This window comes from Apteryx mantelli, chromosome 5, assembly GCF_036417845.1.
Source record: "Apteryx mantelli isolate bAptMan1 chromosome 5, bAptMan1.hap1, whole genome shotgun sequence".
NCBI classification, from domain to species: Eukaryota; Metazoa; Chordata; class Aves; order Apterygiformes; family Apterygidae; genus Apteryx; species Apteryx mantelli.
In genome coordinates this window covers 39,082,708-39,154,796 of record NC_089982.1, presented here as the reverse complement: position 1 = coordinate 39,154,796, position 72,089 = coordinate 39,082,708, and the positions used below count along the sequence as shown (strand labels likewise).

The 72,089-nt window shown below is 39.8% G+C and overlaps 1 protein-coding gene across 1 annotated transcript; it reads right to left on the bottom strand.

Annotated features, from left to right (window-relative positions):
• Positions 1–38,273: 38,273 nt before the first annotated feature.
• On the bottom strand, positions 38,274–40,833 carry NPY2R (neuropeptide Y receptor Y2). Its single transcript, XM_013951610.2, has one exon. It carries the CDS (start codon positions 40,831–40,833, stop codon positions 39,676–39,678), a length of 1,158 nt encoding a protein of 385 aa, XP_013807064.1. The 3' UTR covers positions 38,274–39,675.
• Positions 40,834–72,089: the final 31,256 nt, after the last annotated feature.

Genomic DNA, 72,089 nt, shown 5'->3' with positions numbered 1-72,089 from the left:
AAGGCAGAGTTCAAGCTATGCATTTCACTTAGTGGTTGGAGTACCACTAATTTAGGATAAGGCTTAATAGTATATGTATATTGCAAAGCAGGTATCGTGTACCATCATATTCATTAATTTTCAAGCAGTGCAAGTGAAATAGTTTAACTGGTTGGAGGCAACCTATATAAGGACAAATCTGCAGTCTGCCTTGATGAGTAACTGACTGACTCTGATCAACACTGATCCTAACAGTCATGAACATAAAAATCCTTGCCAGCTATTCATAGATTGCTCTCCTGAACTTATGTTGTTGAATGAAGCAAACAGAAAAAGAAAAGAAACAGTATTTTCCCCTCATCTTTCAGCTGCAGTCATCTAAATGGTGACATTTACAGACACATTCTGATGATGTCCCTATATACTGTTGCAAAGGGGAGCTCGTGGGCAGTACACTTACACTTTGCTTCCCTGTGTTGGCTTTATTGCCTTCTGTTCTAAATCTGAGAGAAAGGAACACAGGTAATAATATACATACTACCTAACTGATTCCATCTTGTTCAGATCATCACTGGCAGAGTGATCAAAGACATCTGTTCATATGCTGTTTGCTGCAAATAAAGCTAACTGAACAGTACTATCACTTGTGCAGTCAAGGGTGCCAACTTGTTCTAATAGCTGACCAGTAGTTACCAGTAGAAAAACTTATGCCCTAGTGAAAAGCTGGGGAGGAAGCTTTTATGGCCAAAGAGAAGAAATTTGTATTTATTGCTGCAGCTGCTGTAATTTCAGATACTGTTCCTTTATGTAAAGGGACACTAATCCAAGTGTTCATTTTTCTAGTTGCTGTGGCATTAAGTAAGAACCTGGATGGCTTGGATGTCGTTTCGTGCCTTGTCCTACCCATCCCAAGGGCCCATTTTGTTCTGCAGCCAGTCCTGTTCTGCTGTCCTTGGCCAGTGACAACTGATACAGAGCCATTGCTGCTGACAGACCCACTGAAGTTACTGTCACAAGGCAGTGTTCTGGGATGAAAGATGTCCTCTCCATCTGCAGCCTGTACACCTGATGAGCATACTGATGATGCTTGTTATTGTTTATCACTATCCTAACATTTCAAGAAGGATTCCCTTCTCTTTCAGTGACATTTGTGCTCCTTAAAATGTCCTTGTAGTTAGAAGTACCCAGGTGGATTGCATTGATGCCTCAACTAACCTCTGCCAAAATAAGAAAAATGCATGAGGAATCTAGTTGACCTCATGCCTAACAAAGGAACTCCCAAGACCAAAATTTCCTCCACAGTCCTGTGATGAAGGGCTGCCTCTCCAAACATGTAGACTGTTCATCCTGCTTCTTCACACACGCATTTTCTGCCTTGCTTTGCTCACACCCTTCCCTTACTCTGTTCTTTCTCAGCTCTTTCCTGTTTTTGCTATTTGTCATTAAAGTTGTCATCATTCACTCTTCACTTCATTTAGTCACTTTTCGTGGACTAAAGGCTTTTCCTTCTGGTGCTCTCCAGTCTCCTCTAATGCACAGCACTGTGTAGCTCCAGGGATCTCTCTCATGACCAGTTGATGTCACGAGAATACTGAACAGCAGTCTCTTCTAGTAGTAGAATTAGGCGTTGATAGAGGAAATTTGTCAGGCTTATCCTTCCATAACGGGCAGGGTGCTATTCTTACCTGTCACTCCCAAAATTGCTTACCTTACTGTACTGTGAAATTTTCCAAAGCTAATTAGGTCTTGAAGTGGAAAGTCCTTCATAACTATGCTGAAGAAATGATTTAATAACTCATGCATGTTCCTAGCCAATAAGACACTAAAGGAAGTTTTGCAAAGATAAGATGCAATAGACTTATTGTATCATCAGAGCATCTTCTATTGCAAGAGATAGGATTTAAGATATGTTAGATACATCTCAGTTGCGGTTAGACTAATCTGTGTTTCTCTGAGGAAAACATTGTAGAAACAATGAGGAAAACAGAGCCTAAATCCATCCAGATGGGATTTCCAAAGCTGTGCGGAAGTTCTGAGTGTTCTGAGTTCCCATTTCCATTAGACATTGAGTTCCTGCCAAAGCTGCTTTGAAAATACTGTTCTGTTTAGTCTGCTTGCAGTGATGAAATTAGTCAAAAGGACTTCCCTTTTTTCTACAGGCTAGAACAATTCATAGAGAGTTTCTAAAAGATATGTTGATCAAGTTTCATTAATTGCTATAATGTTATTAGGGAAAAGATGATAAAAGCTAATTCTGAGAGAGATGTTTATCCTGTAAGATGGCTGAGGCAGTCAAATGTATCCCAAATAGTGAGTGCTTTATGATATGTTTGACTTTAGATACAAGACTTATTTCCAGTAAGCACTGAAATATGTTACTGACCCATGGTATCCAAACAAATGCATTTTCTGACAACCAATTTTTTCATAATTTGTTATGTATGAAAATTAAATCTCCCTTCCACTGGTCATTGGATTTTTCAGTGAGGAAACTGGAAGTGACTGTAGTTCATCTGAAGTGGCTTTGTGAGAAATACTAAAAACAATGGGGAATAAAAATCTTGTGAAAGAGTCTTCGCTAATGGTTTTGTAGATGTGCTTAAATGAACCCTTGTTTCTGTACCTGCTGGCATAGACTTCCTACTCTCAAATGTGAGAAGCAACTATTCTGTATTACCCTCACTTAGTGGCTATTACTGGGTAAGTGTTCGTTTTGCAGTCTTTGACTTGTAACTCTGTTATTGAAATAGACTTTGAGAAAGGGAGGAACTTGCATAAATAAGTAAACAGCCTGAGAGACTAAGGCTTTGTGCACATTCACTAAGTGTAAATGTATCTGGGACCACCACAACTGTTCTGTACGTACATTATTTATTTGGATTTAAATGTGCACTTGTTTGGTTTTCTTGCCTCCAAGAATCTTCAGGTTGATTTGACAAGTGTACAGAGCTGTGAACACAGCTGGTTGAAATCCCATCTGACTTGCATTTCTCATTTAAATAGGGAAATTATGTGATATTTTGTTTCACCCAGCAGTGGAAGGATTTCCTGGCCTTGAAGGAGATTTGCTAGAGTAAGTGTTACTTGAATGTGGAGATGAGATAAACTGCATCTGCCTGCTTTCTGCTATCATACTTGATCATTGCCAGGATAAAACATTTCTCTCTTTGTTTGGGTAGAATGTACTGGTGGACTTGTGCTTATGTACCGAGTCACATTTTTTTTCTTAATTGAAGTGTATGGTTGTACCCAAGCATATCAGAGCATGTGCTCAGATTCTGTAGTGATAGAATTCAGGGAACAAACATTGCATTTTGGTTGGAATATGCACTTTCTGCAGGAGTGAGCAATATGACAGGCAAGAAAAATTATTTAAGTTGTTGAAGCATGCCCTTTGCAAGTAACAGGAATATTCTCTGATACATCCTGTACATGTGAAATTGATTCTGCAGAGCTTTTGAGAAATAGTATGAAACAAAGCTAATTTAAAAGATAGCCTGGTCTGATCGCAGACTGGAAGCAGAACACTGCCTGGACTTCCAGCACAGTATTTAAGTACCTGAAAAAATCTAAACATATGCACCAATGCAAGATTTTGTTAAGATTCTGAGGTAACTGCCACTGAAGAAAATACAGGCCTTTGCTGAATCAAGGCTGAACTCCATATTGATCTTGCCTCACACTGTGAAGGCAAATCTACAGGATTTTTAAAATCAATTTGCTCAACAGATTGGGGGTATTTAGGATGCTCCTATGCTATTCGCATCAATACCAACATCTGAACAGTATCTGGTGTGGAAAATCACAGTCTTCTTGCTGTTACTGATACATCTGTTCATTCTTCTCTGAGACCACTTTTGGGTTCTTTCTGTTCAGAAAACCAGTCGTATCTAAACACAATTTCCTTGCCATCTGCCTCCAAACCCTGCTGTACTAAAAACAAACTGTAGCAGGAAGACTAATGGCAAATGATATTAAGGACTAAAATGGTTTGATTAAATTATTTGACTACTTTAACCATGGAGTACATGGGTATTTCAAAGTGATTTGCATTTTTGTTGAAGAAACTTTTTTCATTTGCAACTTTTTCTTCAAATATAAAGAGAATGGACTATAGGAACTGTTAATTTGATCTTCTCAGTTATAGTGCTTGAAAAGCTCCAGGGGCCATTTCTTTTTTTCTTCCGCTGTGTGCTTAAAGACCACAAAATAAATTGACCTCATTTTCTTTCCTTTACTGAATATTCTTTTGAGAGAGTATTAGCAACTGAATATTATACTTTCATTTTTAGTACCATTATAAATGTTTTGAAGCACTGGTAAGGTCCTGTAACACTTCAAACCTTTCTTTTCTCCCATTCTCCCCCAGTACCTTAACATGCGTGTATGCAAATAGTGTTCTAAATTCTGTGAGACTTCAAACTGAATTGTGACTTCAGATTCATCTAATAAAGCAAACATTGGCATAAGATAATTTTGACATTGACATGGCTTGAATCCAGATATTTTGATTTTTTTCACGATCAGGATGAAGTTGAGACTTCATTGTGTTCTTAAAGCCTTGCATTCTAGGATTTAGGTTTAAAAATAATTAATCTCAGCAATTCACAATAACCATTTGGGATCTTAGAATTATCCTCTGTACTGTTTTTCTCTTGTTCTAAGAATAGCATCTGTTCAGTAGCTGTTGAGAGAACTTAAGGAGTGAATGGAGCATAGTCATTTCTTTTAACATATCACACAATTTGTGATGAGTGCTGTTTATTCTTCAATTTTGCGTTAAACTAGTGAGTAATGTTCTTAACACAATGTATAGTAAAGCAGAGTACACATTAAAAATATGTTTATTTCTCCCTTCAGTGGGTGGCCTGCACAGGAAAAGTCTACCTCTGTTACTGAATATTTGATTTACTGTGTCAGTTTAATGATTCTATGGTGATAGTCCCTCTGCTGGTAGCATCTGGCTCCCAGATGCTCTAGTTGTCCAGTTCCATGGGGTATCAGAGTTGGGAGCTTCAGGAACAGGCAGACAGCCTCCCTTTCAGCTATAGCAGGGCTTGGTTTTTGTTTGACTCTGGGCTCATGTGTCTTTTTCAACACATTTAGAGTTCACAGTTTTGCCTTATAAAATATAGCCATCAAAACCAGTATTTCTCAGTCTTTTACAATGCAAAGGATGCCTTAGCCTTCCTGAAGCAATCCACAGACCATCTGGGCAGCACTGCTGTAGCAGCTTCCTTTTGTGAACTTCTGCAATGTTTGGCTAACTTTGAGTTTTCATATTTTGTTTCTCTTGTTTTTCTCTTGCATGCTTGAATACATATATGTGTATGGTGCTGGGGTTTTGGGCTTTCACTTACAATTCTTTTTTGAACAACTTTCAGATGTCTTCTTGACCACAGAATGTGAAAAACAGCTCTAAAACACATATTTGGGAGGCATCAGGAACACTAAAAAGCCTTGATTTTGCTAATTCTTCCATGCAATACCCTATTAATATTTTTGAAAAATTGCATTGTGACTGCACTTGAGGATCATCCCTTCCTGGACTCTTTATTACTGGAAAGATCACTAAATATAAAGCTGTTACTTAGTACTGCTATGAAGAGATCTGTTTTGCTCTTTCAGCACCACTATGCTCCATAGCAACTTTTAATGTGAGTTAATCTATTTATCTGGACCTCATTCCCTACTATAAGGGAACTTAATGGTGAGGTTTTAATTTGACTGCGTTTGCATGTTAGGAAGTTGAAGTGGGAGTTAAAAGATATTACAGGAGACTGCAGAAGGCAGATATGCTGGCATCAATTAGTGCACACCATAAGCAGACCAAAGTCTGCATGATTCTGAACCCTTACTTAAAGCTTTCCTAACTGAGGGCGTTCATCCCCTCATTGAGTTGCATCCCTTTCGAAGAACAGGAAGAGAAGGTATAAAGCCCCTATTTCAGGCACACAACTAAAAAATTACTCCTTGGCTTTAGATGCAAATGTTCAGAGTGTACAGTAACTCCACATGTCCCTGAAATCCATTAAAAATATCTCCTCAGTAAGCTTTGCAGACCTTTCAGCTGCTTCTTATGTGAAGTGTGCTGGGAGAGCACCTAGAGTTTTCATGGAATTTTGGCCTTTGTGTATATGTGATTTAATAAGACATTTATAGTAAGCACAGAGCTAGTTACTTTATCTTTTGCATCAGAAATAATTCAAAATGAATGGGTCAAGGAAGGATCCTATATTATTTCTAATTTCATGAATCAGCTTCTGGCAAGATTCACAAAGAATCACTTCAGATGAGCATGTTTTTCATGAAGAAAGCAAGACAGTAAAGTGACTGGGCTAAATACATGATTGCCACTTGTCAAAAAGTGAAATGAAAAGAGATGGAACATCTGTGACCACAGAAGAACTGAAGATAATAGAATATTGAACACATTTTACTTTGGAAGGCTTGTACTGAGTCTAAAGAGATGGGTCTTGCTCTGCCACAGTTGTCCTTTCTATAATGAAAAGTATATTGGATATTACTTTTCTGTAGAAAAAATATATTTTTTTCAACTGACTGTTAGAATAATTTATCCTGAAAACAGCCAGAATTTGAATCTTGTCACAAAGGAAGACTTCATTTTCAAAAGTGGCTGAAGAAAAGTACTTCAATTACAAGGTGTTCCACAACTGCTTGAGTTGCAGTTGAACTTTTGATCCAGAAAAGTCTGGTTAGCAAAACAAAACATAACTAAAGACTGCTATTAAGGAGTATTTTAGCATAGCTTTTTAAACTCAGATTTGAAAAGGATGCTTGCATGGTTACATAATCACTGGGAAGAAAAGATGATGGCATGTATTTAAATATGTTCTGTACATCATAAATCTCATCAGGGGATTTTGAAAGCCTGCCTCTAATTTGAGGGGGCAATGTTGTGCTTATCAAATAATGTCACTTTTATTATGAATACTCATTGATACCAGTTGTTGGTATTTTGTGTCATAGTGTTAGTAGCAGATTGCAAGCCATCAGGTGCAAACATGAAGTGGAAGATCAGATTTTAAAGCCTGTATGTGTTCCTACATATTGCATGTTCCTTTATTCTTAGAATAATGCTATGATCATTCAACTGGGAATCTCTGCTTCAGTGGAGATTTCAGTGGCCCTCTCCTCTATGATGTCTTCAGCCTCTAATTCTTCAATTTTGATGGTAGAAATCACTGGCAGATTAAATGCCCGTTTCCGTTTGCATTCCCTATGTATGCTTCCATGCAGCTTTTCCCACCAGCTTGCCCTGTGCCTTTGGGGTTTTAGGGAGACTAGCACCATGCATTCCAAAGTCATAGAAAATTATGAACCTTATTCAAAGTTCAAGAAATTTTTAATAACTGTAGAATATTGTTCATTTGCCTTTTGCTATTAGGGCCATGTTTTTAAGCTCTACAGAAAAAAAACCTGTAAATGCCCTTCTATTTTTAAAGGAAAGCTGAGTTTCTGACGTGCTGTATAATACCCAGATCTGGAGTTATTAGAAAAAAAAAAAATCACTTAACACTTGTGATAAAATTCTAGGAGGAGTAACCCTGATACTGAGCTTCAGTGACCTCTGTGGTAACTGAACAGGCTATTCCTGAATAGCCTGTGTTGGAAATGTGCTTTCAGGTTCTAAGTCTTCGGTCTTATTCTGATTCTAGATATACAAGCCCAGTTCCCATCAGTTTCTCTTGCACGGTGGTCTCTGATGGCAAAACTTTACTCTTTCTAATTTAGGTCAATACTATTTAATGTCAGTCTCAAACCCTAGAAATGACTTATATTAAAAGAAAATTATTCACGTCCTTCAGTAGCATCACAATACCATCCCTATCAGCTATATGCTTTTTTAAAGGGCAGGTGAGGGAGAATGTTTCTAGCTAGATGTTTTTCATTAGTACAACAGAATATGATTGCCATGAATCTCAAAAGGGCCATGGAACTGAAATGCCCATTTTGTCAAAACATGAAATGTTCCTAAGTTGGTTGTGCACTACTGGAAATAATGATAAATCATTTAGTATCTTTATAGAGCTTCATGTTACTTTTCTAGCCCATGCACTAACAGTCTGCAGTAACAGTCAGGAGACTAAGCCTTGATCTACCAAAGCACTTAATCACATGAGTAACTGAAAATGTTCACTTGCTTGAAGTAATCATGTTAGTGTCTTACTGTATTGGCACTTAGAGCAATTCCACTGAAACCAAGATTATACATTAAAGGAAGGGTTTCAGCAGGCAAAACTTCTCTTTTTGTGACAGGCCATGGTGAATCTCTGAGTAGTGATGGTATTGCTCTGCAGTCTTATTGTACCTTATCTTCTGCTTGTTGGGCTTCTATTAGACTACCCTTCACAAATGCAGTGGGCTTCCTTGCACTAGCTGGGTTTTGCTGTAGTGCTTGATTGGAAGTGATATACTTAGAAATTAATGGAATACTTCAATTTTTGAGTGTTTCATTTTAAAAAAAAAAACAACCCCCCCCCCTTATTTCAGGGCTTTTGGCAAATATCAAAATACCAGAACTGTGTATGGGATGAAGAATCCCATACTTCCATAACCTCTAATCCAAATAATTCCTGTCTTAGTATTGGTTTCTACCTGCTTCAGCCTTGTGTTGCATTAAATAATGAATAGGAATTTGTCCATTGACTTGCCTAGGAATGAGTTTGAGGCCTCATTTTGCCACAGTAAGAACCCAATTTTATAAAATGCTCAATCTCATCAACTTCTTTTGACCTCAGTTGGATTTAACTCTGTGCAGAATAGGATGTGGTTTGACTACAAATTAGAAATGTGATATTTTTTTCCTTTTTGGGACTTGCAGACTAACTAATAAAAAATTCTCAGTAGACAGGAGAACCTGCAATAGTATTTCAGTTTTCACTTAGTGGTATGTCATAATGTTTTTTAACATGAAGATTTTTTCATTGCTGAGAAGCATTTCAAATTTGATCTCTGTAATTAACTTCAATAAATCCTAAATGAGTACACTAACCATTTCCTATCCTGGCAAATACCACATTTTTGTCAGGAATGCAGAGAAATCTTCCATTCAACTAATTGCTTTTTTTGCAGCAAAATGTTGTAGAAAATTCCATTGTTACTTTTAGAGGGTATTTTACAAAGGCTCCGTTTTTAGAGTTAGAATCATCTTAACTGTAAATATCCTCAGTGTGTTACACGAGGTGCATTGTCCAGTTTTCACACACACACTCTAATTCTGACCAAAATGCACATAAGACAAGTACCACCAACCTGTTCTTGCAGCATCCACACAATTACATAAGTGGTCATTGGTTCATCTTTTAGATACATTTCAGAGACAAGCAGATTGTAATCTCCTCCCATAAGAGGTATCAGCTAACTGGTAATAGGAGATGGGCAAGAACTGACAACTTTCTTGTCCAGTAGCAGACTAAGATTAAATGAATGTCTAATTTTGAGAACTCTAGATCTTTTGCTTTCATTTCCTTTATGAGGTAGAAGAAGGATGGTGTTTGGGAGAAAAAAACAGGGATCCTTGGGGGCAGGTTAACTCTTCTCCCTTCTCAGTTTATTCTGGTGCTCAAAAAATGAAAAATCTTCGGTCGTGGACAACCCCCCCCCCCAGACTGAGTATCAGTAGTGGTACAAACACCTTCTGTTCAGCTTTACTGGAAGGGAAGGAAGAGGGGGTGTGCAATTTCCCATGGGGCCTGTGTTCCATAATTCAGGGCCAGGCTTCAAATCCTCAGGCCAAAAATGTCAGCAGTTTTCAAATCCAGAGTTCTGATTTGGAATCAGCTCTTACCATAAACTGAAATTCTTTTCACTACCTCTTTTCAGTTAAAGCCAGATTTGATTAATTCTTGTTCACTTCAGTGAGTGTCTTGGCACCTGAAAGTATATATGAGGAATGATTTATCTAGCAAACAGCTGACCTGTTGTGTGAAAGTATGCTAATTAAAACAGAGGTTGATACATAATTGCAAGGTAAGAGTTGCTTTTAAAGTTTAATAGGAATTCACCTTTTCACCTTTTTCACCTTTTATACATACGTTTGAATTATCCATTACAGATAACCTGGCTGTTGCAGTTTTCACCAGGACAGAAATAATAATGATTGAGTAGTGAACTCCTGTAAGACAAACACCAAGTATGTGCTGAGGAGCAAATGTTTGTTTTCTTTATTGTCCCTGTGTTGAGTTTCCCAGAAGGGCTCACTCCCATCCTGGAGCCTGCCAGGAGTGGTTGATAGGGTCACTCGCTTGCAGCAGGGGATGTAGCAGGCACAACCCTCCTAGATGAAGTGAAATACTGGAGCCACTGATGTTGGGTCGTGGGGTGCCTGAAGGATAATGCTCCAGTGCTATGGAGATGGATACATCTTCCACCTCAGCCATGTGTCCATTCGGGCTTCTAATCTGAATCATGCCAAACAAACTTTATTTTAACTGCCTAACTGCTTATTTAGACAATCAGTATTCTTACAGAAGAGAGAAAAATTGTTAATGGTTGCTCCCTAACCACTTACACTGTAGCAACTCTGGAGAATTTTTGCTTCATTTTAACGTAAGGATAGTTTCACTCTTCTTTCTCTTTCTTCCTTCCCCATCACTGATGAACAAAGACAAGCTGAACTTAAAAAATACCGTAGAGTTGATAACTTAAAAACTAGTTCAGGCTATCCAAACTCCATCAATTGAAGTAAATTGATTAAAGTGATGAAGAGCTTGTAGAGAACATGATAAATTATTTTAGATGAAGTTAATATAATATCCTATTGAAACTAAACTGTTTTCTCTTGCACTCATATTTCAATGGTAGCATAAAATAATTATGGACTAAATCTGGAAGAAAATTGCTATTCGCTTAATGATATTAAAATAAAATTTACCTTAAAAAAAAAAAGGTCTGTTTCTCACAGATGCACACGTGTGCATGCACACAAAAAACCTCCCGATTTTACCTACTGCTGCTTGTACTGGATCAGAGAATGAGATTCCTTAGAAGAGAGGATGTCTGAATTAGGCATGGCAGTTTTTGTTATGTAGAGAGAGCGATTTTTTTATATGTGTATGTTCTGGAAGAATGATGGTCCACGGTGTACCATCTGCTCATTTCTACTCTTTCCATTCTTATCACCAGTAGAGACTGAAGTTTTAAAGTTTCCTCAGTGCTTTTTCCTGAGTTTTAGGAGCAGAGCCTGCAGACAGAACTGAATGGTCAGTGAACCCATATACTCAAGGGAACTAAAAAAGAACCCAAGTGTAACATTGATGACTGATTTAATACCTGACAAATCTATCTAGGGACTATGGCTGAGAAGCAATATACACTCATATACATAAAAGAGCTTCTTTGAATTGAAATGAGTCTTGAAAACATGGTTGCATCCTTAACTTCGATGACTCTAAACCTTTTTAGATTCATTATTTATTCAACTGAGGAGCCTTCTTATGAACAGTTTGGGGTGTACCCACAAAATATTATCAGTAAATGCAAAGATACTGTTCTTCTGTTGTTCTGTTCATATATTCACTGAATGTCCTACAGATCCTACAGATCTATGGTATAATTTCTGTTCTGTAACTCCTCTGTGTGGTACTGCACAAGAAGCATAATGCATTTGTCATCAACAGTTAGTTTTTTGGAATAATTTCCTCACTTCACTGTGCTAAAGTGTCAATACCCAAAGCAGTCACTTAAGTATATTTAGTCATGGGCTCCTCTTGCTGGATTTTTGGTGTTTTCTGGTCAAACTCTACATTTGTCTTACTCCTGAGATGGGTTGCTGGGCAAACACAGTCCAGAAAATAAAATAGGTAGAAATTTTCTGTGTCTGAACTGATTCATGTTCTCAGGCGCAGCTGTTCTTGCAATATGGTTAACTCCTGCCTTTTTACTGGATTGACCGTGCTGCTAGTAGGGCTCTTCCTGAGGTGCTACACCACAGCTGTAACTGCTTCTCAGGACTTCAGTATTTAAGGACTGACCCATTTCTTCTGTTTTCCTTAATCTTGATAAAGCCTATTCTTAGGTCTGTGGCCATTACCAAGCTGCATCAATATGTTAACTTTCCAAACACTCCCTGTTCAACTTACAGTAGATCATCTCTGGGGATGAGCTGTTGCCAGTATTTCTAGTTTGTTGTTTTCAAAGCGTTCATCTTGAAATATGAGTTTGTGAAAAGAAGTAACACACAGAATCACAGAGAATCACAGAATCACAGAATCACTGAGGTTGGAAGGGACCTCTGGAGATCATCTAGTCCAACCCCCCTGCTCAAGCAGGGTCACCTAGAGCATATTGCACAGGATTGCATCCAGGCGCATTTTGAATATCTCCAGAGAAGGAGACTCCACCACCTCTCGGGGCAACCTGTTCCAGTGCTCTGTCACCCTCACAGTGAAAAAGTTTTTCCTCATGTTAAGATGGAAGTGTCTGTGTTTCAGTTTGTGCCCATTGCCTCGCGTCCTGTCGCTCGGCACCACTGAAAAGAGTCTGGCCCCATCCTCTCGACACCCTCCCTTCAGATACTTGTACACATTGATAAGATCTCCTCTCAGCCTTCTCTTCTCCAAGCTAAACAGGCCAAGCTCTCTCAGCCTTTCCTCATAAGAGAGATGCTCCAGTCCCCTAATCATCTTTGTGGCCCTTCGCTGGACTTGCTCCAGTAGTGCCACATCCCTCTTGTACTGGGGAGCCCAGAACTGGACGCAGTACTCCAGATGGGGCCTCACCAGGGCTGAGTAGAGGGGGAGAATCACCTCCCTCGACCTGCTGGCAACACTCTTCCTGATGCACCCCAGGATACCATTGGCCTTCTTGGCCACAAGGGCACATTGCTGCCTCATACTTAACTTGGTGTCCACCAGCACTCCCAGGTCCTTCTCAGCAGAGCTGCTTTCCAGCAGGTCAACCCCCAACCTGTACTGCTGCATGGGGTTATTCCTCCCCAGGTGCAGGACCCTGCACTTCCCTTTGTTGAATTTCATGAGGTTCCTCTCTGCCCACCTCTCCAGCCTGTCCAAGTCTCTTTGAATGGCAGCACAGCCCTCTGGCGTATCAGCCACTCCTCCCAGTTTTGTATCGTCAGCAAACTTGCTGAGGGTGCACTCTGTGCCTTCATCCAGGTCATTGATGAAGAAGTTGAACAAGACTGGACCCAGGACTGACCCCTGGGGGACACCGCTAGCTACAGGCCTCCAACTAGACTCTGTGCCACTGAGCACAACTCTCTGACCACACAGTGTGGTCAAGAAAAAATTAAATATTTCCATTAGAGTTTTACAAAATATTGACCTTGTTTCTTCATTCGTGGTCAGCGAGGAAATCCTAGAAACTTTGAGCAATTGTTTGACCAAAGGATTTAGATTCCAACATAATTTGAGCCAGAAGAGCTTCTGTTAGATAGTAGGTATCTGAAGTTCACAGTGAGAATAGCAACCTGTGAGGTCCCATTCTCTTTAGCTCTCATTCTAAAATGTACTGGCTGAGGGCAGCCAGTTCCCATTAGGGAGAAGTTGTACTAGAGAGGAGAGACAAGCTTCCACTGAAAAGAAGAAATAATGTGCTCATAATTTATATCCGTGTCAAATGAGCCTCTAAACTCTTGGATGCTTATACAAAGCTGTGAAACTTTCAAGACTTAAGAGTCATGATTTTCATGAATTTTGAATCATCATTTGACAAAAAACAGAGGTGCCGAAAGCAACCTAACGAAACGTAATAATGAAGAAGGAAGTATACGAGAACACAAACATTTAGAGCTAAAGTATGATTAATATGAATGATTATGGCTAATAAACCATCCTCTCAACTAATGTGCTTATAATTTGTATCATTTTTATGTGATTTACTATATGGTCTTTGAGATAATTGGACTCTAGCTTGCTAATTAAAGAAAATTGGAGACTGTGACATAGATAACAATAATGTTTGGACTAGCAATAAAATACATTGTTAAATAATCTGTGATTTTCCACTATTTAAAAATACTGCTACATCAGAACCGGCAGTTAGTATTTCTCTTTGCACAATGCTAATCTGGACTGTAGGACCACAAAGTTGTAACTAAAGAGCTCTGCAATTAAGACAGAAAATACTAAAGCAGAAGAGATAATCTGTAATGAACGTATTTCACAAATCAATCATTTTCTCATTATGGAACATGACAATCAAGATTCTCAATAATTTAATTGTTCTTTAATTATATTGGATTTGGGAAGGATTTTTTTTTACATTTTCCGTACCTATACGTGTTCAATAGCGGCAAATTCTTCCCTGTAATTTTTCATCATTTAAGGTACATGGATAAGTTATTCCTGTGGAGATCAGTTCTGTAAATGCAAACACTTTGGTTACAAATATTCACCCCAGGAGAAAGTCAAAATGAGCTTTGAAGCCATGTAAGCTGTGCGATTTCATTTTTCATGAACATTTGCACAATTAAAAATTAATTATTTGTGTATTAGTTGAAAGTTAATAGAAAAAAAGCTGTTAGTTTGCTGTGTAATATAAATGCGTAGTCACAGAACTGCGTGGTGTTCATTGTCCTCCATAAAACAAATTTAGTCAATGCTATGACTTTATATTGCTATAACTTAGTTTGGTCATGTGATAGTACAGATTGGTCAATATTTTACAAGATTTCCTGTTTCTAGCAGTCCCTGTTGAAGAGCTAGGGAATATGCTGACAATGCCGTAATGTCCCTGAGGAGCAAAAATATTAAATGTGACTCCTTTTAGTGTGACTATGCGTAAAAATGTGAATTTTTGCTTCTTTTGAGATTGCTGATAAAACTGAATTTTTTTCATTAAAAAGATATAGTAGAAAGTGATTATCTGACAAAATGAAAATGCTTGCAAAATCCATTTTCATTAAAATCCTAAACACTGAAAATATTAGTCTATATTCAAATGAACATTTCAGTAAAACAAAATTTGTCAGGCATAGAGAAAACAAATTCCCAAACCAATCCAATTTCGTCTTAGGTCTTTACATAACACACATTTTTATGTATTTGAACACATCTAATATGCAGAAAATTCATATTGGGGAACATAGACATTAGTCTTTTCCTTTTTACTCTTGTTCTCACCTTGAGTAAAGTGTAGTGTGCGGCTGTATAGTTGGTCAAAAGCCAGAGTACAAACGCAGTGAAGGACATGTTCGAAGCACTGTTAATTCATGATGTCTTTATCAGTGTGTTCAGTTCTGTTGGTCAAGAGCTTCACAAGCTGGGGGGTGTGTGTGAAAAAAGTGGGTGGGAGGCCCCCAAGCTGCTTATTCTCACTCCCACACAGCAGTGTCCTTGCTCCTCGCTGCCAGGAACAACTGGGAAAACGATGGATGTTGAATAAAGATACTAGGGCAGAGGTGACGGGATGGCACAGGCACTCACCTTACCCCCAATCAGTTCCTCTGGCTTGTCTGTCGGCCCTGGAGTGCAGGCCTGGGGAAAAGCCCCCGGAGAGGCAGGCAAAGGCAGGAGATCTTTGGACTGTTATTGCTGCTGGAGCCCCCGAAGTACTGAATCACAGCCTGAGGTACCAAAGAATGAAAAAGCTAAAAATACACATTCTCTTGTATCAGCCCTGACTGTAAGCAGTGAGCATCCTGTAATCAGCTATGAAAGGAGAAATGAAAATACTGTCAACTCATAATGTCATCTGGTGAATTGCCTGGGTTGTGGGTTAACGGCTCCATGTTGTTTCCTCCCACAACTAGTACTCTGGCATGACATTACGTTAGGCTTCATGGCAGTACCTTTCCACATCAGCCCTCGCTGGCACTTCTCTGTAGATTACAGAGTCAATGACTGTTCTTTTCTCGGTGTGCATTCTTATAGCTTAATGTACAGATGTCTTCTTATCAAGAAGGCTTTTCTTTAATAGAATTAAAGTACAGATAGTTTATTCCAAGCACCAAAGTGACCTAAATTGCAGCCTAAATGTCAGAAAAGATAGATTCTTTAAAGACAATGAGTAAGCTTCAGCTTTACTGTTTGTCTCAGTGTATCATCCTGGAACATATTAGAAAACAGGCTGTAATCGAAGTTGCTGTTCTTTCATTGATTTCTTTCTCTAATTTCTGAGTGTGTATGGCAGAGAGAAGAGGGAAAGAGTTATTCAGTATGTTGTACTTGTGCAAAACTAGGGGTGGATTAGTCTATGCCAGTTGCGCTTTTCACAAATCGGTAGGACCCCGTTGCTGTTAGTCTGACATCTCTCATATGAGGGATCTCAGGAGCAGCTACTTCCTCCCTTCATTTCTTGAGGAGGAGTGAGATGCTCCTGCTTCACAGCGACAAAGGAACAGCATCGCTGCTCCTGCATGGCTGATATATGGCTCAGGTTAGGCCTCTGTATCATTTAGCATGGTCTTGGCATCAGTTTATTCCCTCATCACATGAGTCTGTATACTGTGGCCAAAGAAGGGGATCCAGGCCAGTGTTCACTTCTGTTTTCTTTTCATCTACCTACACAACACAGGATACATCCAATGCCTCTGATCTCCCAGTGTAAAAAAGGGGAAGAGAGACGTAGATGCCTTGGTTCACTGTGCAGCTGAGGGCTGTGACAATCTAGCTTTAGATAATAGGAAATAAATCTTGCACACCCATCCAGATGCCTTACGGATGGGCTGGTTGGCTGACTGCTGGCATCCTGGCAGCTTGTCCCTCCACAGGCAGCCTGCTGACAGACTGACAGACATCAGCCTCATTTTCTGTGCGAGTCCCCTTCATTAGAAAAGGAAAAGAGCATTTAAAGTCTCCTTGTTGAATTCACAGCTGGGTTTGGAAACCGGACAAGTTACCTGGGGCTGACGTGGCAGTCTTTGACACTGCCAGACTTCTTACGGGAGTTCACATCCCAGGCAGTAACAGAAGAAAGAAACAATAGTATTCCCATGTATTCCCAGTATTCCTAGTATTTCTACTATTTCTTCCCTAGTGAATCTGACAGAGGATTGGATAAACATTCACCCCAGAGCCCACACTTGAGATAAATGCTACTGACTCTTATTATTCTGGTCTGTGACTTTTTTGAAGAAAATAAAGGGTTAGAACCAAAATGAAGAGCAATGAATGTAACAATGAGCACATACAATAATAATGACTAGTACAATGTTTGTATTCATTAATAACTTGCAGGCAGCAGCTCTAAGAATGCTTTTTACTATTCAGTGTAAATAAGCAGCATTTACTATCTTTATTGATAATATTGTATAATTTCTCTCTCTCTCTCTCTCTTTTGCTTTCTCTCACTCTCAATGATATAAACCATTTGAATTCTCTTTCTTAGCTGTATGGTAGATAAGTTCTCTCTCAGTGCTATTTTTCTTTTTCTTTTTTTCCTATTTTCTTTTCTTAAAGCAGGATCTTCCTGAAATACAAAAACCCTGCTGTCCCAGTCTAGAGCAGACAGCCAGCATTGTTTTTTGCCAGTTGGTGGTTTTCTAATGCTAACAGACATGAGAGAGAGCGATAGGTCAAATTAATTCTTATTTGTGATGTGAACTGACATTTGAACCCAGCTAATTTAAAATTTTCTGCATTTAGTTTGGTCAAGTAATTTAACTGAAAATCTCTTTTTCTCGCTACTGTCTTTACAGCTCAGATCCCTGGATACACCAAGCAGTGAGATATAACTACTACTTCATTATGGCAAACAGATGTATGGAAATCAGAAGCTTTTGTGCGTGTGATTCCCTGCTTTAATTGCCCGTTCTGTTTTACAACTGCTTTGTAGTAGCAAGGGGCTGCTGAATTTACAATACTTGTTAGAGATTCTGCCAGTAAACTGTGTGTCTGCTAACTTGCATTTTTGCTCCATTGTCTCATTTTCCTTCAAATTCTTTGGTTTTGCATTTGGAACATCCTTTTGGCCCACCCAGTCTAACATTAATAAAGTCATTGGACAAGTACAAGTCTTCTAAATTTATAAATATTAAAAGCAATCTGCCCTCAAGCATAAGGACAAGGTTCCCACCTTTGAGTTTTAAAGCAAGTTTAAAAAACAAGGCACTGTTAAGCAATTATGATGATAAGAGCATCCTTTTATGGGAAAGAGAATAGGAACTAGTGGAGGAAGGGTAGTGGAAGAGTAGATAAATAGGTTATTTTGTCTCTCTGGATGTTACTTAGCTTTTTTCTTTCTCCATTCAATTTTGCTCCCCCAAGGCTCCACTGCCGGTTGTAACAGTTTGGAGCTGGAGTTACCTGCTGCACCCATGGGAGAACTTGGCAGCTGTGAGAGAGCTGCCTGGTACCCTTTCCTGGGGGCATTGTTCCTCCTCAGCTGGCCAGCCAAGGTCCTGAGGAGGTCCATCGTTTGGGGAAGAGTGGTGGGGTATATGAGCCCTGTCCATCTCCCAAGGTAACTACCCATTTGCTCCTATTATTTTCTTCTTTTCACTCACAAGCTACACAATATTGTTTGAATCAGCCTAGCATAAACACTTTTTGAAACACTCATTTGTCTTTGTTTCCACAGCCCTCCTTTCCAGAACTGCTTTCAGTCTCCAAATTTTTGTCTTTTCTATTTTGTAATGAATTTTCTTCCAGGCCTCTTTCCAAGGTATCCAAAGGGAATAGTAGGGCTAATCAGAAAAAGGTTCTTTTCTGAAGAACCTCTACAATTTTCATTTAAAAAAATGAAAGCCTAAGATTGTTTTTCAGTGAAAAATTGATTTTCTTAAACGGAAAACAGGCACTGTCTGTAGAAATTTTATTTTAATCAAAATCTCAATTTTCCACTGAAAAAGTCTTTATGTAACATATTTGACAAGTAAACATAGGCAGAGAATACTTTTTCTGGTGACAACACTGGTTTACTGCTTGTAACCTTTTGCAGTCCCTTACACTTTAAATTTATGCAATATGAAATCATTCTCAGTTATGTTAATCTTTTTAATACACATTCTTAATGTTGATAATATTGTGATCTATAAGCCATTTAATTGTTTTCACATTTTATCTTGCTCCAGGCTTGACAGGTAATGAATACCTTTCCACCCTTTCTTTACTTTTGGCCTTTCTTTTTTAAGGCATGTGGTCTTACTTCATTTTGACCTAGTTTTGCATAAATCTAATAAACACAATTCTTCTGCAGCTAGCTGTCCTCATCCATTTGTTTTACTCTCACCTGATTCTCACAGGAAAATTGAAAATCTTCCCATGGCCCCAAAATGCTTGCTTTTCAAAGAAAAGATAGACAATTTTTCCAATTATTTTACATTTTGGTAGCCATATTTTTTTTCCTATTCTATACTTTAAGCTATAATTGAAATAATGTTAGTAGATTATCATTACAAATTATTGGAACAATTAAAAACCAAAATGCCACAGCTAATTATTGATTAATTTGAAGAAGTCATTTGAGATGTTTTAGAAAGTTCTGTCATTGGTTTCTGAGAAATTAGAAGGCTTTCAGAAGTCTTTATAAAGAAACCATTTTTAAAAATTGTCTTAGAACTGTTTTGTTCAGTCATTGCAATTTCCTGCTCAGTCACCGCATTGATATTCTTGTCTGTTTCTGTGGCACCCGAGCCGTCGGCATGCTCCTGTATACAGGCATGCCCTTCACCCACTGTGGCCGTGTCCTTCAGGCTTTCTGCAGCTCTGTTCAAAGGTCTGGGTAAAGAATTCACATTTCAATCAATTCACAATTTGCCATTTTTACTGCTTACTTTTAATCGGCTCTTCCTAGGGGTTGTATGCCTTTAATCCAATTTTATTTACAGTTACTGGCATCACTAGTATTCAGTCTTTTGTTAACAGTCTATTTTGCTTTCTGTGATCTGAGATTGAAGAGTGCTGGTACCTCTGTTAATACTGCATGCCTTCAACACTACCTCGGGGAACTCATCAGCTCATAGAGCCCTACTTTGAATCTGCGTTGCCTCTTGTGTTAAAATGGTCATCTTGCAGAAAATTATTCAGTTAAAAATAAATGTAAACTAATACTATTTTGATTCTAAAGCTGAACCATTTAAATGATTCGTTCTGCCAAGCATTTTTCTCAATAAAAGCATATTGTCATTTACTACTTGGGAAACAGTACCAGTATGTGGCAGGTAATAAACAGAGGCAATTATCTTAGTAGCAAAGTCTTTTTATTGTAAACTGTATGCAGTTTTTTTTTCTCTTTTGTCAGTAGAGCTTACTGTATTTCTAGCTCCTGTCAAGCTTTGCAGAGAACCCATCTAATTTTTGTTTGTACTGCCTAATACAGTTCTTTGTTATGAATATGGTATGCTGCCTGTGTCACTGTTGAGCAGAATTATGTACTGAATCTATAGTGTCTTTTGAGGAAATCTAAACTGTTTAGACACAGTTAATAAAAAGTTTCAAGTGAAAATCATGTTCCTACTCTGATCTTTTATTTTATCATCTATCTTGCTTGAATGTTTTTGTTTTGTTTTGTTTTGTTCTGGTTTATTTTCCTTATCTGTAGTCAGATATTTAACTGTTTACTCCCAAAAACCTAAACAAGTGAAAGAAAAGTCACCCTTCAGTTTGGATTGAGCGTATATACATATTGAGCAATGTGATAGTAAAGTAGATGAGAATAGATCGCAATCATATTATGTGACAGTACTGTTTAATGACTCATTTGAAATAGTGTTTACTTCTTTGCTTTCTGTTACCAGAGCTGACTGGTCAGTTCAAGGGTTAGAAAATGCTGAGAGAAGAAAGCTCATGGGCAGCCCTACTACTGTCTTTTAATTTGAATCGATTTTTCTTCTGTTTATGTCATTGCAAGCCGCAACTGCAGAAGTTAACTGTCTTACATTTTATACAGAGGATTTTTGCTAGGCATTTTAAAGAGAAGGGAAAAAGCCCTCTAATGTACTTCATGTTTTTTTTTTTCTCCTTACATGCTGGACTGCAGGTAGATAGGGAGTTTGTGCAACTTCCATGCTAACAGATCAAAATTAATAGATCTTTGTTATGCTAGGCAGAAAAATCAGAAATTCAGTCATTGCCATCAACAGGAATCATCCCCATACACCAAGCCCAACCATCCTCATACGGATTAAGGTGTTACTGAATTTTGTGCCTAGGGAAAGGAAGCTCCTTTCCCTCACACTGTTCTCATGCCCTTTCTTGCTCAAGTTATGTGCGAGGTGGTAAGGTTTCAGACTGTCTGCCCAGTCTGTTTCAATGTACACTATCAGAGCATTGGATGGACTGGGGTACAAAGCAAAAAGTGCTTTTTGATATGCTTTTGAGACAGTTCAGCTATGCTCTGCTCTTTAATCAAGGTGAATTGTGAAGTGTCAAGTCAGTCCTTAAAGAGTTAGTGAATGGGAGAACAAATGCGTACTGCAGGGAGTGATGGAGACTCCTGCTGAAGTACAAGGACAGAGGATAGGCATCCATACTATACCTTGTGCTCCTTGTTTGTATGTTTATATTAGAAAAGAGATTTCTGAAAATACAGAGTCAGCTTCAGAAAAAAATGTCTGAAGCAGCAAAAGCATTAGTTTTCTCATTAAATGCTAGTTACTGATAACACTAGATTGACCTATATATGTCTTAAAGAAGAAGGAATTTCTAGAATGCCTAGGGAAATTAGCCATAGCTGAAATTTCTTTAGATTTCAGAAATTATATTAATCATTTTCTGCCTTAAAGTTTCATAACATGGCTTGAGTTAGGGCAATGCAGTAGGCTAACTCTCTGAATGAGTGCTTCAGGGTCTAGCAGGAGTGTAATGGTATACCAGTGGGGTGGCTAGCTAACCTATTCAGTATGTATGAGAAGTGAATAAACCCTGGGGAAGATCTGAAATACTGAAAGAGCCCATAACATGATATAGAGCCTCAGCACTGAGGGAGCGAGGAAGAAGATGGGACCATAAGATGTTTTGCTTTTCCACTACTGCTGCATACTGAACTCCTTGCTGTACTCCATATGGTGACTTCAGAAGTCATGGGAGGATGCAAGGCTTCTTTGCTGACCAGAGCCCAGGCATTTGGAACTGTCACTCCTGTTCCCCGTCCCCTTGCTGTGGGGGGCATCCCTGCTGCTCTCCTTTGCAAAGCACAGAGCAAGACTGCAGGACTTGGAGCCAGAGGGGGAAACACAGGGCGAGGAGTGACAACACTCCCTATCCATCTCTTGGCACAGGACTTCCCTGGCAGTTTCGGGGGGCGAGGGGGGCGGGGGGGGGGGCAGAAAGCACCTGCAGGAACTAGTCAAAAGGGGATTTTGCTACCCCACATATGAAGACAGAATTTTACCTGTATTGTGGAGAAACCCTGAGCCAACTCTGGGTGTCTGCTTAAAGTCAGGTTTAGAAGCCTTCTGTATGCTCTGATAAGGGATTGTGTGCATCTGTTTATATACTTCAAACACTGGAATAGTCATATTTATCCAGTGTGATAGTCCAAAATATTTTTTAACAACCACCAAAGGCTTGGGATGGGCAGCAACTTTAATGACAAGCTTTAAAGAAAAGTCATGATGCAGAACGATCTGGGCCCTCTGCCAAGAGCAGACATCCAAGTAAATAAACATCATTCTGCTTCAACCACCTGCTTCAAACCTGCCATGCAACTACTAGAGGTAGATCTCCTGGGTTTGAATGGAGGTGCATACCTCCTTAACCTGCACTTCTGCACACAAAAGTCCTACTGAAGAATACAGAGCAACCTGAGTTATTAAAAATGGCACATAACTGGTAGTGTACAGCATCAAGCTGACTGACAAGTGTTGTACTGCCACTGCTGATCCTGGTCTTGTGGATGCAGAAGACAAGTTCTGATTCCATTGATGCCAGTCCAGCAGCTTTCAAAATCAACATATTCATAGCAACAGTAATAACCACAGACAGTAGAGGAAGGATTTTGAAACAGCAGTATTTTCCTGTTACATTCTCATGTCTCAAATAATGAGATGCTTGATGCCTGCCTTTCACTGATAGCTGGCCTGCTGCTTGCTTTTATAAGAAATGACTTGCTGATGAAAAGCGAAGCTGCAAAATGCTGAATGTATTACTATATAATTTCATGTGAAGACAGATGAAAACCAATCTGTATCCTTGGATAATAATTAAATTTTGATTTACTAGTAGTTCTTTTGTCTTCACCCAAATCATAATTTATTGATGGAGACAGTTCAGTCTCTGGTGTAAAAACGACTTTTTGAAGTTTCTGTAAACTGCCCATAGTCTGTATGTCTACATGTAAAACCTTTATTTTTTGGAGTAGCTGCATTATTTCCTATGTGATATCCTAATAATCTTTAAATAATTACCAGTGAATAGAGATATGCTAAATATGCAGGGTAAGAGTACTAAGGAAATGATTGGTTGAAAATGTGATATAAGTCATTATAATATAATGCTATGTTATATTAACATAATAATAATCTGCAGACTAAATACTGTTACTGGGTACCACAAGAAAGGATGGACAGGGTCATTTGCTACTATACAATTCCTGCTTCATATTGTCTAGGGGTGCTAGCACAAATATGCATACTATATTGCTAAATTTAAACCCTCTGTTCAGTGTGTTATTAGGGTAGCAAATCTGTATGCAGAAGGCTAGGGCTGACAGAAGCCAAGGCTCCAGGAGCTGAGCTGTGCTGGATGTGGAAAGGTGACCTGACCTGGTGCGCTGCTATGAAAGCACACCTAGTGCTCTGCAGAAGTCTGTGGGAGTTTCTGTGGAGTTACTAACCTTACTCCCTCTGCATTCAGGGCCAGTCTCTCCCTCTTTTGGTTATGGTACAGCTTTGTACTGTAATGGGCTTGTAGATTTGTTTACTGATAGGCATGAAGCAATGGTATTTCAAGACCATGTGGTGAAGCTCCTGAGCTTTGTTGGTCGAGAGAGGCTGCAAATTGAACTGACAAGGGCTGGGATGAAAAGAAACCAAAGGAGCACATATTCTTCATTCAACATGCAGTTAAGCCTTGAAACTCCATGCCAGAAAATATTATATGTTTAAATAGGCTTAAAAAGCAGTTGGACAAGTTTGTGGAATTCAAATGTATCAGCATTTATTTAATATAGAGATATTAACTTTGGCACAGGAAGTCAGGAGCTGTAGCTCTCTGGAGAATGGAAAGTATTCTGGGGAAGTGTATATATGCCTGCTCTGTGCCTGTTCTGCTCTTTATACATCACTTACTGTTTCAGCCTTTTGGGGTTAGAGGGACCTTCTGACCTTCTCCAACCATTCGGATGCTCTAAAAAAATGAGATAACACCAAGGTAGTTTTCTGTGTGCTCCTTTGTGCACAAGCTGCAGTCTCTGAATTGGTGAACCAATTGATTAAGAGTTTGCCTTGTAAGCCTACTTGAGTCCCAGCTTACGCATATAAGCGAGCCTACATTGAGCCTCATGTTCAATATTAAGAGAACTCTGGTTTCTGAGTCAGCTACAAGAGAAATTGAATAAATTGGTGTATTGGACACCAAGAAGCAAAGCCTACTAAAGTGGAGATTCTAGGTTCATCTGTCTCCTTAAAAAAAATTTCATTTTTAACTCTTAACAACTGCTGCAGCCTGAAATTGCAGGTTTGTGTCTACCAGAACAAATTCAGAGGCAGAGAAGGAAGCAGAATTCAGAGTTCTTTGACTTATCATAACATGTAAAATTATTTCCTTCCACTGAAAGGAAGATAAGGATGAAAGGAAAGTGCTTTTGTTAGCAGTTACTCTTAAAGTAAAATCCTAAAATGTTCATTATTAATGAAAGTCATCAAAAATCTGTCCCAGCTGCATTACAGTGCAAAAATGTTATTGGAAGTAAATGTTTCTCATGAAAGCAGGCAAGAGTTTTTGTTTTTCCCTAGGCTTTTTATTACTTTTTTCAGTTGCCAGCTCAGTTAGCTCACTCACCTGCTGCCTTACGAGTAGCTCAAAGCTGCCAAAGTTTGAAGACTGCAGGAGTTACAAGCTCTCAGCGTATCCCTATATCAGGTTCTATATTAGCACCAAAACTGGTCACAAACACTTGTGCAAATTTTGAAAATTATATCACAATACCAAAAAGAGCTCCCAGAGTGGTGCTTTATTTTTTAGTAAATTCTGGAGTGGGTGTCTTCCCCAATTGTTAATTAATCTATCTGGAGGTTGGATTTTAATGGATGTCCATCTGACAGCGTAATATCTCAACAGGAGAACTCAAAAGTGTTAGCCTTAGGGGATGGTGGAAGTACCACAGGAGGAAATAAGAATTTAGCAAGAAAATGCACACATGGTGGAAATACCACCTGCTCCATTAGTCTTGCTCAGTCTGAAACACTGTCATTCATACTTCATATGTCTACAAGATCAATAGCTGTAGTGCATAAAATCAGCCAATTTTGAGGCAGCAAGGGCCCCATCCTGGGAAAGATGCTGCATATTTTTCTCTCCTTTTTGGCACATTTAAATGCCAAGTAAAATTGTCTCCTTTTTACAGGAGTATGTGCCACAAAACATACATACTAGGCCAACTTTTGCTCTTCTGCACCATTAAAAAACTGGAATAATTTCAGTAGGAGTAAGTGAGAGTAACATATTGCCCAAAAGAGCAAGCACTCAGCTTGCAAGCACTCAGATAGCAAGGCTGCAGCTTTTCAGAAAGTGGTTATTACAAAAGGAAGAATTTGATTTCAGCAGCAAATGTTTTGATTGTGTCTGTATGTGATATAATGAAAGAAACCCCAACAATGTATTTTGCTTCTTACTCATTAGGACAAATGAACGCCATTAAATTACAAGGAGGGAAACTCACACCTATTGGGCGGGGGGGTAATGCTTTTTATTTATTTTTCCATCTGGTAAACTGCAGATCTTTTACTACTGTTGACTCATTGTCTGCACGCTTTATTGAGGAAATGTATCACTATCACTATCGCAGCCGAGTCTGTACCTCATGTAATTTTCACAGGATCTTACGATTCTGTAGCTGGTTGCTTACGTTAGGCCAGTGCCAACGAAAGGAGCCCCAGATCGCAGAAAAGAAGTAGAACTTGATGTACATCTTTGCTAAGTTTGACTATTTGGTACCTGTTTCTATGGGAACAAGAGCAGATGAAGGAGCAACTGTTGGTTGTCAGCTGACTTGCTGAAACTCTGGCCAAAGTAACTGGCTTCAAGATCCATCTGGACCGTTCAGATTGGGATGTCCACTGGGTTGCTAAATTGGAAATGGTTTCATCTTGTGGGGAGGAGAAACAGAGAACTGCAGCAGGTTTAAACAAGAGTGAAATATTCTTCAGTAGCATCTCTTCTCTCTTCAGATCTTGTGTTTATCAGGACAACCTAAGAATAAAATACTTTAGTTACTAAAAGTACTATCACAATGACAGGCAAACCCTTCCTCCTCGGGTGACTGAATGCTCCTGGACTTTCTTTCACCTTTCATAATACTTAAAAAGGACAGAGATCAGTTGTTGCGGACATTAATGCAGATGCATCAAGTCAAATGCTTAGCTGAGTAAAAAGGGCACCTAATAGATATGGAATTAATAGGCCTGGGCAAAGACTTTTTTTATTACCCACCCCTGACCATAGTACCACTCTCTGACTCTCTCTTTTACCATAGCACAGAGCACTTCATTTGTAAAATTTAGCCTTCTGGCCTCAAGCCCTCTATTTCTCCTTTCTATTCCCATTTGTACATTAAAGCTCTGTTGCAAAAGAATCTTCTTGTAAACCTAGTCCTTTTACCCCGGCCAAGGAGCCCTCCCACCCAAGTTTCTCCATTTCTCCTAAGCTCGACTCCAGAACCCCACAACCACCAATCACTCACTGGCCTTTTCCCCCATGTTCCTGTTTCTGCTGGCACCTGTTGTGACTCTGACATTGGTGGCTCTAACTTGCGGAGCCCATTTCCCCTCCATTCTCACTCAGGCTTGGGGGGCAAGGAGGGGGGCGGGTTTGGATCTCAAATGTGAGGACACGAGTTGTGTTTACCAGTAATCCATCCAAACACAGCTCCTATAACAGAAAAGTAGGACATATGAAAAAGGTGTATTATAGGTCTAACACAGTCCCTTTCTTTCTATAGCCTCTACCTGAAATTGTGTGTGTGAAAGGGAGAGCTCTTAAGACTGGTGCCACAATATGATATAAAAGGGCTTAGTGTTATGAAGTGTAGTAGAACTACACTGACCTAATTTATGGGAGCTGAGAATCTGGTCATAAGTTCACAGGACATGCTATTCTTTTTGTTTGTTTTCTGCTTCTGAAAATGGTCAACATGAGTGTTTAGCTATTTTATGTGCCAGCAAAAGAGTGCATAATACAAATGGATAGATGAGAGCACTTTTTCTTCTTTACCAGTAATTTGTTCCTAGTTAACATGTTCTTCAGATACATTTGTCAATGCCTGACTTTTTCCCCTTCCTCTTCTTATAACACTCTCCAAAAATTAAGCATCTCTCAGAAAAAAATGGTAACGTCTCTGTCTTAGATAACTAATACTTTTTTATTATACATGATACAATAAATGAGCATAAAATAATATAATAAGACATCAGGCTTGTCTTATATTCCCTTCAAAATAGTATTGTGATCTGGTGTAATTTTACAGGCATACAGCCTTTGGAAGCTCAGTAGAGATCTTCAGCAAGGATTCACAAACCAATCATGACCTGAAGTGGCATTCTGCTCATCTGAATAAAATACCTGCCAACGTACATTGGGATTGAAGTACTCCTGAGTTGCTAGGTGCCAGTGTTCAGCTCTAGCAGAGTCTGCATTAAGTGTTTTTGAGATCATAAGCTATAGGAATACATCTGTGACTTTATAGCCTCCATTTCCCTTTTACCAGTCCTGCAATCAAATTTTAAAAATATACTAGAAACACTACCTAGGATCATACTTTTAATATCAGCAATTATAAAAATCAATTTAGCTGTATTGTTAATAAAAAAAACAATGTATTTTCAAACTCTAATAAGGCAATTCCCTTCATGTAGGTTTTGTTCTTCTTTAAGGTTGGATCATGCAAGTAGACTGTTTCTAATCAGGGTGAGCTTTCAGTTTTCTTCTCCAGATCCCAGTCTAGTGAGAAACTGAGTATCTGCAGTAGACAAGGGTTCTCAGCAGCCTCTGAGAGGATCAGGCTCTAAATGTGGCTATATATGAGTCTCAGACATTGTAAAAATCTATTCATACAGCTGTATTTCAAATGCTACCTTTATTGGGCTTGTTTTTTTTAATTGCTAAACCAATTTCATGGTATTTTGAAGAAAGCCAATTCCATGTTTTGAACAGGATTGTTTTGAAAATGAGAGTCAGCAACATCCTTCAAGGGGAGGAGATAGAGAGGGATGGTGAGAACTATCTTGCCTACTGACTCAAGCCACCTAAGTTATTTCTGAAAGTTAAAGCCTGACCTTAGTGACAGCCAGGAAGGGAAGTATCCAGGAGTGATCAGTAAAGTGCCTCAGGAAATGAGGCAGTGCTAAAAGCCTTGCCATATGAAGAGGCTGTCCTGCCTATCATACTTTTTATGAGGAATACGGTGATGATTTTCCTAATATGTGCCACAGACAAATACACAGTCTCTAAAATGCCAGTGGAGAAACAGAAGATACCCGCTTTTTCCAAACACACTCCTAAAAGTCACTCTTCAGTGACATGCTAAGGCGTAAGTTCCACTGTAAGGAGAGTGGCAGACTCCACAAACTGCATGCTTTCTGTTGGTAGCCTGATGGTAGCTCGATCTCTAGGGATACCTGCTGATGCACTGGGCTGTAAGCAGGCCTAGTCATTCTCAGATTTGCTGCATCTACATGGTATGAACCAGAACCGTACCAAGGATACATCAAGTGTCTGCAAGCTTTCTGTCCTGAGAGTGCTCCAGCCTGTGCCTGAGAGCATATATGCTCGCTTAGGGCTGCAAAGTAGTCAGGTAAAATGAAGGCCCATTTGCTGGCCCACTTGGCCACCTTCAGTCAGAGCAATGGGATGGGTCTCACGAAATTTCAGTCAGATGCTGTCCTTCCAAGCAATAGCAGGAAAGCAGGGTGTGTGAGCTAAATATGTACGTGAAGGTATGAAGTTGCTTACGGGGAGATTTTTGAAAGAGTCCAGTGATTTAGAAGCCTATGTCCAGCCTCAGCATTTAAAGAAATTTACCCTCCTAAAACCCTTAACTCTTTTTGGTAACAGAAGCTGATAGTCATCCATCAGAGTTCAGCACTAAGCACTTCCACTTGCAGAAGTTCAGATATGGACACCAAAAACAAGAATTACACACCCTGTGGTACAAAGATTAGAAGTACAGTTCAGTCTCTATACCTTGGAAATTGATGATGATTTACCCCTTTAATCTCCTTTTGCCTCTCAGCAACTGTAATATTGGATAGGTAGAACTTCAGTGAAGAAACATAGATGCAGTGTCTGACCTGAAAATATCAACATAAAGAACGAAAAAAGGCATCAGTGCTCTGACTTTCCCCATTTTACCTGTTTTCCTTCGACGAGTCAACATTTGATTCTCTTTAAACAGGAAGCCCTGCTGTGATGGAGATGTAGTTCTATTTGCACTGTGGTGTTCCCTGCTGTTTAAATGTCAATTGTTTTGGATTTGCAAAGACATAGAGCTATAAAACAGTCCAAGAAAGACTGTCATTCATAGATCTCAAGGGGAAAATCTGGGTGGGGAGAAGGGCAAGGGAAAGTAAAGGAGAGGTATTTCAAAGCCACTATAATACAGTCAGCGTCACATGTAAAAGTGTGTCTATTTGGTTCACTTGGAACCTACCCATTCAGCGGTAGAACCCGCATGCGATGACTGTCTATATTCACCAGAAGGGACAAGCAATGTTCTGTATAACAGGACAAAACAGATAAGCAGAACACCGTCTTGAGTCAAACCTCAGAATCTTTCAAGACACACTATTGTCGGGAAGCATGGGTGGCTTGGGCTGCCTCGTTCTGCCTTCTTGTTCCATCAAGCAGCTCTTTCTACTGCTTTATAGGTGCTGAATTATCATTTTTTGCATAGATAGTGATTTTGAGTAGTTGTTAGTATGGAGTTTTTTATGTATAAATCAAGGGAAATATTATGCAGCCAGAATGTCAAAGACTAGTATCCTCTAATAGTACCAAGCTAGTACACCATACATCCTATATATACAGTCTCATAGAAATACAGAAAATTTCTGGCAGCAGTCATATTCTATCTCAGAGAAGTAGTAAACCAAGCAAAAAAAATGAAGGATTCAATAGTTCAATAGATTTGAACAGCTGTGCCCTACTATAGGAAAATCAGAGAAGCCAGAAATGAGCTGTATCGTATGTATATAACACAGAGATTATGAAGTGTGTTAAGAGTTTGTCAGGAACATCAAAGGTAATAAACACAAAGTAAGGTTAGAAGTTACTGCCTGAACTTATAGCTGGAAGAAGTGATTTTGAGAGATATTAGATAGATATAGCTTGATAGATACAGCTCGAGCAGGGGGTTGGACCAGATGATCTCCAGAGGTCACTTCCAACCCCAACTATTCTGTGATTCTGTAGTTTATCAAGAATATGGCACAACACTGTTGGGGCTTCCAACTAACCAAAGAGTCAGAAAGACAACTTCTTGTGATGTTTAAAATCAACATTCATAGTATAATCTGAACAAGTGCTAAAAGGGAAAGGCTGATGAATGCAATTGATAAAACTGCAAACATTTTTTAGCATGTATTTCAAGCTTAGGCTTTTGAATAGCAGTTAGAGGGGGCATTATTTTTCTTCTCAGTTTATGTCCTGGTAATCAATTATACACAAAGCTTGGATAGCAGCCCTTTTTTTCTTCTTCGTGTTGCTCTGTCCCTGTATCGTGTATAGCAATTATCTTTAATCTTACACAGTACTTAGACTTTAGGCCCTTTGGGGCTGAGACCTCACTTTGTTTTTTATATATATATACAGGTATGTGTACATATATACACATATATTTATATATTTATATATTATATATAGAACTGGGTATATTTTTACATATATGTATGTTAAAATATATACAGTTTTGTGTGTGTGTGTGTGTGTGTTTGTGTAAAAATATATATAGTTCCCACTTGCTCTAGTAGCTCAGCAAGGTAAATAAACAATAAGAGTAATAGTGAGTCAGGCTGGCCATACAGGGAGCAGATCAGAAATACTTTGGGTTTTCATATTTCTGCTTTCAGAGAGCTACAGGGTCCTGTATTAGCTCTGCTACATGTTCACAGCAACTATGTCTGTACTGTCAGGTTAGGTTGGGGCTTGACTGTAGTACTCAGGAACAATGTACCAGATCATACTTGCTGCCAGCACTTTCACTTACCCTTTGTAGAAGAATGGAGAATTTCCTTCACACGAGGAAGTTCAGATGCGGAAGCTATAGCTCGGTAAAACTGGGCGATGCACGGTTCTTCTGGCCGAGTGGTCAGGTAGTGTCAATTGGCAGTCTCTCTCCTACACAGTATGTTGCATTTAACCTTAGCTCTCCTCTGCACCTCATGTGGTGTCCCTGTGGCCTTCAGACATTGTTATTATTTTCTGTGTATTTTTTTACTTCAGAGACTCTGGAATCATGTGGGAGCTGTGTTGCAGCCCATCAGAGAGGGGGTTTTTAGCATGAGCCTGTGGGTATGTGCTGTATTCCCTGAGATGTGGCACTGAGGGCTTGTTTGAGGGTGCAGCGATAGTACAGTGTTGGAGGACAGTGAGAGAACCCTGTCAGTCTTGTCCATACTGTCTGTTGGGAACAGTCTGCTGCGCACGCGCATAAGCTTTGTCTGGGAGAGTGCTAGTTAGCACAGTCCGAAACAGTGCCAGGGAACATGCTAATCAAGCGGTGTGGCCTATCAGCAGTATCCTGCACAGATTCACTTTCTATTCTTGTTTTATTTAGCAAAACAATTGTCATCGGAGGGACTCCCAGCCTGTTCCTACAGATAGTGTGGAAGCCTTTGGATTCAACCACCTGGCATAGCTAGCTGAGCACACACACAGACACTGCCACTGGCAGTAAACACGGCCCATATGACACCCAGCAATCCATTTTTTTGTCTGTGCCCTAATTTTCCTATCTCCAGTACAGGGATAGTAATGCTCCTTTTCTTTTGCTAAGGGCCTTGATCACTTTGGAAGAAAAAGCAGTGGGTAAGTTTAAGAATCGTTAGAGCTGCTCCCTGACAGTGGTAGGAAAGAGGGTAATCCCAGCCAGAGTACCCTGGTTAGGATTTCTGAGCAAAACATTTCTGTTCTGAGATACTGTCAAATCATAGGGAAACAAGGTTTCACTGGGGCCAAAGATGAAGAGACAGATGGAAAAACTGTGAAGCATTGGGGCAAAATACAGCCCACACAGTTAAAATCAATACTGATGTAGTGGTTTCTTACAGGATCTTCATTGTTTTCCACAGTATTATTCCAATAATTAAAGTGGAAGCTTCACCAAACACTTTTGTTTCCATAAACAGCGCATTCAATAAGGTTACTAAGGTTTTCTTACAGGAAAAGACCGCTGGGATCTAGTGGAGTTAAGCTTTTTGCTGAGCTTTATCTGAAAAAAAAAAATCCTACGAAAATTGATAAAGCCAAATTTATATTTTAATTTAAAAAATCTGCAGTCTTCAGGTTTCATTATAAAGCATCCTTATAATCTTAGATACGAAATCTTCTTATTCATTTGTTTTATTGCCTCTTATAAGTAATGATGTAATTATCTCAAAGTGTGATATTCATGTTAATACTTTATTTTTATAACCCTATTTTATGGTCTAATTTCCAAATAATCAGCTAGCAGTTGCATTGTTTTAAGCCTCAATAATGCATGCAAACACAAGAAATTCCTGTGTGGTTCTACACAAGCAAAGGTAGGTCTCCATACTCAGGAGATGCTACTCCAGGTTTTCTTAGTCCTTCACAGTTTCAAATGAACCCCCTTCGAGTGTCAGGAAATCATTAGCTCCTTTGCTAGAGAGAAAGATTAGATTACAAAGTGTGAAATTCGTGGTACTATATATTTTTTTACATCATTGGATTTTTATGCAGAAACAAGGAATTCATCTTTCTGACAAATAAATGTGTCCACAGGGTCTAGAGAAACCTGTCAGGACATTCCATTGAGTGTGAGAGCAAATAAACTCAATAATTAATGACAAAGACTTTGTATCCCATAAGAGAAATCTGAGTGTGGAATATTGCATTTTGAATCAGAGGCAACTTTTCTGGGGAAGGACATTTATGCTGCCCGCTCCTACTAGCAGTGCCAAAAGCAGCATATGTTTCATGCTGTGGTGACAGAAAAGACATTTTTGCTGCTGCACAGTCCCACACCACCATGGCTGCATCCAGCTCTGTCTTAAGGTATTCGTATTTTGGCATAACCATCTGTCAGTGTTTTTGTGAGTACAAGTACATTGTTGCTTCTTATGTGTAAAATATTCTTCCCTGTGAATCTCCCAGTCAGTTCACTTCTGTTATAAGAAGGACTGCTGAAGGGGGCATGGAAAAGGCACGCACTGCTAAAGCGGCGGGGTTTACCAGCATTCACATTGCATGTTTGGAAGTGGCCACTGGCTTTTGGTGCCTCTGGGCATGTCAGTACTAGAGACTGTTGGGAGGAACCTGAGCTAGCTTTAAACTAGCACTAACACATGCACGATGAATCAGCCTGAAGGGCTGCCACAGCTACAGTATTATTAGCCCAGACTAACTAATTGAAAGCTATCTTAGTTCTCCCTACGCCATTATGCAGTTTTCAGTGGAGTTATGCACTCAGTACAAGGGTATCTGTGGACACTTAATGTCAGTTGTCTTTGAGCTTGGGAAACTGAATTACATTGAATTACGTTGGCTGTAGACACGTGGCATCTATGCACATATGTTTTGTGGAGTCACCAACACAAGAGTATGACTGGGAAGAAATACTTCCAAATGCAGTGTGCAGCAGTGATTTAAAGGAAGGAGAAAGGAATTCACATTTCTTCAAGCCTAGCTGCTGGAGCAGTCTGCACAACCGATTGGGGAAGTGTGTATCCTCTTTAGCTTGTATTTTCAGGTTCAGTTCAGTGAGTAATGCTGTGGAACTGTGGCCTTCCTCCACTCAGATATGCTTGTTCTGATCCAGTGTGAAATGTAGGTGTGCTAGCTGTTTCACCAGCTCCCTTACCTTAAATAAATGAAAAAGTCACAGTGCTAGCAACAAACTTTGAAGTTTGATTGAGTACAAAGAGCTGTAAATTGTGAGGATGGCCGTAAATGGGAGAATTGCCCTAGACCTCTTTTTTTTCTGTGCAACCTTGAAGGGCTAGAAAGAGTTTGGTCCCATATATGTTTAACCATAGCTTCTACTGTTGAAAAGATCATGTATACATGAAATTGAAGGGTTCCTTGATTATTGTAAGTATGAGAGTTGCTCAGTATACACATAAAAGTCTGTTTCATATAAACTTCAGTTCTGCAAATTCTGAAAAGTCTGAGAGGCAAACCGTGGTCTGTTTCTTTTATGCAGGATCAGCAAAAAAAATTATAATGATTTTTTCAAACTGAATTGTGCCTCCATTATCAGATATGTTATTCCACGGTCTTTAAGTTTTATAGCTTGATGCTCTCTTCCTTGCAAAAGAGCTCAGTAAAGTCTGAGAGGGGAAAGGTTATAGCCCAAACACCAATTTTTTCATATATCCCTTTCTGAAATGAGCTTATGAGGAGTGTGTATGCTTTATTCATCCCATGTACTGATTGGAATTAATAATACATCCATTGCTTCTGATACATTATCAGTAGAGAGCTGTTTACATATATTGCATTTAGGTGAAAGGAATGATTCAGAGTAATATACAGACACAGACTTACTTGCTTGAGAACATGACCTGAACTTCAAGGCTCAGATTATCAGAGGAGTTTCTCCTCTAAGTTCCTCAGTTTCCCTAGACAACACTGTCCTTGGTGCATACAATTGATCTGTGTCTTCATTTGCCCTAGTTTCATTTTAACATGCTTCTCTCACTGCCCAGACTTAGGAAAAAAGGAAAAGTCCTTTAATCAGTTAAGTCCTCAATAGCCCTGTTCTTACTCCCTCTTTCTTGCTTCTCGAAGTGGCTGTTCATTCTCCAACTTCCGTATGTCCCAGAGGTGCAGTTTTAATAGCTGCACATTACCTCACTACCCTCATATTTTCTCTTGGAATAACATTCAATTTAATATTTTTACAACATGAAGATGAGAAATGAAAATTGCTGTTGACTGAATAAATAATCATTTACAATGCAGCATTAAAAATATGGCCTTTGTCTTCAACAACACTGACCCTGCATGGATTTACATACATGTCCTAGCTTCTTAGGGCAAAGAACTTGTAATTTGGCACAAAATAGTTCTCTTATTGTGAAGTGGCATTTATAATGACAGCACCAGGTAAATAACTCAGGGATTCAAAGACAAAATTCATTCCTTAAGGTCATTGTCAGGGTTAATACAAGAAAAGTCCCTGACATAATTTAGAAACTATGAAGCAAGATAATGGATTATACTAATCTATGAAGTTAGTGGTTCTTTCGGGGTCTGACAGATATGACGTAGAAAATAGTTTTATTGTTATTACTCTTAGTATAATTTAATTTATCAATATTTTGGCAATGTCTGTATTTCCGTTACGCATTTTGTATGAGACATGGTTATACCAACTACAGGGCAGTGGACAATAATTTCCAACAAACTTAGCCCTACCAAACAGTTTTTGCAGAGCTCTGCAGTACAATTTATATATAAATATGTAAGTATATAAATCCATTTGTTGTGCATGCCTAACCCCTCTATTTTAATTGCTTGTACTCTCAATGTAATCTTTCTCATATTCACATTGATATACTTTCTGCTCAGTCCTGTTTTGGCTACACCATATGGAGGTCACAATTCTTAGTAAAGACTCTTTACTCATAATGCTAGCTGAGAGGGTTCAGTACTGTCCTCAAAAACCTAGCTCCACTGGCCTCCCATAAGACCCTGGGCAAACTCACTCAGAACTACATCTGTATCTCCACTTGTAGTCTAACAGCTGTAGCTTTGAACAAGGCTGCATGACTGTTAGCACTAGAGCAGAAGAAGCGTGGAGCTGCGTGCGCAGTGCAGTGCCCAAGCTGTTATGCCTTCCTCTGAGACAACTTGTAAAAGCTTTAGCAGAATACATGAGTGCAGCTCTTCTGCCTCCAGGCTAGGGCTGGCTTGTGTCCACCCAGAACCGGGGGAAAATACTAGTGCATCTGTGTGCATCTAATTATGTGCTGTTCAGTATTCCTGCTCTGCTGCTGCCTAAGCCTGGAGACACTTATATTTCTGCCAGTAAAATTCACCAGGCATCGGAATGTGCTCTTCCAGGCAGGCCCAGAACTAACTAAATGCTGAGCAGCTGAGATCCTAGATAATATCTGATGGGATTTGTATCATAGATAGGTCTCCCTTGTATGAGCCAACCCCAGATGCACTCTTAGAGCCCAGAGTAAGACCCATCCAGAGATTAGCATGATGCTGCTTCCCTTGCTTTCCCCCTGCCTGCAACTCAGTATCTTAATAGTAGAAGTACTTATGGGGGGGGGGGAGGAGGGGAAGCTTAAATTCTGTCTATCTATGTTTTGATATCCTTGGCCTGGAATCCAAGTGCCAGGCAAATGTCATAACTACCAGCCTACAAAATTATGGTACTAAATGTTGAATTATTTGTTGACTGAAATGTTGTCCAGAACAGCTTTAAGAAGAGGTACATTGCTTCCTCAGGAGACGCTGCAGTATGGTGGCTAGTTCATTTGCCTGAGAGCCTGAGAATTGAGGCCTGTTAGTTCAAATTCTTGGTCTGAATCAGAGATGACATTGCATCTTGGGTCTCCCCCCACTTACTTGCATATTCTTAAATGAGAATTACTGCTGGTGTTCTTTGGCTTTTTATAAAACTTGTATTGATTCAATGGGAAAAGAATGACTTGTTAATCAATTGTTAATTAAAGCACTAATGTGAGAATGTGGAGACCTGGATTCTGATTCCTATTTCAGGCAAAGCGGAACCACCTCCATAGATGGAACTGAAGGAATCCTCTGCAGACACTTCAGTCCAGTGGTTAGAGCCTGCTTATAGGTTCATTTTCCCTTAGGAAGAAATGGGGACTAACCCTATGTTTCCACATCCTTCTGACAGTGGGATTTTGAGGAACTCTGAGGAACATTCCTACATCATTGCTTTTGATGAGAAAGTGCCTAATTTTCCTACAGCATGAGGAGGTACTGTACTAAAGTGAACCCCAGTGCAGGCAGCTGTGTTCATGCAGGTGCTTAAGCCCCTAGAAGTGAGGATGGTTAGCGGCACGCTGGCTCTTGTAAATCCCATTCTCAAGTGCCCAAGGGCAAATCCACCCCATGCAGTTGGGCAGTGTGCAGAGGTGTGTGACCCTAATGCAGGTGCTGACCCAAGTACTACCTCCCCATAAGATAGTGGAAAGCAATGTAGTAAATTAGTACAGCTGACTTTGGCTCAACATGATGGCTGCAGAAAAAGCTCAGTAAGCAGTAAAATAAAGATACCGTGAAATAGACTGAAACTTAATTTGTAATTAATCATTTTACACAGGATGATGTAAAGAAGCCTTAAAAATTGAGAATCAGCCCTGCAATTGTAGCTTTAACACACACTGTCATGGTTACTTCAAAACTGTCTATATACAACACTCTAACATGCTTAAGAGATTTGAAAGAGAATTTTTAATCAGAAGTTTGGGGAGGGTTTTTTCTTCTTTTAAATAAAAGAGGCTATTTATGGAAAAATAAGGACATATATCTTAATATATTTTTGATGGAGCGTTTAGAGGCAATTGTAACTGATACATACGATTGATGTCCATAATAGTTGGACACTTCAGTAATCCTTCCTCACGCCTAACAGTTTTGAGCTTACATTTTGGATATTATTAATACTCAGACAAAAATAACTTGTGGACAATATGAAAGTGCATGGTGGAGAATTAATCTGTTTTTGTAGAACTATTTAAAAATGATGGATACTTTTTCTTGCTTGAGTAAACACTAGGTAATTCTCTTGCCTTGCCTTCTTTGTGTGTGAAAATCCAAGTCCAAATGATTTCTTGGAAATGTAAAAATTGATGGCAAGACACCACATACACAAAGATGAATTTCTTCACTTGATAAAGATCAGATGCCATTATATTACTAACTTCGGTACTAGAGTTTTGTTGTTTCCTAATTTGTAAGAGAGTATACAATGAATTTAGGAACAGTGAGAAATAGAAAAAATGAGGCAGTTAAAACAAAATGCAGTTATGAAAAAAGTCTCTAAGTGGGAGTATCACACTTATTTTTATTCTAGATGAGCAACAAGGCAGCTTAGAATAAACATGGATTGATATTTTCTTCATCTCTTTAAAGAGTTTAAAGAGGCTAAACAAAGACACAGAAGAGTTGAACATTGCTGCGTACAGCACAGTAAACAGATTAAAATTTTATACCTAAGCAAAAAAAGGAATTTAACTGTTAACTACAGCATGCAGAATAACTGGTAAGTTATCACATGAACCTAGCATGCTGCTATTAAGTTACACTCATTCAGATGTTCTTAATTTTTACAAAGGCTAAGGATGGGAAAAGCTCCAAGATGACATGAGTGTGTAATATAAAACCACAACAAGGAAAAGCACATTACCATCTAGCAGCCTTTCCAGGGGATCAAAATTATCTCCTGTTCTATTATCCAGGGAGAAAGCAGCAACAGTTCAAAGCCTGTGGAGTTAATAACACGTTAGACATTTAAGCAGGGCATGAAAATTAAAATATTGGCAGTTTTGTCAGTTTATGAAGTGCTCATGGAAGACCTGAGCCTACATCCCCTGCACGCCCTCAAATGCCACTTTGAAGTGTTGTGTTTGTGAGCTGTTGCAAATGCATAATGTAAGGTAGGGATCTGCAGGGAATTAGTGATCAGGGCACAGACTTGTACTTTTCTCACCATCGTAACTTTATGAGGAATGATTTTTTACTTGACTTCATTGACCAAAAACCACATTTCAATCTAGGTAGAAACTTTACCTTTCTTTACATTGAATCTAATTCTTTTCTCCTTTTCTCCCCCTAGTCCATTTAGAATATTCTGGTTTGAAGTATTTCAGTACAAGTCAAAAACAGTAACACATTTCTCTTCTTAATTCCCTTTTCTTCACAAAGCATACTTGTGGGAGAGGAAGGGTCTGAAAAGTGTGAGTTTTAACCAGTGTAGCCCATTGTCTCCAGATATGCTTTGTTCTTCTGACAGACTTCTGCTCTCCGTGTTCTCCACATGCAGTCTCTCTCCTGTTCTATTCTCCTGTTCTCCTCCATGCAATATCAAAGTTTCCTGCTCCCACTATCAATATTCCCATGTTACAGTTCAGCTGTTTGCCTTCCTGTGGCAAAAATAGCAAACTCTGTCACTTGACTTACCAAAAAGAAATGGGAGGGATGGGAGTGAGGGAATCCCTCCTACCATGTTAGAGACAGCCATAAACAAAGTCTCTTTCTTCTATTTCTTTGGAGTTGTATAGTTACATATTGTTGATGTCAATCAACTCCCCTTGAATCATACCACCCGCCTCGACTTTCCTGCTAGTGTTCTTTCACCTTTTATGATTAAAACTATGCATTAAAAATGCATGGGTCAAAATGGACTTATATCTCTGTCTACAACGTATTCATTTCTTCTTTAAAGTGAGGCATCTTAGACATTGGTAGGTTGTGTGAAAGAGTCTCCAGGGAAGTTATTCTTCTTTGCTTCTAGTTTCTTCCCGGCTTTGAAAGCTGCTGATACTTCAGGGTGGATGGAGTCCAACCGTTGTTCACACTGGAAGGCTGTGAGGAAGGCCGTCCTGTAGTTGTTATTCATCCAGCCATAGAGGAGGGGGTTAGCAAAGGTTGAGCACATGGCAATGACATGAAACACTGTGTAGATCAGTTTGTATTCTTTCAGGTCTAACACCTGACTGTTAATATCACTGACCAGTTGGAAGGTGTGAAAGGGCAGCCAGCTGACAGCAAACACCACAACCACACACACCAACATTTTGGTGGTTTTCTGCCGCCGGTGGTGGTAGTGGTCATTCCCTGCCCCAGGACTAACATGGTTCTTGAGTTTGGTCCAAATACGGGTGTAGGCATAGGAGATAACTGCCAAGGGCAGCACATACTGGATCAGAAGCATGGAGACACTGTAGATTGTGCCATAGTTAAGCTGCCCCTCCCCTGGCCACTTTTCAGAGCAGACCACAATTTTGAAGTCAGGAATGATCTCAATCAGTGAGTACTCACGGAAGATGGCCAGAGGACTTGCTAACAGGGCACTGACTGCCCAGGCTACTCCTATGATCAGAAAGCTGATCCGCTTGGAAATTTTGCTTTCCAAGTGGTAGACGATGCAGCGATGTCGATCCAAAGCAATCACAGTCAAAGTGACAGTAGACACGTGCACAGCAAGAGCCTGGGCGTAAGGCACCAGGTGGCACAAGACTGGGCCCAGTTTCCATTCACCCAACAGTGTGTAAACTAACGTGAAGGGCAGGCACAATGTATTCACCAGCAGATCAGCCACAGCCAGGTTAGCAATGAAGAAGTTAGTCACTGTGCGCATGCTTTTGAACTTGATGATCACATGGATCACAAGGGAGTTCCCGATCACCCCCAACAGGATAATGGAACAGTAAGCAAAGATGAGGATGATCTGCACTTCAACCAGCGTGGTGCTGTCCTTCAGTTCTGGTTTAGGGTCGAGAGTCAATTCATTGAGTGGTGTGGTGAATCTTGGCAAGTACAGCCTGGTGAACAGCTCCATTTTCATTTCGTCTGTTTGGTTTTCTTCGCCTATTGATACCAGAGGCCCCATCCTTGCAGCAGCCTGGTCTAATCAGTAGAGCTGTGCCTGAAAAAATGATACAAGAACACGTAGAGAAATCAGTCCCACAGCGTTTAAGACAAGAAGTAATGGGCTAAAGCTAGAGCTCTTTCCTCCTTTAACCTACATTCTATATTTCAGGATTAAGAGAAGATCTGTCTTAATATATTCAAATTCTATTGCCCTTACATTTGAAGCCCGATCCTGTAATATTATTCAGGCATGACTCCTCCTGAAAATTGGGACAGATTTCAAAAGCATTTCAAAGACAAAGTTTGCCTAAGTAATGCAGGAGGATTAAGATCCTATTGGGCAGAATATCCTTTTTTACAATCCAGTACCTAAAACTACTGCTGATTTAGCACAAAATGTCCATTAATTCCTATGGGAATTCTGCATGGCACCATCCAGGCTGTTATTAGTAGAATAATCTTCCAGTTTTTCCTTAATGGAAAGCGTTTCCTTTAAATAGTTACTAAATTCTTATAAGTTTGTACCCATCCCTGATGCTAGAGAACTAATTACTGAGGTCTTCCTTCAAGAAACTTTAAGAAAGTGCCACAAGGCAAGCAAAAATACCACTCTATTTGAACTGAAATAATAGCAGTTCTCTGAAATGACTGTTAAACCAATTCACTCTGAAAATAACTCATGAAACAATTAAAACTCAATTATAAATAATATTTTTTTTTGTGTTCCTCAGAAGCTGCCGATCAAGGATTCATTTCTGACCTCAGTCACAGAGAAGGGCAAATCATTCCTCTACTGAGATCAGTAAGAATTTCACCCCTGGCATCAAAATTGCATTTTGTTGCCTCCCTACACAGGCCAAGACAAATTCTGCTCAGCTAACTTATGCTGTCCTAAGACTTCAGTAGGCTTGAGTAGCTATATGGATGTTTTACAGTTAATTTCTGACTTGGATTTCAGTCCTATGCAAAATATGTGTCTATGCCCCTGTGGACTGCCCAGGCTTTGGATGGCATGCTAAGTGAGAGTACCCTGCACCTGGTGACCTGCACCTCGAGCTGTGAAAATAGTAAGTAGAAAATTGTCAGGGCACAGTGGGTTCCCTGAGAAGACATCATTGTTTGCTGCTGAGGGGGAGGCCAAAAGTGAGTTATTAACTCCACATGTCCATTCATACACTCCTTAAGGAAGGCAAGAATAGAGAAGAAATATCACTTCCTTGCCATTAGGCATTACACATGGCTTAGCTGACCTCAGGTTCAGGTCTGCCTAAAGAAACAGTCTACCTGTGGCTTCATATGGCTTTTTTTAAAAACACCAGATTCAGTTTACTGTAGATTTTCATCCCTACCTCTTATCACCATTGACATATATCAGTGACATCCTTAGATTTGATTTCCTGAGTTGAGTGGTCTGTACATTTGCACCTGCATTTGTGCCTGGCTATTAAATTAAGATTCAGAAACCAGTGTTGTGTCCCAGTGGGTGACTGAACCCTCTGTGTTATGCTTGCATCCCACACAATATCCCAAAGAACTTCTCAGCACAAGCCCTTTTCTCAAAAGCAACAGATCAACTACATGAACTGAAAGGTAATTTTCCCCAGGCTAAAATTATGCTATGCTGTTTTAGTTTACTTTTACTGTACAATTATCAGTGTAAGCCTAAAATGCTTAACACTGTGAGATATGTAACTGAGATAACTGTCAGCTGTTCACAGAAGCTCATCCCACAGTCTTTAGTAATGTCATCAGTCATCAACTACTAGCACAACAAGGGTGGCAGGACTGAATCTCTTAATACACCTTTAGTCCATATCAGGTTAAAAATATAAGAGATCCATGACAATTTGCACAGCCAATGCTATGCAGAACTTATGAGCACTTCTGCATCTGTTTTTTCCTTCACCTGTGAACCTAAAACCAAGAACTAGGCTTGTATATTATTAGGTTAGAGACTTGGTGAGATTCCAGGACTGTCAACTGCCCCAAAATCTCATAATTTTTTCATTGTAAAATAGGAACAGGTCATGTTTACCCATCATAGTAGAAGGGTGAGAGGGAGGGCAAATTTCACAAGTTTTACCTTCTTTGCTGTAAATATAGGGAGGATGACAGAGCTCAGCAAAATAACGTAGCATCCCTTTCTTTGTGAAAATGTTTTCATCCTTTTCTCTAGTCCCTGGCATTCCCCTGATTCCTACCTCCAATCCCTTACTTAGCGAAGGCTGCTTTTATTTTGCTAGTTTTGTTCTGTTTGTTGCTGCCCTGTTTGTGCTGTTGGAAGGCATTTGGATCTTGTAAATAAAACAAAGCTGGGGGAGGGAGGAGGGACAACCAGGTTTTAGAGCCCAGGCGGGGATGAGATGGTGTGTGGGTAGGAGATGAAATAAATTGGACAAGTTTGGGCATTGTCAGTGGGACAGTTTAAGCGAGCAAAGAATCAGCCTCTTTCAGAGCACTGAGGAAGACTGAGGTAACATAGGAAACCTCCGGTAGTATTTGGCAGGACCCTCTTGTGTTCTTTCTTAGCAGAAACTCTAGTTGATGTCATTTATTTGCACACCTTGCATACTGCACAGCTCTGTTTTTCAAATCCTTTCCAATAGTCAGATCCTTAGGGGTGAGCATCAAATTGCGCCTAACTTTCCTCGGGGGAAAGACCGCGGAGGATTTATAATGGTTCTGAGAGCAAGTAAGCAAAAGGGCAAAATACGTGATTCCATTAACAAGCAGCATTGCCATCATGACCGCAGTGCCTGCAGCGGGGGAGGGCTGGGAGTTGCTCGAGGTGCAGGTGTAGGCAAACGCGTCTCTCTTGCCCGCTGCCTGCCGCCCGGGGCGCCGCGGGACCCTGCCCGCTCCCGCGGAGCCCCTTCCTCCCTGCCGCCTCCCAGCTGCACGGGAAGGCGCCCGCCGGCCCCGGCCCCCCCGCCTCCCCTCACCGACTCACCGGGGCGGCTCTCTCCTCGCTGGCGACGGGCGCCGCTTCCCGCGGCGGAGGCCACGGCGCACCGGCGCGCCCCGCCGAAAGTTTGGAGGCGCCGGCGGCGGCGCCCCCCGCGGGGCCGGGGCGGGGCGGGGCGGCGCGGGGCGGGGCGGCGCGGGGCGGGGGCGGCCGGGCCGCCGCCGAGGGAGGCGCTCCGCGCCGAGCCCCGCTGCCGCACCTGCGGCCGGCGCCCTGCCCCGCCCCGCCCCGCTCGGCTCCGCCCCGCCCCGCCCAGCTCCGCCCCGCCCCGCCCAGCTCCGCCCCGCCCCTCACGGATCCGCCCCGCCCCGCCCCGCTCCGCTCCGGGCTCGGCGCCGCGGGCGGCCGGGCGGGCGAGGCACCGGCTGAGCCGCTGCGGGCGTTTCGTGCTGTGCCGGCCGCGTTTGGCTTGTTCCCGAGGCGACGGCTTTAGTGCCGCCTGGCATTAAAAAAAGGTGATTTGGAAGGAAGGGTGTTTCTCCCCGGTCTGAGCTGTTGTACACACCTCACACTTTACCTGGCTTCCTAGTTTTCCAGTCCCCGAACTGACTTTTGGAGCAAGATGTAAAAGAGGTGCCTTTGCTGTACGGAATGCTGAAATCCTTGGTTACAAGCACCCCAGCTTGCACAGATTTGCTGTTCCACATAAGGAGATGTGGATGTGCCTACTGCCAGGGCAGGTGTAAGAATGAATACAGCATTTACATATTTGGTCAAAAGTAAAATAAAAGATTGCATTTTTATTCTCAAGGCTGAAAAGTAGAGGCAACAACTGCTGTATTTGTTTAGTTCTATACTCAGAAACCAGCCAGCTGAAGTGAGGAATAACTCCAGCCCCATTGCTGTCCTTCTGCTGGAGTCTAGGTTCATAAAATCCATCAACAGGAAGCACTCAGAATTTTGCTGCGTGCCTGATGCCTGTCTCCTAGGTATAACTTACAGGATGAGAACCAAGGGGATGTCTGCGTAGTGCATAGTTAGAGGGCTTGATTTGCTGAGCAGTGCTTCAGCCCTAAGTGGCACTCCCAAGAAAAGGCACCAGAGAACTTTGCTTTGTGGCTACAGGACTGATTCTTGGACAGTTCTCATTTTAAGTCTTACAGAAGCCGCTGTCCAGAGCAGGAGTGTTGCTTTACTTTCTCTTAACTGAATTTGCATTAAGACTTCAGGTAGCTTTGAGGATCAGCAACATTAGCTTCCATCTGTCCTCCTTTTCTCCCAGAGGGACTCTGAACAAGAGTTTCTTCTTTTGTCAGAAGTAATGCTCCTTGCTTTGGTTATAGCTCAACATTATACTCTTACCAGAGTACAGAATGTAAATGGAGTATCAAGGAGTAACTCCAACCATTTACGGTTGTTCTTGAAATTCAAAGCATGTCTTGAGAGCCTCCTTTGATATTTAGTAATTCAGGCTATCTCTTTACAAAGGGCTTTGCTCTTAGTCCTTCAGCACTTTTGAGACTGTTAATGGAATACTCCCAGCTTACTGCAAAACAGATTTCTTTGATCACTAAACAAGGAGCCAGGAGTTTCAATTCTACCTCTGTTTATTTCATTTCCCGAGTCAATTTAATTGTAAGACTTATTTTTTGGTCTACCAGCAGACATGAATGCATGGCATAAGTTTTAGAAAATAGAGTTCTTTTATAATATATGGCTGTAACAGCCTGCAGTTCTTCCCTTTACTTCTCCTTCAAATAGGGTACAGTAGTGTTTCCCCCACCTCAGGAGTGTTGCTATTGTGCTTTACTCAGCACACTCTTTCTAGCTTCAAGTATCTTCTGAATCTGCTGCTCCTAACATCTTCAAGAGTGTAGCAAAAGACAAATCTTTACAATCTCTCCAGCTCAAGTCACCTCAAGAGCCAGCTAAGTGTAAGTCATTCCTTACTTTCACTTCCAGACTCATAGAGGAAGTCAAGAAGATGTGCAAGTTCCTGGAAGCGGTTAAGCCAGAAAAAGACCATGCAAGGCAGAGAAGGTGTTATTTCCTGTAACAAGGTGATTCGGTGTTCAGGCGCAACTGAAATACTTAATGGAAATGCATTTGCAGTAAACAACAGCAATTTTTGTTGCTTATAAAAGATCAATAAAAAAATAGTGGTGGGCTCCATAAATGCCACCCTGAGAAAAAATAATAAAAACACCAACATCAATGGCAGAAGGAGTCAAGTAGCAAATGGGTTGCTGTTCAATATGAAATACGCTGCTGGGTCACCGCCTCCAAAGCAACCGTGAACATTTTTCTTTGTGTGCACCTAAATTTACATCTCATAAAACATGACAGGCCCAGAGTAACAGAATCATAGAACTGTATGGGTGGAAAGGGGCCTCCAGAGGTCTTCTAGTCCAACCTCCTGCGCAAAGCAGGTCCACTTATAGCAGGTTGCCCAGGGCCATGTTGATTTTTGAATATCTCCAAGGTTAGAGATTCCACTTCCCATGTTCTAACTTGTATCAAATGACTCCTGTCCTAGCAAGAGCAAGGGCACCTCCTGGTAGTTGTAGACAGTAGTTAGATCTCCTTGAGACTTGTCTTCTTTAAGGCTGAACAAACTCAGTTCCCTCAGCCTCTCTTTGAACATTATGTACTTCAGCCTGTGATCATTTTACTGGCCATCCATTGGACTCACTCCAGTCTGTCAGTGTCTTTTTTGTACTGGGAGATCAAAAGATGTTAGAAGTAACAAAAGGATTTTTTTAAGCTAGAAAGAGTGTGCTGAGTAAAGCACAACAGCAGCACTCCTGAGGTGGGGGGGCACAGTGGTCTCACAAGTGCCAAATACAGGGGAATAGTCGCTTCTCTCAAACTGCTGGCTACACTCTCGCTCTGTCCTGGCATAGACCGTATGTAAGTTGGCTTGCATTAAATAAATGAGATACCTGAACTTTAAATACCAGCTTCCTATTTCAGATGAGCCTAAAAATGAGCTTTAGCTGTGAATATATGTATGTACCAAGGTGAATTACAGTTAGCATAGCTTAAGAGTTTGAAAAAAAATCTATTGGTCATGCATTGTTTCTGCACCTCTGTCGCACTTATGGAGAAATGGCAGAAATTTGATATACATAGCTTACCTATGGCAGTATCTGCTTAACCATCTTTGATGTCAGAAAATTGTCTTCTCAAAATCCATCCAATGAAGGGTTTTCAGGATGAAGAATAAATGTTTCTGCCAGCACCTCAGAAGGTTACCAATTCTCAGAAGCAAAACAGTTTTTCACGTAGTTTCAGTATTACTCAGATTACATTCATGGATCAACTCCCAGCTAGGACTTGTTAATTCGTAATGTAAGTACTATTTCTATTCCATGTGAATGTTAGTGTTATTAATACATTTCAGAGTCAGCTCCTGTAAGGTAAAACCTTACTGCTTGTGAAATCAGTGGATTTGTTCACAGATTAAGATACCAACACACAGTTTCTATATAAAGAATTAAAAGAGCACAAGAGAATCCATTGTCTAGGCTAGATCTTGAATGCATTCTTCACACTAGCCTTGAATTACACAAATAAAAAATTGTCACTGTTTATAGCAATATCACTGAAAAAAGGATGACAGCCCCTGACCAGGTAAGGAAGGAGATTTGCAATTTGATCTGTAGAGTGAAGCATTAGACTTTTTTTTTTAACTATGACTTCCTTTGTGCTGAGAACATGTTTGTAAAATACTATGGAGTTTGGGCAATCAGGGGAGTTCGGCCCCCATTCTGCTTTTCAAAACCTGTATCCAGAGTCTGAAAATGGTATTCCACATTATCAAATCATAATTTAAGCATATGAACTATCACATAACACACACATGGAACCTGCAAGAAGGGCTCAGGACTGAGGACTTTAATGCTAATGTTGACTGGCTGCTACCTCAAGTTACCATTTTTTAAAAATTGTCAGCATTTAGTTGTATGTTCCTTGTGGGAAGGAAAAAACAAGCCACAAGGAAACAGAAAATGATCCTTTGAAAAAACGTCAGTTATGCTCTATTGTTAAGATTATTCTATGGAACCAGTTTGAAAATTTATAGATAAAATTGTTCTTTGATCTATATGTTGGATATTTAGCGTGCCTTTTGTTTTGAAGAACTTCAGTTATTTCATCGGGCTAATTAAAAGGTATGGGTAACATTTTTGTGAGCATTATATCTTTCAATCTTTAATTTAAAGGAGAGCATCAAAGAAAACCATTAAGCATCCTTTATAATCAAAATAGTCAAGAACTTAACATAAACAGAGATGGACATTTTTAATGAAATGGCCATTTGAAATATGCTGCTTCAAAGTCCTTTTTAAAATTAGTTTATGTATTAAATATTTAGCAGTGGAAGTTTTCTAGGTATGTCTAATTATGCAAATTTTTCTTAAGGCTCATTCACTCAGAAAAACTCCAGTTTGTTTTTGGTGTCCAAAGTAAAAATGTCGTCCCAAATCATACCCTTAAGAGTGAGAGAGGAAGAGGAGCCTGGACCTGTGTCAGGTGTTGTGTTCTTGCAGGGATTGTAAAGGAAAAGTGTTCATAAAAGAAACAATCTTATACATCTGATTGTAAATAATTGTTTTTTTAAAATGAGCACGGTATCTACTCTCATTATCCATAAAATGATTTCTTTAGGAATAGGAGAGTTGTATTTGCAAGTTTCAAAAAGACTGTATCTTGGGGAAATCCATATTCCCAGAGTGTTTAGTCTCTGAAGGAATGTTTTGTTTTGAAGATTATCACTTTGTTTACAGAGTGGCTGATAGGAAGTGACAGACCTAAGATCTAGTTATTATTTCAGTTACTATTTTGTTTTTTAATCAGATCGGATTGTACTAAATGCATCAAAACCGAAGTATAAATAAGCCTCTGCTGAATATCTTTCAGCTTAAATTTGTCATGATACAGACTGTGTCATGAACAGTGAGGAGAAGAGGGAGGCATCAGAGCAATAAAAAAATCATATGCTGTCCTGCAGAGATATATGTGCATCTCACGCTGACATGGAGGTTTTTGTCTTTCTCTGCTTTGCTCTGTAGCACTTCACCTGCAGTGTTAACATGGCAGTCACTGGATGCAGACATTTGAAGTTAGCTATCTTTTGGTAAACAATTTTCTCTTTTTATTGTGCGAAGTGGTTTTCAGGTCTGGATTGGGAAGTGGGCCTGTCTATTGTGTTCATGTTGCCTGGATAAACAGAAGATTTCATTTCTTACAGCAGCCAATTCTTGTATATAAGTGGAGTTCCAAATGTGTGTGCCAGTGGTGACTGTAGCCCCAGTAATTAATGGATTTGACAGCTTATCCCTGGACTCGCTGTAGAGACCACAAGTTATATTCAGTATTGCTGTAATGCCATGAAAGTGCCCAGGCTTGAAGCATTAATGGCTTTTGTTTGAATCATAGAACTAGCAAAGAGTTTCCAGTCTTTGTCCATAAATTGTCTAATGTCAGATTTGCCAGAGTGGAGAATAAGGCTTGATGAGCAATCAGCAAGGCAGCAAAAAGCAGCGGCTCTCCCCTCCCATGCCCCCAGCCAGTGTACTCCTTATTTCATTTATGGTAAGAAGTGAATTTGAAAGAAACAACTTCCCCTTGAGCGCTGACCTTTAAAAATAGTGCTGTGCTGCATACCACTCACTTGAGCCAAACTCTGCCAATGCTTAATCACACAGATAGTCCTGCGGTGAGTCAGGTTTTATGGAATGGAGCATTCTACATAACGCTGACAGGCCTGTAAAAAATGAAACAGAGGAAAAAAAATACCTGAAAACATGACCTCAAGAGAGAAAATCTGTCTTGGATTTTTACATGGTGCCAGCACCACAATTATGTTGTATAAAAGTATACAAGACCAAGATTTCTCTTGCCTAACAGCCAAGAATAGAAGTGTTTAAATAGCTAAAGAATGAAGTATGTAGTTATTTAGGTTTGTGATTATTTCAGGATACATTTATAAACTGTCATTCATTTTTGTTCCCTTTTGGTTTAGATTCAGTCTCACTGGTTGGATTCTACCAATCTCTCTTTTCTAAATGCTGGAATAAGAAATAGCTGTATGCATAAACCAGTGCAATAGATCTACCTCTGATGACTAAGGAGATAAAAACAAGCCAGTGAGGAATATGAGAAATTGGTAGGTATGTATAGGTATCAACTTCAAGTTGCTAACAGCAGTACTTCACAGCCAGTGCTAGTTAAACAATCAGTTTAGTTCATTAGTTCAAAAACTACTCCTATCACTAAAAGCTCAAGTCAATTGCTTGTTTGCTCAGACTGTGATTGAATTCAGCATCCTTTCCACATGGTGCACAGCTGAAGAGCTGAGCACTGTGTTTTTAAACATGGTTCTTCTCAAAGCATCTAATGCATTTGCATAAAGTTGTTCCATTCAAAGAACATTAAAATTATAGTCAAGTGCTCAGTTTGGAAATGACAGATTTAAAGTTGCCCATTTAACATCAACACAGCCATTTATGTTTATATATACAGTCTTTAAGTAACTATCGCATTATTTTTCTTTAAGATCACTGCTTCATTCAGTGCCCCAAATTGGCTATGCTTATACAATGAGTAAATCTTGATATTTCTTATTATTGTCAGTATATATTTTGCAGTTTCATTCATTCATTTTACCAGCATGCTATCCTTTCTCTGCATTGAGTGTAGAAATACTAATTTCCCAGGGTTTTCTATTGTGTTTTAATTGCTATCCCTTAGCCAGGACTACTAAACCTTTATTGAGATCTGCTTTCTGTCACCTAAAATTCACAGAGGCTGAACAAATATTTTAATTTGATTTAAAAGAACAAGGAAAACACAATTTTCATGTATTTTCTGTTGCTCACATTTTTAGAATAGTTTTTCAAATTCATAAAATCCTATTTTTCATTAATTCTGTGTCTTTTTAAACACGGAAGTGTTTGTAACCCCCAAAATGTAATGTGCAAGGTGACACTTTACCTGAGCTGTTGAAAGTTTGGTGTAAAACTAGGTTTTGAATTACTAAAGAGTTTTTAGATATTCCTGAGCAAAGCATACTATGATTATTTTTAGAGCATTCATCATAGAAAATAGATTTTCACATATAGCTTAGAGCTTGAATATTGTACACAGTTCAGTCTTCAGTTTCCAGTAGCTGGGAAAGCAGTATTTGTCTAAATGGTTTCCAAAAGTGAGTCAACTCTATCCACTTGCTGTATACTTGCTTGTATGTCAGTTATGTCTAATCCTGGCAATTCTTGGCTGTTACAACCAACAATGCCACTCGTCCTTTGCTTTGGCTAAAAACAATTCTTTTAACAATTTTGAGAAGTTATCTGTATTCATAAAACTTATTCAAATGGTCTTCAAGCTCAAGGTTTTCAATATTCTGATGAAACGTGTGGAAATGTTGAATGAATTGTCTTTGGAACATAAAAGAACCAAGCTGGAAAGAGGAAAACATTTGTTTTCCTCCTCTGCACTTCCGAAATTACATTTCTTAGAATGTAGAAACTTTATCATAAAGTTTATGTTCTTTTGTCCTTGTAGAGCGTAGAACATACAGGTGACCATGCATTACTCAGAAGTACTATGTTTCACTTACCTTACTTTTCAAAAACATTTGCAAGATGTTTTTGTTACAATTTGATACTGTTTTCATGAACAAGGAACTCCTTCCGGTTACTCTTAAGCTCAGAAAAATGTGTCATCTTTTGACCTTTGCTCAGCCATCCTATGCTAAGATGCAGATGATTGATACGGTTGACATCTATTTCCTGAAGAATGCTTGGAAGAATCAATATGAATAGGGTAATCTTTCATGGATTAAATTAATTTGTTGAATAATGGTATCCATGGATGAAGACAGCCCTTCTGATAGTGTGCAATACAATGCTGTCTGATATGTAATACTGTGTAAAACACATCATATTCATTGTGAGGTTAAATCTAAGATACAGTTTTAAAAAAAAATGCAGTAATTTAAGGAACTTTGTCATTTGACATAAAGATACATCTTTCACTTATAGTTCATGGGACACTGACATAATTGCATGAGAGCCAAGTCAATGTTGTTGAAAGTGAATTAATTCTAGTAAGTTTTCAGCATATTTTTTCATTTCATTTTTTCACATTCACACAGAAATTGCAAGCTGTGCTAAATCACATCACTGGCTTCATCAGGAGCCATTTTGTGCCTGTGTGTAGCATTTTATGAAATAATACCATTTGGTAGCATTTTGTGGCATTAAATTCAGGAATTTCATTTGTAAGCATTTTTTTGGCCTTGAAAAATTACTTTGATTGCTGGAGGAGTGGAAGAGGAACACTTTTCATACCTGTTATCACTTGGAATCGTTTTAAAATGAAGTATTTGCTGTTTCTTTCATGCACTCTCTCACAGTTTTAGAACTTATAAAAGACATCTGTTCTAGGCTAAATCCAGCAAACCTGTACAGTCCTTTTCTTCAACTGTAACCATATGACTCAAACACTAACATCCAGAAATGTCAAAAAGTTTCAAGTGCTCCATCTTCTTCCCTGCTGATACACTGACAGGATACTTTCCATTACAGCTGTCACATTTATTAGTATAGTGATACTTTACTTTCCTATTTTTGACTGACACCACTGTTTACGAGCAAATTAAGCTTGTCAGCCTAGCTACACAAAGTTGAAAAAGTATTTTAGTACTTTTATAAAGTATAAAAAGTCTGCCTCCCACTCAGAATTGAACTGGCAGTTTTCTAAATTAACTCTTCCTTTTTCTTTGTTAATTGCCTGTGATTCACATTCACATTTTGCAGAGATTGATAGGATTTTAATTGCTGTGGGTATTTTAGGATGGAGGAGAGGGGATGGGAAGAGGCTTGGGAAAAGGCAGGTAGGGGGGTTGTATGTTTGGAAGGCTAACTGTTCTGTGATTGCACACAGCTACAAGATCAGCAGCTAGAGCACCATCTGTGCACGCAACTTATCCCTGCCACCCAGGTTCGTGACAAAGGAATGTGTCAGCTTCTGCTTTTCCGGACCAGCTAAAAGCATCCTTCATGCTAAGAACTTCAATGAAATTCTACAACCACTGTCTGATGTCAGATCTAATCTCATCATCCAGCAAGCCTGACTGGTACAGGCTTCATTGAGCAAGAAGCTCTTTCTGCAGTACTACTTTCGCAAGTCAGAGTATGAAGGTTCAGCTGCTCATCGGTGTCACCTCTGTATCCAGCTAGTTGCAGAATGATCATCTCAACATCCTGGGAAAATGGTAAGAAATATACGATCTCTCATAGAAGTATAAAAGCATCTCCAGAGGCTGTATGTGGATGTCTCTCTTGACTACATAGGTGTTTGCATCTGAGCTAGTTCTCTTAGACTTTCTTTGTAGTCAAGAGAGAGCTATTCAGTCTAGTCAGTGGGATTTAAAACATGACTCATCTCCTCCTAAAACAGATACCTGTCTTTGGTCAGATGAATTGCACCCTAAATACAATTAAATGTTTACACGACCTTTTTTGACTATAATGGGGACCTCAACAGCTAGTTCTCTGTACATTTTAGATACCTAACGTTAGGTGAAAGGAATTCTGCCTTTCATTCCTGGGATGATGGTGATGTGTGAGTAGATTTTCTCCTGATCAATATCTGTTTTGAAATCTAGTATATGAATACCTGTTTCACAGACCCTCAGAGATGTTTAAACACCTAATGTCCATTGATTTCAGGCACACAAATAACACAGGATTTGGGCCTTAGTAGTTTGCAGATTATATTGAATTTGTCCTTACAGAATCTCTGTGCAATATTCTCCTTATTGTGTGCACAGGCTGGGGGCTTGGCTGCACAGGGAAACTGGCCAGAACAGTTGTTCCAGAAAAGTTCCTGCTATAGACCTGCTTCTCCTAAACAGCATTTACTGTGTTGCAGAACAAAGAGTCTATATTGAACAAAGTCAAGGGACAGAGATCCCAATGCCAGCCAAACTATCAAACACAGGAAGCAAATCAGTCATTTTTATCTGTAGATCCATACTGACCTCCATATAAGTTTTTGTCATGTTGGCAATCTTAGACTTTCAGCACAGCTCTCTAATTCTTCAGTTAATGGCATAGCAGATGGAGGTTTAGATGGATCTACCATCACATGAAGTTAATACCACAAGTTTTTATCAGCAGTTTTCAGTGTGGAGACTGAGGCAAAGCAGACTTCTCTCCAGATTTTGTAGCAGAGTTTTGTCTAATTGCTAGAGACCATTCTACTTCTTTATATCTCCACACATCCTGTATCATCCTGGCTTTTCTATAATGTACCAAAATTCTAGTCTGTGGCTCTCACTGACTGATTCTTCTCTCTTCCCAAAGTTTCCCCATGGTTCTAGTTTTTCTCCAGCATTGCTTCCTTCCAGTTAGGACACTCCCATCCATTCCTATCTCCTTTTATTCCTGTCACCTTCCTCCCAGCTTATTCCTGCCCACGGTCCTCTGCACACACCTGTTTCTGCCATTGCTGACCCCGCTTGGGATCCTCAGGTGTACTCCTCCCTCTTCTAGTATGGTATTTTGTTCACCATCAGAAGAGAAAATTGTGAACATGCTAATGCCTGTGTGTGAGAAGGAGAAAGAACTTCTTTATCTTTCTCTTTACCTTTGCCTCACTACAAAATTTGAGAGTCAAATTTGGCACATTGTTTCTATACTACCTCGTTTCTCTCCTCAGTAAAGATGAATTGCCATGTAGTTTTCCCTGGTTTTAGCATAGAGGTCCTGTTCTTTATAGTTAAAATATATCTGGCCCACTTAGTTGCAAAGTAATTAATATCATTAACAGGAATTATGATGGATTCCTGGGTAATTTTTGTTAGATTTGCTACACCTTATGACGGTTTAAAAAAATTATACTTCATGAGAAAGTCAATTGTTTAATTGATTTGACTTGTCAAAGACAATAAGGCAGAGGTACGAAACAAAAAAACACTTTTTTTTTCTCCAAACAGTCCGGCACATTTTATCTTACACTGTGTAGCTAAATATTGGTGTGACCATTGCGCCCTAACCTATAAGCAGTTTTTTGAAGCAGCCTAAGGGAATTAGTTTTCCCTTAAACCTAACAGGAGTTGGGTATCTGGCTTCCTCAGCCTCCATTGAGAATCCCAGCCTCAAAGTTTTAAATCATTTGTACTCTGTCAGAGGTTTGCACATGATAGTTTCTCACCTAAGTATTATTTCTGACTGTTCAGCAACAGAACATCCATGTCAAGAAATAAGTCAGGAAAAACAGTATCAAGGGGTTACTTCTCTCCAGAACGTATTTGTTTCAATAGGTGACATCATTCCCTCAGATCTTATAAATACAAGTCAAGCAATGCAGTTTGTAGAACATTAGTACAAAAAAGTACTGCTAGGTTAACAATAACCATGAATCTGCCTGAACTCTGTACAAGCCCAAGAATGAGAGGGAGCTGCTACTGGAGACCTCTGGGCAGTATTTTCAGGCCAGTGCATGGTTGCATAGTCTAAAATTTCAGAAAAATCAGCAGTGTGAAGAAACTTAACTCTCCATTGCAAACCATTTACTTGTTCTTTTGGGGTCATCATTTTGAAGGCATTATGCCTGTAGGCATAAGGCCTGCAGCTAGTTTCTTGAAACATTAAGGGCTACTAAACAAACCTCACCTCCTAAGAGCAGGGGAATGAAAGGTTTTGTTCTGTTCCCGCTGAAACTGGAAGTAACATTGTTACCAGGTTTGAACCGGGCAGAACTGGAGCGTTAGATCCTGAAGCATGTTGGAATTGTTTCCTTTTTTTAATACTTCTTTGAAAGTATGCCCTAAAAAAGCAGTGTCTTGCATTGAACAATATCTTGGTTAATATGGATTGAGGAGGTATGACAAGACAGTATTTGTACCCTTGTAGAAATCTCAGTGAGACATTATAAGAAACCAGTTTATTCCTTGTGTTAGGCGATACTGGTGGTGCAAGGTCAGCTTATTTTCTTGGAGTAACCTGTTTATGAAATGGTCATGTAATGTGATTCTGTGAACAGAGGTAATTAAGAACTGCGCACCACTAATTCCATTTTAAGGAAATCTTCATTAAGTGATTGCCTCCAAAAACTACCATCTTGGAACTTGTTCCTCATAGAAATTCTGAAATAGCTTAAACATACCCTTCTATGCTCCTTTCTTTACCTTTATTCCAATGAAAACATTTTCACTGAGACCGCTTGATTTTGAAAACAACCCTAAGCATCAAATAGTCTTTTGCTGAGATGCTTTGCAGTGCAAGACAGCAAGTCAATGACTATAAAGACAAAAGTGATTCACCACACTCAGTCTTCTCTTTAGGCACAATGAGTCCAGGCTTCAACCTGTTGCTACAGCAGTGACTCATAACATGCATAATGCACTACCTCTCACCTGTTTATCAAATGCAGTAGGTATGTGCGTCTTGAATATATTTAACTCCTGTACCAACCTTTATTTGGAGGTGCCCAATTTAGTTTGATTGTTAAGTATATCTACAATAGTTTTACTGTTGTAATTTTGTAATAAGATACTAATACTTAAAGTGGAAAAATGTTACCTTTGCTGATTATGCTTGTGAACTTCTGCAAAGCATAAAAGAAAGAATAGGTCACCATTTATAGATGAGGAAAAAAAATGTGTGTTTAATGTAGATAACACATTTAGTTCTCTGATTTTTTCCCAGCAGAATGATGCACTAATGCTACACTGTACATTTATAAATATGATTGCAGGGACAAAGTGTACTATAACATCAAACAGTTTTGAAATAATTCCCATGTCAAAGGTAGTTATTAATTTGTAAATATAAATAGAGCAAGAATCTGCATTGTGTGTTTCTGTGGAAGATACCATTTATTCTGGAGAGGTTCCATACTAGGAAAACCTTCCATATTTCATGAAGTTAATAAATAACACCAAGCTTAATGAAGGGGAGAAAAAGGTTCATACTTAAAAATCAGGTTTGTGGGAGCTATACATATGCCAGACTTTAGGTTAGTACTATTTTTTTAATTCTAGGAGAGCTGAGTCCACAAACTTCTAATGATGTACAAATAAATCTGCCATTCCTGTTGATGGACTGTTTATTGGCTCCAGGACCTGATCTACATTTTTTCCCAAAATTTCGTATCATAAACATGCTCAATGCTTTAGAAAGTATTAGGATAGTATTGTAAGAAAGGCCAGTTTAAAATCAGGGCTTAGATCCTGCAACTCGCATATGTTTTAAGGAAACAGAATTTTATTCACTGTTAAAAAGCACTTCACCACAAGACCCACAGCTTAAAAATGGTGCTCCATGTGGGGGAAAAAAGTGTGAAAGTCCAGGCTTATCTTTCATGGCTGACAACAGCTTGCAGCTACCTTGCTCTCTGCTTTCGACAGATGGCCTCCTCTCCAGCAGAAGACTGCTCATAGAGAGACCTGTGGTGAGATTAAATTACCCAGGATTCAAGAAATCACTCCAGAGACACCAATACAGAAGCTCTGTGGAGGAAGCCTCTAAGCCACGTGCTTTTTTTTATGTGTTCAGAAGAGCAGGGTTATCCACTCAAAACTAACTTGCTGTTTTGGGGAGTATTGCATTGATCCTGGGGCTGTTGCCAAAATTGGAGCATCTTACTAGCAACAGTCCCTGGAGCCTGCGATGAAGAAAGCTTCCACACTGTGAAGGTCTCTTTAGGCCCTGGACTTTGTTTTGGTCTATCCAAAGTAGATCTTTTTGACTTATTGCAGATCCTGTAATATCCCTTCACTTTCCTGCTTTGGTCTAAGCTCTTTCGCACTAGATAAACAGGCAAAGGATCAAGTCTGTATAGAAAGGAGACATCCTGCTGGTGTTCCTCCTGCTCAGAAACAGCTTCTGGGAATCTACACATGGAATAGCACAGAATTGTCTGAATAGATTTACTACCATTTCTGTATACAAGTAGTGGCCCTCGCTGGACAGAGTAAATTCTTTAAAGGGAAGTCCTGCCTCACTAGCTTGCTGAAGTTGTATAAGGTAGCCGTATATAATATTTTATTTGGATTTTTGAAAAAAACCTTGACAAGATTCCTAACAAAAAGCTATTAAAGAAAATAAGTTGCCATGGGACTGGTCCTTATACGAATTGAAAGCTTCCTACAGGGTAGGAAGTCAAGGGCTTAATGGTCACTTTTCAGAATAAAGAAGAGTGTGTAGTAGTCTCTTAGAGACTGATGTTGGAGCCAGTTTTGTTTAAGATCTTTGTCAATGACCTGGAGAGGGAAGGGATGCAGAAATAAGTTTACAGATAATACTGAACTTCTTCAGGGAGTCAAATGACACACACGTGGCAACGAACCCTAGAAAGACGACACAAAGCTGAGTGAGTGGGGTAAAAAGCAGCAGATAAGTTTCTGTATAGACATATGTAAGGCAGTGGATCTAGAAGAGATTGACCTAAACCATGCCTACACAATGATGAACTTGAAACTGGAAGTTTCAACTCCGGAAAGAGTCTGGGAGTCACCACTGACAGTTCTCTGAAATCATCTGCTCAAAACGCAACAGCAACAAAAAATGCCAACAAAACTTAGGGTACCTTCAGGAAGGATAGTGAGAACATAACAGAAAGCACTGCTTTGTCCCTATGTAAAACTGTGGTCTAGCCACATCTTGAATGCTAGATATAAAATCCTATTCATGCATTTTAAGAAGAACAGAGGGAAATTAAGGAAGATGCAGAGAAAGGCAACTAACATGATTAAATGGATGGAGCAGCTGCCTTTATGGGGAAACTGAACAGGCTGGAACTTTTCATGCTCTTATCCCCCTCAGGCTGGATATGATGCCCCAGGGGAATATGATCAGGCATAGATTTACAAAAGCATGAAGGCAGTGAGTAAAGCAAATACAGAATTGTCATTTGCCAAGTCCTGGAGTGTCCTAGGGCCACTGAAAGAAACTAGTTGGAGAGCAGTTTAAAATCTACAAAAGGAAGTTTTTTTTTATACCAAAGGTAGCAACCTTCTGGAAGTTGCTCTTACAGGAGGTTGCGGAGGCCCACAGTATCAGCAAGTTCAAAGAGGCAAAAGTAGACAAATTCCAGGACAACGGGTCTGTAAACAGCTACTAAAAGGAACAGGCAGGAATGTGCTCTCTAACATCCATAATGTAGTTGTGGATGCTGGAGGAATATGAGGGGGATGGACTGCAGGCAGGCCAGGATCATGTGCTCTCCCTGAACAGCATTGCATATTGCCACTGCTGGAGATGCAATGGATGATTAGTTTGACCCAGAAGGACATTTTCCATGTTGTCATGAAAATAGGACCCTGCATTCCTTTACTAGAGCTTAAAGCTGCCGCTTCAGAGTAATTTCCACTCATTTAATTTTGATTGCATCTCAGTAGGCAGTAAGTGGTGCAGGATATTTCTCAACTGGAAGAACTGTGTGGTAATTATCAATGACGGGATTTTTTGTTGTTGTTTTGACTGAGTCTTTTTTTCAGTGGAGTTAGGGAAAATATGAGTCTCTGCAAAAAGGAAAGGAGGTGAACAAACAACTTTTTGAATAGATTTGGGTCTCTCTTACAAATCTAGAGAACTTAAAAGTGATGTAAATCCAATTGAATAAGATATGTTGAGCAAAGAGAATGAGTTAAAAAATAGACAGGCACAAAACAAATTTTAGTTTTAATGGGCATAATTTTTAGGGCCGTGTTCTGGTACCCTCATTAAAATTTCTGGAACAGAGTCCAATTTATGCAGCTGAATGTTGTTCCCAGGTGTTCTCATGGTGTGAGTGTTGTACTTTGCATAGTGGGTAAGTCAGTGTTTTCAGGAATAAGGAATTACTCCAATAAAGCTCTCAGAAGCTGGGTCTAAATAATTTTTTAAAGGAACAGAAGGCCTGGAGACTGTGTAACCACCTCATCCTCAGAGACAGTCCTTTCCTTGGCTTATTTCACATCCTCCATATCAAACAGCCAGAGAAGAAAGAGCTCTCTCTCGCCAGTGGTCTGCCAGTGCTGTTTGCCCTACAGAGTTCAAAGTAGGGTCTCTCTGCACGGTGCTTGGTGGCTATGCAGGGCTGGCTGTGCAGCCACAGGGAGCAAGGTGAGGAGTGGACAGAACCTGCGGAATAGCAGATCCACTTCTAATGAAGCATCTTTCGGTAGTTCCTGCTAGCACAATCCAGAGAGAAATCTTTCCTTTTGGCAAAGATTCTCTCTCATTTTGAAGATTTCAGGAGAATCAAATACTGTAAGGTTTATTGCTTCTACTTATCTAACTTTTTCTATTCTACTCTGTTTTCTTTCGCTGTCCATCTAGTTCTAAATATCCAGCACAGCAGAATGCTCCTTTAGTTTTTGCTGTTTTTCTGTGTTCCTTCTCTCAGTTTAGAGAAAAGGCTGAAAATGCTGAGGAGCTTCCCATTACTCCTCACCAGAAGGTGTTTTTATGTTGCAGAAAATACTGACAAATTATTTATTTTTATATATTGCTAGCTATTTTTAAAAAGCTCTTCAAAGGCATGCTTATGGCTACTTATTTATATTCATCAGGTATCATAACATCCCAGGACAATTATCAGGTTGCAGTTTTGATATCCATTTGCTGTGTCACAATGCAGAGAAAAGTGTGTCAAATCATGTTGCCCAGAAAGGTGCTATATTTGAGCAAAAGGCTGAAACATGGCATCTACTCTTTCATTTTCCTGGATGATAGGAGAGCAAATAGCTAATTGTTGAAAAAAGAATCTCACACACTTGTTATCTGTGAGAAGCTGGCATTTGAATTAATAGATGACAATTTGCTCTGCATGTAATTCACAGTCAGTATGTCCCTGTACATAACAGCAAGAGTAAAAACCAAAATCAGTCATTTTCTTACTGCTTTTAAATTTAATTTGGTGTTGCTTTCATCAACCTTAACTTAGTTTTGTCTGTTGTAGTCACATGAACACACAAAGAGCTTTGCTATAATTAAGGATAGGAATTTGTTTCTGTTTAAAGGTGTTCTAAAATCAACTGCTCATTTCAAATGCTGTGAGATTTAGTGGGTGTCTAAAGGGTGTATTAGGATGTGTTAATGTTGAAATCTGGGATCATCTGAGCTGGAGATTGTTGAGGATCAATCCCCCAGCAGAAACATCTTTTTTTTTTTTTTTTTTTAAGTTTGACAGGTTCTTATAGCACAGTGCTGACATTGTCCCCAGACAATCAGACCACAATTCTGATCATGTGTAACTGATCTCAGTTGCTTGACATTTCCCATTGCTAGCACATAGGGCTCACTACCCAGCATCAAGTAAGGAATCAAAATTTGAAGAACAATATTCTCTAAAACCAGACGAAACAGCTCCCCCCTCACACTCCCACACTGCTTCGTACATCTCGCAGTGAATTCAGCTGAAGGCATTGCAGCTATTTTCCCTGGCCGTAGGGACAGAGTAGAGGTTGCTGGCATGCATAGCTTAATCCTTCAGGGTTTTTTTTCAGAGTTCTTTCTGCACTAGATGTTCTAGAAATATAATCATACATCTTCCTCTGTCATCAGCCAAAATAATTAAGGGCTAAATCATGGCATTGCCATGAAACTTGAGAGAGAATACTGTTAAGCTGTCCAGGAGCAAATCTGGAAGCAGAATAGCTGCATCTCTAGTGCTGTAGATGCCCAAATGTTTACCACTTACATGGCAAGTGTAACCCCTTGAGGTCAGCACTGAGAAATACCCTTTTTGGTATGCCCCAGGAAAAACTTCAATGGCGTCCAAGATTTAAATCCCCTTTGGAGGCTCACTAACCTTCAGATTCTCCTGAATGACTGAGAGTACCCATAGTAGGAGCTGCATCCCCTAAACCATCATTGCAGAGGCAAGGACAATGCAGAGCACCTGAGTTAGCTGACTAAAGGTAAATTGTGAGTATCTCCCACTCAGAATTTTTTGAGTTCTCCAGCTTTTACATCCCCAGCAGTAATGGCATTAGGAAGCTGTTGAGACTACGTCTGCTTCCGTCCTTGGCTACACTACGTGGGGGGAGGTGGCTGGCCCCCAGACAGCAGCTACTCACAGACTCAGTAGATCATGCAGGGAATCTGTTTTTTACAACTCTCTACTCCCTGCCTAATCTTGATTCAGTTCACAGTGGCAATCCCAGCTTGAAACCTAAGAAAAGATCAGTAAAGCCATATTATCCTTAGAATCAGTTTGAACTTGATTCTCACTTCTCTTCTCTCTGCATGAGCGCTAAGCCCCAGTTTTCTTTGTCTGTCAATATGTGTCCATTGTACAGACCTCCTCAAGTTCCTTCCTTTGATATCTTTTCATCCTCTCTTTTCCTACAGGTCTCTTTTATCATTCCTGCTTTATCTTTAAATGACTGAAGAAATACAGAGTCTTTTTCGAACAGCACAGTGTTTTACATGAGCTGTAACATAATGTACCTCTTTACAACTGATCGCCTCCCTCATAAGGTAAGATACTCTATGGATCTTGGAAAAAGAAAGAAAAGAGGCATCTAAAAAATACCTTTTGTGAGTATAGGAGGGAAAAAATAAATAGTTCTGTAAGAAAAGATCATTAGCCAAGCCAGCTGTGCTTGTGGACAGTGTTCAGAAGCAAACATACAAAATGAAATATACAGGTTGCATACATGGATGCACATGAAATGGTTGTGTCATTTTTCCAGTTATTTTTGCTTTTAGGTTGCTGGAAAAAGTTAAGATCTGAAAAGCTGGAAGTTACCTAACTTTTGACAGAGGCAGAACCAGCTTTGCCAAATCTTGTAATATTATTACAAGTATCACAACTGTTAATATTTTCTCTTTAAGTCCCAGATGCTAGTAGCAAGAGATTGCAAAGGGATACCAATTTTCATTTTTTGAGCGTGTTTTGAGCCCTTCTGCTCTCCTAGAAAAGTTTGAAGCTGCCTCAGAAGTGTAGCCTAAAGAATAAAGTAGAAAGTAAATAAACCAGTCTCATGCTTTTCCAAAGGTATGGATTTTGAAGATTTGGAACTGGCAATACTGTGTATCATAGTTTTAATCCAGTTGCAGGAAAATATTCCTGTTCGTGTTACTTAAAATGCTACTTAAAATGCAGCAAAGGGCTTTCTTTACTGTAACCTTTTATGTTCAGGTACTTTCCTGATTCAAGACCTTTCTAAAGTTACAATCTGAGCAAGACACAGAAAGAAGTTATTTGCTTTGCAAAATTAGACTCAATTACATAGACAGAATTCATGCCAGTGCTGAGATTTTTATCTACCAACTTTAAACATAGAACAGCTTTTTACTGCTGAATTGGAAATGCATGAAAATTCAGCTTATAATAAAAACATTGCACCAACTTTAAAAAAAGCAGCAAAATCATAATACAGCAACAGTCTTTTTCCTGACAATCTTTTATTGATCTTTCTAGTAACTTTAAAGTTAGATGAACTAATATCACAGTAAAAGCAACTTATTTCTAATAATTTATGTATCAGCTATGGCACATTTATTACAACACAATAGACAGATCTGAAATATGTCAGTGCACAAATTTTGCAAGCCATCTGCAAATACTCCACTGATGGAAAATGGCACAATTTTAAACTACCTTCCCAAATTACTGCAAAGTGCAGCTTTCACATTAAAACACAGAGTATATTCGTAGCTGATTTAAAGATTGCACCTCAGTGTAGGCCAGAAAAACCGAAAGAACTGGTTGATAGAGGTTGTCAGTGAAGTTCACTGAATCTGTGCTGGGTCACAATTATAAGAAATTCTAAGAAGCACACAATTTTATATATACAATGGTCCCTACACAACACTCCAGAAAGCTGCCAATCATCTACTACTGCATTCAGCTTCCTCTGCATAGGGATTCTCCTCGTATAGTTTGAGAGGCATTAAATATTCAGTTGGACCATTTCCCAGATTCTTCTTTCAGGATGCCGTTAGCATTGTCCATGAAATAAATGTTCTACAAACTACCAGAAAACAGGGATTCTTGCCAATATTTTCTATCTCTTTGTTGTATGGGGGTGATCAAAATCTGAAAAATGGAGACAAAACAATTCCCCCGAATTGGGCAACGTTCCAGAAGTCTTTATTGCATTTTATGGCGTCTGAGAAGAATGATTCAAAACGAAATAAAAATGACTCTCAGAAGAATGAAAATAGCTTGGTTCATCTTTGCACAAAAAAATAAAAACAAATAAATAATAACTGTTAAGCATAACATTGTAATTGCCTATCTAGCAGCCTGTATTCAGTGTGAACTCCCATTGGCTTTACTTTATACAGTGTACATTTCATGTAACAGATCCTTCATCACAAAAATGCTTTAGATACCAAGAAAGACAAGTCAGGAGATAGTGATGGCCTTCTAAGAAGAGATTATAGAAAAATATGATAAAAATCAAAAAGGAAATAATTTCAAGCAAAATCAAGAGTGATCATTGTCTGACACTAGAATTAATTACAAATAAAATGAAATGCAGCCAACTTAAATGAATCAAAGTTTCCCAAACATAAAAGTCGAAAAATTTATTAAATATAATAGCATATTCTGTCTTTATTCTATGTGTATTTGGCTCTGTGAGTATGAAAAGTGTGCTGTAGCTGGAAAATAATATAACTGATGCTTGATGAGTAATATCTTTATTTTGTTTTCTTTTTTAAAGAGGTAGATTTTTTACAAGCCGTCATTTAAATCCACACTTCTTAACACTTCATGGCTATGAAGCAAGCTTTGAAATGCTAAAATTTCTGATTTCTTGGACTGGTAGTCAGCTCCTAAAACAAGACCTCTGATAGTGTCGTAGATTGTGTAGAGCATGTTAAAGGTTGTTGTCTTAGGACCTTATCCCAAAGGGCATTCATGTTCTTGCTTTACCAGGATAAGAAGTCAAGACATTAATACAGTTAATATTAAGGAATAATAGAAAAAAACCAGGAATAATTATGCATGATAACTTAATATAATTTAGTAATTCACCTATATTGGGTTATGCTATGCCTCTGTTTCTTGAACTATATGATTTACACCATGTTCACTCTTTTATTGCAGGGCTGTAACGGTAGGGACAACAACTTAAAGAATCACTGAACACTGTCCTCAGAGGATGACTGCATCCTGGTAAGAGATGTTAAACTACTTTGAGGAGCATCATTTTAGGACCTCACAATGCATTTTTATGAATATAGGTGCATCTAAGTCTACGTCACATGCAGAGAAATGTTTCTGATTCATATGTGTATGGGAAAAGTGCGGAAGAATGTCGAGGAGATAGGCGATGGAAGCTAGCCAGACCGTTCCGTGGGAAAAGGAGCATCAACAGGACATGTTGACCCATAGCCGTGTGGCTGGGCCTATGCCAGCGTGGTGTGCACCTGGGCTTTGACTCGAGATTAGCGATGAGCTCAATGTGCCCACTGCGCATGTGTATAGTACACAAAAACCACGTAAGGTGCCCCCCCGGCGTTCCTCACCATGGACCGACGCTCAGCGGTGCCAGGGACTCTCCCGCTCCTTTATTGCCTCGATCGGGAAATCGCTGGGGAAGCCCCGCTCAGACGCAGAGGTAATAAACGCTCAGCATCGACCTCAGTGTGCCTTGTGTTTGTGTATCTGTTCCTGCCGGGAGTCCAGGCGTCGCCCCCGCCAGATCCTTACAATATGAAAATTCAAATTTTGAGAGGTCAAAATGCAGTTAGGTAATCCCGCCCCTCAAATAGTGCACATTGTTCTGGAAATGTTTCTAGAGCAGATTTCCATATCCGGACAGAAATCAGGCCTCTGCCGTGGCCCAAATAACATAGAGCTGTTCAGTGGACTACAAAGCAGAGAGTTCAATTATTCAAACACAAAAGAGTGAAGATGAGAGAAGGGAGAACTGCAGGCTGGTTGACTTGCAAGAAACCTCTGCCCGGCCTATGGCATGTGACACTGAACAGCTGCCCGTGGAGAGGATTATGGTCTGTAAGTTGTTATCCCATTCAGTGGTCCTGATGCTGACCACTATCTGTGCCTTTTTAAGAATATTCTCTTTAGCCACAGGTCTAAAGGTTTGATTGTCCCTCTGTAAAGAGTGAGTGATGCCTCTGCCTTTGGCAGTCTGCATACAGGAAAAACTCTGTTATGCATGTGCTGCTATTTTTCATGGCAGAGAATTTTTATGTACGGATTCTGATCTTTAAACTTTCCAAACGCATGTTTAAGAGAAATTTAAGAGGTTACCATTCCCCAGCTGTCTGTGTGGGGATAGTACCTTCCTCTCTGCTGGAAGTCATTGCTCCTACAGCAGAGACAACTGAATGGGTGGTGCATATGTGCACAGTTCATTGCCTGGCACACTGATTTCAGCTTACATTATTTACAGGCTGAGCAATGAGTGTAGGTGGCAGAACGCTTTGATTCGTCATCCCCATTGGACTTGTCATCTCTATTGGACTTTGCTGCAGTAGCTAAAGTGCTTATCAGTCCCCACAAGTGATAGCCAAATCCCACAGGTATTGTGGACAAAGCTTTAAGTCCACCCCACAGGGAGCCCCACAAGGCACTGTTTCCCATCCTGTGCAGTTCACTCTTTGGAAGGGGGCAGGAGGAAGATTGGCTGGGTTCCAGTGTAGCTGTCTCAGCACAGTCAGCTACCCCTGCTAATTAGGAGAGGGCTAGGTACATCCAGGCTCATTGGCCTGAGAAACTTTCTACTCAGGAGTTCAGGAAGCTGAAGTGCTAAAACTGACCATTTGGGATTAAACCTTCGGAAGGATTTGGAAAACTCAGTAACTGTCTTTGTAAAGCCTAACTTTTAAACAGAGTACTGACCTGTAGGAACCATTATCCTGTATTAGAGACCAAGGCTGCCTCATATAATGCACAAGGGAAACTGGCCACCTGGCAGAAAATCCCAGGAGGCATCTAGTCAAGCAGAAATTAGGAAGAAATTTTGAGGTGTGGGACAAGTTCTGAATAGTCAACCCTCCAAGGCCAGCTACTTTCCTAGCCTCACTATGGAAGGAGGCACCACTCTCCAGCTAGAATTCTCAGTCATGGGGGTGCTACTGAAGTTAGACTCATAAACCAGTCTAAGGAGAAAATGGCACTTCTTAGACCTTCCTGGGAGGTAAGTGATCTTAGCTGTGATCTCACCTCTAATTGTTTTCCATATCCATCTCTCCTGCTTCCCACAAAAGTACCCCCCCCCCACCAAACTAGCCAAGTATTTCCAAATGAGTATTTGCTGTATTTTGCATGTGGTAGAACAGCTTCAACCCAAGAGCATCTCAGTCTGAAACACATTGTCAGTATGTTCACTTAAGTGATGAGAAATGCAACTTCCACATCTGTTCCAGTTTTGTAGAAGAAGGGGTTGAACAGTTGTCTCCTACATGCCAGAGAAACTAGTTTACCTTAGCAAAGTGCTACTGTGAATGGTACTCATCCCTCTCTTTTGTTTGAATAATGTACAGTCTGAGAGTGACCATTCTAACAGACCTTTTGGGGATCTAGTTTGTGTATACGCCTAGAGCTACTTGGCACACTCAGGATTTTGTGAATGCCAACCAGCAAGAGACACTGACGGGCCACTGTGGATGCAAACCAGGAGAATTTAAGCACCTCTGTGGTTAGGAAGCAGTTACTCACAATTTCTGGGAATTCTTAATAACACATTTTAAAAGTAGACACCTTAATTCACAGGTGCCTTTGTGGATTTGGCCTTTGTAACCTGGAAGGTATTTCAAAATGTATTGGTGAATCAGTGGGAGTTAAGGGCTTTGATATCCTATGTGCCAGATCCCATCTTTAAGCATCTAAATACCTTTCAATGTCTGGGCCCTGAAGAGTCCTCTGAAGCACACCAAAGTGCTTTTCCACAGACAGAAAGGACCTTTCTTGAGCAGAGAAGATAGCACAGAACAAAGTAATGCATGCAGTGTTTAGTAACACCAGAAGGTTCGAGTTATGCATTCCTGTGTAGGAAATAAAACTGTAGAAGATATCCAGGCATTGTTAATTATATTCAGCCCATTAAGTGCAAGCATCATACAGAGAAAAATCATTTAGAATTGACAGGTTTTTGTATTGCCACCCTTAGGCTTACCCCATGTTTAGAGCACCCCCCATCGATTTCTGTTGACATTAATGACCCACTAACAGTTAGATTCAGCGGTTGGCAGATTGCCGACTTTCCCTAGGCCAGTCCCCACCTCCTGCTCACTAAGGTCTCTTGTTCTCTGGATGCTGTTGCCAAAGCTGGGGCCAAAGGGTGGGGCAACAGCAACTGCACCAGGATCAGCTCTTCCCAGCATAAGTAGGTGTTACTGCCACAGCTTTATCTTCAGGCATGATGGCAGCAGAAAGTCTCAGTCTCCAGGGACAGCCTTCATCACTTGGCAGACCAGCCTTGCTCCCTCCCCTCCTTCCAGCCCAGAAGGTTCAGCAGATTGAAGGAGGCCTGCTGCAGTGAAGCAGGGTGAGCCCTTCTTCTGCAGGAGTGGAGGATGGAGGTGTGTGGCTGCATGGGGATGGGTGCTGGGAAGGGGGTGAGCGAGGAGCGTGGCTTCCATGCCCAGGGAAGTGGCAAAGTATGGGGATTCTGGGAAAAGAGGCATGATGAAAAAGAGGGAGGGAGAGACAGGAAAAAAAAAGAAAAAAGAGAGAATGAGACCTCTCTGTCTGCCAGCCATCCACAGTTCCCTGAAACCTTGCCTTTTCATCCCCCTCAGAGCTCCTCAAACTTCAGTATCTCTCACTTACCCTCATTCCCTTATTCCAAGAAGCTGATGTCTTCACTGACCCCTTCCAGTCCCACAGCTGTACCCCTGAAGCCCTCTGTGATCTGTTGCAGTCTCCCACCCGAAGTGTCACCTCCTCAAACCCATTCTAGGCCCTCTGCTCCATCTTCACCTCCCCATAGCCTTACAGTCCTTGTGTAGAAACTGCCCTGCCCTTCCTCACGGCCCAGTGGGCTTTCCTGCCACAAGGGCCCCTAGGGTAGGCACTCTCGTTTGCATTGCAGGGGAGCCCTGAGTGAGCTCTGACTGCTGTAACTTTGCTCCAAGGGGGAATGCTTTCTCACCCAGCAAAGCCCTTTGAAGTCAGTGGAGCTCCTCTTGTGTGTAAGTGCTCGCCACTGAGATCAAGGAGTGCGTAATCCAGTCTGGAGTGTTCTGCCCTGGTACAACCATTTGTTGCACTTCTCCCAGGGCCTGGACAATCAGTACTTCTATGGGTCTGCGCCTCAGTGTTGTGCATAGCTGGTACTTACATTAAGCTTGTTACTCTGACAAAGGCAGATGATTATTCCAGTATTTCAGTCTTCTGTTTTACTGTTACCCTTTTTTGTCACTGTTCTCATACAGAGAAGAATCCCGTAATAACTACATCCTGTAAAGTTCATGTAAGGCAAATGTTCCTTCTGTATTTTGCCTTTGTGATACTATCTTCTGTCTGATACCAAACTCCAATGTTGAAAAGTAATGTTTTAGTCAGTAATCAGCAAGAATGGGGTGAACTATACCCTTGTAATATATGTATATTCTTTGAAATTAATCTTTTAATTTTGATTAACATCCTGATTAACAAAGTGTCCATGTATATTTTAGATAAGAATATATTCGACTTTTGAATACATATCTCATCCTAGTAAAGGTTAGTTACTTCAAATGATTTTAGTTTTATGGAACAGATGCCTACTGATTCTTTCTCTCCTTTCTTTCCATTCTTCAATTCCTCCTCAATTGAGTCTGATCTTTTTGAGGCAGTGAAATAGGTTGCTAATTAGGAAGAGCCTTTTTCACACTGCTTTAAAAACTAGTTGGGCATGGAATCAGATGCAGTGTGATACCCAAGTAAAGATGACCACATAGAGCATAGCGTGTAAATGACACAGAAGAAATAAGAAAAGAATAAGTTAGTAGAAATTGAGATTAATAGAAAAATAGAGGAGATACTGAAATAAAGCAAACAGCAGAAAATAGAAATTTATTGCCTCCTACTATTGTAATAGCCTCACTAGAAATGCATAAGTTGGCTCAATTCATAAACTGTTAAATCTCCTTCTCCAGATGAGAAATGGTAACAATATAAAATTCATGGTATTGTGACTACCCTTTATCGACAAAGAGCAAACAGCCATGACTTCTGAGCAGCTTCAGCTGCTCAAATAACATCTCCCCTAGACCTAATGCTAGAACTTCAGACTGCACAAGAAACGTCACAGAAGCTTAAAAATTTCTTAACATAAAGCGATTATTATATGTTCTAGTCTTATTGGTCTCCCAGCTATTCATATTCAGGCTTTGAACTGTCTGCTTTTATTCCAGCTCTATCATTCTTTTTGCTCTTCCCAAGTTAAATAGAAATTGTTCAGGAAATCAGCCCCAGTCGTCTTTGTGACTGATATGTAAATCAAAAACAAGTGAGAAAAATGTAACAAGCCTTTAGGGAAACTGAGGGGTTCTTTATCGCACTTGCTTGATGATGCTGACGCTACTCTAAAGGGAGCTATTTTTAAGGCTATCAATTAGGAAGGAATGAATAACTGAGGTTATTAACATTAGAGTCCTTCAATTCAGGTTATTTCAGCTCTCATTTAGGCTGGTAGTTACTGAAACTTGTTAGTGGCACAGCAACACTCTCTCTGGTTCATTTCTAGCAAATTAGGACTCACAGAACCCTACTGGCATGAACTATCCTGTCAAAGAGACGTCTTATAAAAATGCAAGATTTTGATGTTTCCAGATGTCAGTTAAACATCTCCTAAAGGTATCCTCAGGCATCTTGAGCCCTGTTTGTAGATGAACAAAAACAAGAACTCTGAAGTAAGAGGATTCTTACTTCTTATTTATGCTCACATACAAACGGTGTTCCCAGATGCTGAGATTATTAATTTGCTCTATTTTGCTAAGAGAATAACAATGGCATAAAGAACAGGAGTTTTGCTGGAGAAATAATGAAGTGAAAAATAAAAATCAACAACAATTACACTAATGAACAGTTATATAAAATCCATTTGTTAAGAGGCAGGAAATGAAAGGAATTATAATCCTGAAAGAATGTGAGACATGGAAAAGGTGATACAGTGGATAGCTAGATCTGATATTACCTCACGAACAATGCCCTGATGAGAGGAAAACCAGAAAACAAAATTTTCCTCCTAAAATTTTACCTACAGGAGAAAAAAGATTGACTTGAGGCTGCATAAAAGAGGTATTTTATTAATACCTTTAATAACTTTTTTTTCTAAAATATTACCAAGAAATGGGGGCTGACCGGTTTTCCATCCAGTCACTAATCTTGGAAATGACATATGCTCTGTAAAAAGAGTAAAGAGTGGAAGGTTATGGGGAAGTCCAAACCAGCACTAAGTAGCAAAGAAGAGGAGAATGAAATATGTTTATTTGAACCATTAAAGGAAATCAAACTTTTATCATTGCAGTCACAGATTGATATGTAGTTATTTGAAATTGGAAAAACAGCTTATTAAAAAACAAAAAACATGGAGGCAAAGTGGAAATTGAAAATGCCTTGGTTGGGGACCTGACTGAGATCCCAAAGAACAAAATCTAAAAACTGTATCTTTAAAGATGCAATGCTTAACTAACAACAACAACAAATCTCTGTCAGATACTCATTTACCTCAACAGCAGCCAAACACAATGCAGATAACTTACTAGTCTACTGCAACAACAATAAAAACTGAAAGCAGTAAAACGCACAAAATTGAGCCTGAATATTTGTTTGTCCATATTTACCTTTGTGTTGCAATGTAGTTACTAATTACTGGAGTTCAGCTTGACTTTCCTGTGATCACAGATTCACTCCTATTTTCTTGCTTTTCTAGCAATGACCATAACAAATCCCTATATGCCGTTGAGTCATGATTATTACATTCATGAATAGTTTCTGCAAGTAAAAATATGAGAACAGTATCTTTGTCTTGAGATAAGTTTTCTTTCAGCTTTGAAGTGTTTTTTTGTCTGAAGCCTTATGTCCAATAATATTAGAACATTAAAAAGCAAATGATTTTGACATTTCATTTTAATAGCCTGTATTTGTTTTCACCAAACATGAAAAGCTGAAATTCCAGGGTATGAACTTTCCTTAACAGTGTATTTTTTGGGAACACTGAGCTGAGGAGTGAACAAGAGGGAACAAAACAATTGAATCAATACCAGAATAATAACCCCTTTTGGCCTGAATCACAAGCTTTTTGAAAGATGGAAGGAAGGAAGAAAAAAATCTTGCCCCATTCTATATTCTGATATTTGTAAACACATAAATTATTCACAGTGTAATCTGGGCCTCTCTCTTGTTCAGACAATAAATTTAAGATTCCTCCCTTCAGAGTATTCACACTTTGTGAACCCAGT

Bases quoted from the DNA above. Each gene is read 5' to 3' on its own strand.
- NPY2R (XM_013951610.2), bottom strand. From the start codon at position 40,833: ATGGGGCCTCTGGTATCAATAGGCGAAGAAAACCAAACAGACGAAATG.